Raw genomic sequence first — 71564 nt, 5'->3', positions numbered from 1 at the left:
ATAGATGTCTCCCCACTAACTCCCAAACCTTCAACTAGAAGAGCCATTTCTCCTGTAAGTCAAGAAAAACCGACAAAGCAATCATGTTAGATCAAAGAAGTGCTCAAAGCAATGTTAAAGAATGCATTTAAGCATATTTGAACAGTGCAAAACGTCATAAAGTAATTGGATATTAGGTTGATCATACCATCATTAATGTCAAGATCCATTTGTACCACATTAAGGTCAGTCATGACAAGTCCAAGACACATTGACAGACAACATGTAACACTTGTACCCAGAGAATCATACCTAGCTTCCCAATTACTGACCATGTTATCCTTAAACCCTCCGAAACAATCAAGTGCAACCAAGTAACCAGACCACTGAGCCTACCAAAACACGCATACATGGTTCCATTCACAAGATAATTGTCCTAAGAAACAAAACAGCTAAGTACCTTACATTCTCCTGATAGACTTGAAGCACAAGTCACCTCTTATGATCATTCAAAGGGATACCAGATCACTGTTGCCTGATTATCTACCTTGCCATTGTTTAGCCACTAACCAAATTGCCTTGTCAAATCGGCAAAGAACCATTTTAATGCTATCCAATTAAGGCATTTATACATCAAAAACTAGCCACGTATTAGATAGTAAAATTGGAAACTGTACAAGGGGATGATGTTTTGAATAGGTTTTGTGAAGAAACACGGGCATGTTTTGTATTTTACGACACAGCATCAAGTATTCAACATTCAATTGGAAAGCTAACTGCCAAGATGTATTCCAATTTGAAGACATCCTTTTTCTCTAAGTAATTGTTATATTTTAAGCAGTTATGATATTTAGCATCCCAATTATGTAAAGACATTCTTTCATTTCCTATAAAATTTTTAATTTACCAAAAGCATACATACATACACACATACATGCATATCCAGGAGATTCCCCATGATAATGATGTGGTTGGCAACAAATATAAATATTCTGATTTATAATCAAAACCGGTATTTTATCCCCAAGTACCATATTTCACCAATGTTGAGACTAGCAAATTTATGTCCAACAAATATAAATATTCCGATTTATAATCAAAATCGGTAATTTATCCCCATGTACTATATTTCATCAATGTTGAGACTAGCAAATTTATGTCCACTTTCCATCAATGAATGTCAGCATAAAAATGTTGATAGCATTGATGATAAACAGATCAATGTATATAGCATTCAATATGGAATTAAACATAATATTTGACTCAGTAAAAGAAAAATAGACAACATGAAGATATCTAAAGTTCATCCCTGAACAATAGTTCTCAACAAAAGACCCTTAAAAGCATGCTGTGGCATGACAAACCTGACACATCTTCTCTTCCACGCAACCTCTGCAGAACTTGTTTGGCCTCCATCATTCGCCCTTTGCTCACAAGCCACCTCGGTGACTCCGGCAAAAAGAATATTGTCAAGGCAAAATAAAAAAGAGAAGGAATAGAGAGAACTCCAAGCATCACTCTCCAGTCATGTTGAACCATTAACGACATTCCAAAAGCCATACAGTACGACAAAAACATTCCTGCAGAACCAGTGAACTGTGGAAGGGTATTCAACAATCCCCTTATCTCTGGTGGGGCCGTCTCTGATATATACACAGGAACAAGAGTGACTGCCAAGCCAACCCCAAATCCATCTATAAGCCTTGCCAAGAGTAGGATACATACATTGGGAGACCATAACATGACCAAACCACTAAAGAGGTAGAAGATGGATGAGACAATTAACATGGGACGCCTACCACCCCAATCTGATATTGCCCCGGAGAACATTGTAATGATCATGGCCCCAATGAGTGACATGGCTACAATTAACCCCTCCATAGTTGGTTCACTCTCCAAGTTAAATTCCCTTTTAATATAAAGAACAGCCACTGAAAAAAAAAAAAGATCAGAAAAAATGTCAAGTGCTGGACTTTTCCCATTCACTATCTTTAAGAAGCTATACATAACATTCCCAAGGAAAATAATTAGTCATATTTACATAGGCCGTCTTGGTTAAAACAGCTTTTGTTATTTTTGACGTACTCAACAGCTTCAAATCTCTAAACTTTTTTGAGATCGAGTAGTATATCTAAGAAAACAGAATACATAGGCGATTCAAAAATCGAGTTACCAGCGATAGTAGCATTATCCCATCCCTGCAATAGATTACCGATCGAAGCAGCTATTGCAACCAATACAGCTCCCCTCATCTTCTCCACAAAGAATCTAGCACTTATTCACTAGCAGACAGACCTGCAATCAAAATCCAACTCAGATAGCCTTTCAAAGAAGCAACCATACATTCATTCATGTAGCTATACAAGGGAGGGGGGGAAAAGAACTCATCACAAGATTGTTATGAAATCTGAGCCAAATGATGAAAAAAAAAGAGAGAGAGAGAATCTAAACTCAGTAAAATAGGTCTTCTTGGTTCTAGGATCATGTTGAATAACAATAGATCGAAACATGAACATAAAACAACCAGCGGATTCAACAGGGGGGGATACCCAAGATCTTTGATCAATGAATTCGAAGAAACACTCAAACATGCCAAACAAATTGATCAAACCGAAGGCTGAAGAATCCACCGAGATCAACAGCAGATCCTCAACAAACCCTAGGATCAAGGTAAGCAAGAATCAGGGACAGGATAGCTTCTCCACAGGGTGTCCGCACCCGCACAAAACTAATAGAGGAAAGAAAACTAACCGCTTGGTAGCCGAATGGTAACAAAACAAATGGACCGAAACCACGGGCAGAGCTTTTTCCTGCACTGCCTCAGTATCCGCCACTTGTCCTCTCTCTCTCTCTCTTCCTTCCACTTCTTGCTCCCTGCGTTCGCTTCTTCTCGCCTAGAAAAAGAAAACAACCGCCAAATATCATTCTTTTAATAGAAGCCAAATATCATTCAAAAGCATCACTGGAAACAAATTTCTTTTAGTTCTTTCTCAGAAACTCGAAAAAATCTCAATATTAAAAGAACTAAAAAATCTTTAGCAAAAAAGAACTAAAAAATCGCACCACCGACGTCCGAGTATTACCAAAAAAAACTTAAGAAAGGCTAAAGTCGACAAATTTCTTGAATCAGATCATCTCCAGGCCAATGACATCAGTGTTTCCGGAAGCATTTTTCTGGAACTATAAATTATTACAAAAAACATTCAAATTATTTCGTCCAAAACCTCACAAGAACCCCCTCAAAAAAAAAAAATATATATATATATAAGAGCCTGTCTGCCGTCACTTTTATTTCTTATCTTTTTTAAAATATAAATATATTTAATATAATCAATTGTTTTTAAAAATAAATTATGGGGATGGTGGCAGTAGCTATGGGATCATAAAAATAGTGTTGTAGTAGTGGCAGGAGGAAAAAAAAATTATTTCAATTTTTTAGATAATAATATTAGATATTTAATTTCAATTTTAAAAGAAGAAAAAAAAGTGATGCGAGTCTAAAATAAAAGTGACTAGGTCTAAAATACCGAAATTTATTCCAATTAGATTTGGGTTTCTAGTATCATTAACATGATAAAAAGAACGAGAAAGCTACAAGACAAGGTCAAAAAGAAAAGAAAAACTACGGTTAATTCCTACTGACCGTACTTGATATCAGTATTATCAACTTCCTTTCTTGATGATGCGAAATCCGCGCGAGATCCAACTCCTTACAACTTTCCGACCGAGAAAAAAAAAGCGATTGCCGGCGACTTCGAAATCGCAGAGAGAGATCGGAAGATGGGGGGTGGATGCGGCGGCGGAGGGGGGTGGCGGTGGAGATCGGAAAGCTAACGTGGGTCGCCGATCTCTTTCACAAGACTGCCGCCTTTTGTACTTGGAAGGGGGAGAGAGAGAGCGCTCTGAGGATCCTGGAAGTGGGGTGTATTTAGATACTAAATTTGTTGGGTGAAAATAACAAACCGGAAGCGGCTTTCTTCTGGGCACTCTGTAAGCTAGTATTTCTGATGTTATTAAATGTGTTCGTACAATAATTAACCTCATTAAAGCCAGAAAAACAAAAAAAAAAGCGCCTATCATGGATGCTGATGGGCCCAGTGTTCGGTGTGAGTCACTGCGAACATTGACGTTCGATTGGGCCATGGCCCATATCATGTCACGAACACGAACAAACAATAACCATCTCTCTCTCTCTCTCTCTCTCTCTCTCTCTCTCTCTCTTTTAATATTTTGTTTTCTTAATAATATGGTGTTCATGACCTGTTGTGATCTGTGGAGAGCGATAGGCCTCTACTTAGCAGCATCTGGGATCATGTAGCTTTGAATGACTTGGCTTTTCTTCTTCTTCTTGTTGATATGGTGAGAACAAAATTATCAACGACCAACAAGCGTGTTTGATCAAAAAAAAAAAAAAAAAAAAAAAAAAAAATTCCTCTCCAAGTATTACCTCCACCAACCTGTTCTATGGGTGCACAGAACCGGGCTGTTTGAAACTCAATTTCAATGGAGTTACTAGATGTAGAAGATCTTAGGGCAAGCATGGAGCTTCCATTAGCATATATAATGTACTGTATATCGCGGTTCTGATTTATCTGGTTGGATATAGACTATACTGGGATCATCATGCCTGAATTTAAGCAGTTTATAGTTGCACCTCATTCACTGAAAAATAAAACCATGTCAAACTATATCAAGTCTTCCTCCACCTATATCCCATGTACAACTAAACATGCTCTTTTCGGCATGCTGATGTGGCAGCATATCATTGAAATTGATTTTTAAATCCAAAATGCTACATAGATTTTTTTTCTAAAAAAAATCTATCTAATTTTGTACTACCTAGCTCATCCATGCCTAAAAAAATAGATGCAACAAATAAATTGTGCATGTTAAGGCAATATTCCATGAATACTAAAATAGAAGTTCTGCTTATGTTGAGCTCTCCATTCGTCATGTGGGCGTCCATATTGATAGAATTATTTATTTTGGATAATAAGTAAGATTTTTATTTAATACAATTTATGATAATTTAATATTATTGCTAAAAGTTTACAATCATATTACATCATATTAAATAAAGAACTTTTCATTAGTACATATATGTTTAATACAAAAATTAATGATATTATTAATAACCATATCTATTTAATGTATGCTGACATCTATAAAACTATTTTTTTGCTAGCACTGTACTATGCCTATATCTTGCACGGATTATTAGATTATACTAATATTTCATTAATTTCTAATACATTTTTATGATCGTGATCTCACTTAAAAATGAAATTACAACCACTAATGGCTCCACTATATTGTGCTTAAATATTATGTATAAATATTATCATTTGCTCTATCCTTTCTTAATGTACAGGTTGTTTTTGATTGGTACAAGTGTTCATGGAAGGAGTGATTGGAGGAACATAGCCAAGAATTTTGTTACCACAAGAACTCCAACCCAAGTTACCAGTCATGCACAAAAGTTCTTCCAACGTCAGTTACAATTCAAGAAGAAGCATAGACCTAACATTTGTGATATCAGAAATATCGGCGGCACTTTGCCTAGAAACAAACATAAGCTAAGCATATATGACTTGATAGAGTGGGAGAAACCTCTTGGCTCATCCAGTGCCAATAATGCCTCTCAAGTTAAGTCACCGTCGTCACTTCCACCACCAGGAAATTATTCCATGGAGCACTCACAAATTTCGGTTTCAAATATGATGGCAGGGGTTGGCACATCCAATACTAGTGATATTTCTCGATTTGATATACTTTCCTTACCTCAACCACTAGTAAATTATACTACGAAGCACTTGAGGGCAGGTGTTGACACGTTCAATAACAATAATGTCTCTGAATTTGACACACCATCTTTATCTCAACCAGGAGCAAGTTACACTATGGAGCACTCACAATTTTCAGTTTCAGATACGATGGCAGGGTTTAGCATATCTAATGCCAATAATGTCTAAGGCTGCAAGGGGGTCGGATTGACCCGTAACCCGATCCAACCTGATTTGAATTTTTGGACCCACGGAGCTGGGTCGAGTCCTAAAATTGGACCTGTTTATTAACGTCTTTCAATCTGGCTCACTATCCTTACGTCAGTCGCCACCAAATTACACTACAGAGCACTCGCAACTTCCAGTTTCAAATACAATGGTAGGGGAAGGTGGTGCTTCAATGCTTGCTCCTACTCAGTTGTCCAACAATTTTCAGCAAGCTATTGGACGTGATGACTACTTGAACAAACAACAGGACCAATGCAAGAGAAAGTGAAGGTTAATTACTTGCTCCTACTTTTCAGCAATAATACAAAGATTAAGTAACATTCTGTCTCTACTGGTTCTTCGGCCATCTGGTCCTTTTGATGATAAAAAAAGATTAAATAGCATTTATGGTGGGTTTGCCTGGTCTTTGAATAAGAGGATTCAAATCAAAGAATCCTTTATATCTGTTTTTAATCTTTTTTGTATTTTGGACTCATGCTATAAAGTGTTGCATGTTAGAAAAATAAGATGAGTACTCTCTGAACTTTTTTTCTTTTGCAGAGCTAGTGATTGGAAATATAATGTACCCCATATATGGAATGCAACTGTTTGAAGTTTATTTGAAATTATAAAAATTGGAACTAGAAAGATAAAGCGGTGACTCACCAAGTCTATGACCTTACAAAGTTTTCACTATAGTCAATGCTTATTTTTAACTTGCGTACATGTTTACTTCATATATGTGAAAAAAAACCAGCATAATTTATTGCATAAGTTTGTTAGTATTTTTATATATGGGGTACAATGGAAAGGCTCGTATATTACAGTCAAACAACTTGCATACGTAATGCCATTTATTTTTTAACCTTGTTTTGATTTAAGTGCACTAGTCTTCTTGCCTCCGCATACTATCTTACGTTTCCAGCTTCTCTTCGCATCTTTGCACTCGTTTTCTCAGCATGCAAGTTGGCCACCATGAATGATTTGACAAGCCCCTGGCATTGCAGTCAGCCTCTGCTTCTCCCCGGCGCGCCTCAAATGCTCCGCCACCCTCCTGGCTTCAGTCTCCAGTTGGCCGCCTCGAACCATCATTCACTCTCGCTGCTTGAATTATAGCAACTGCAGGGGCTCCGACCATCTCGTATCGTCGCAGCAATGGATCCCACAGCTGAATGACCGCGAGCAGCGTAACCGTAGTTGCGTCACTGCAAGCTTCTGCCTGGTCTTCTTGTGGCATGGCAGAGTCCAAGGGGGTTCTTGCTGTCTACTTTGCCGATCTGAGGTGAGACATCAGAGGAGGTACTTCATCGGCCATTCCTGCCTGGATCTCAAGCTTCTGCCGCGAGAACTGGCTCCTCTCTCGCGTTCCAAATCCCTGTCGAAATCCTGCCCTCTCTCTCATCGCTGTGGCCATCGTTGTCGGGACTGCAACTCATCTGGCTGCAGCGTGGCTTGCTCCTTCCTTGTTCTTCCCACTTCTGATGGCTGATGCTATTTGCGCGGCGGTCTTGCCCATCAGTTCATCCATATATAGATGCGAGCAAGTGTAGCTGGGAACCCAGTTCTTCCGAGCCCAGCGCAGCCAGTCTCTGAAACACCTCGAAACCACTAGCCAGCTTCTGATTCCCAAGAATGAAGGGTTTTCTGAGATTGTGCATTGCGAGTTTTGGAGTATAAACTGCATCCCATTAAAACAGTGGTCACTCCAGTAGCTCCCACAGCCCCAGGAGTGGTATATATTAACCATAGCTCCACAATACATTCAAAATTCACAAAACAGAGATTCACCGTTATCATTTCATCATAGATGTCATTTAACAGACGAGTGTCCGAACAATCAACGACATCTTTAACATGTTAACTCCATACATTTTGTACATGAGAGCTTTCTCATTTTCCAAACTTCGATAAATCATCATAAAAATCTTTAAAAGATTTGCTGTCATTTCTCTACATTCAATTCACAAGACTAGTACAAAAAATGGTAGAAAAAGGAAATAAGTGAAGAGTTTGTAACGGAATCGGTACATGGTTAAATATCAGGAGCTCCAGGTGCATCTCTCATGGTAAAATTAAAAGTATTCCGCATGGTTCTTCTTCCAATTGGGCCAATTCCCATATTACCCTTTTGCATCATAGCAACAAACTCATCATAGTCAATACAACCATCCTGATACACGAAAAAGAAAAGAGTTTAATGTTAACCAAGCATACAGTTCTTTTTTTTCAGATCATTCTTATGTTTTGTTATATATATATATATATATAGAGAGAGAGAGAGAGAGAGAGAGAGAGAGAGAGAGAGAGAGAGAGCTCGGGTCCATTTGGTCTCTAATGATCCAATGAAAATCAACGATGGACCTCTCAAAATGAAAATCGGTCCCATTAATTATAATCTATGGTGCATCAAATGCTTAGAAACAAAAAATCATGTATTTTTCAGATCTTTTATCCATGCATCTGATAAATGAGAAATAAACAATTTTGCTGGTATGATGTCAAGTTTTCAATCGATCTATAGTCTACATGTGTTCAAATCAGCTGAAAATTTAATCTGAAATTCAACATATGAAGCAACGAAGAGCACGTACTGTGAACTCCTAAGATTATAAACATAATAAGCATATATATATATATTCCATATCTTAGACAATCCATAAATCTAATAGAAACATCAACCGGAAATAATCAGTGGTAACTCCTCAGTTAGCTTATACCGATGAACTAAATAATGTGAAAAATATATTCCAGCTAGTGCTATCCAATTGAGCTATTTTAGAATGGTAAGCCGGTTAACTTCCTGAAGCAGCTATATAAATCGTAGTTAACATATTTCTTCATATTGACAGCATTCTCCAAAAAATTTGAGGGTGCTTACGTGTTACACATAGGACAACAGTCAACCAAAATCTGAATATGAACAAAAGAAAGCCAATATGGCGCAAATAACAAAGTGAAAAAAAATATAGAAAACTGCTGCAGCATCACGGGGCATTAAGGTTGATGGTGCAAATGCAAGTTTATGAAACTTGATGTTGTGTTGTATGCTATATACTAAAGACATGTATTAGATAAAAACTATTTTCCTTTTCTATAGGGTGATGCATGTTGACAGAAAGCATGCATTCTACCAACATTAATCACTGATGTGCAAAATTAATTGGTTCTTGGCCATGATTAGTATGAGGCTTTCAATATAATATGGAAGATTTGATTTCATGTAAGATAAACTTGCCGACAATGGTTACTTACATTGTCCTGATCAACTTCTCTGATAATGTCTTCGATGAGAACATCTGTTATGTTATGCTCTTTACAAGCTTGCTGAAGCTCATCAACTGTTATATAACCACTTCCATCCTTGTCAAAATAGGAAAATGCTGCCACCAAATGTTCTTCACGTTCCAGTTTGTTAAGATGTACCGTTGCAGCAATAAATTCCCCGTAGTCAATGGTACCACTGTTGTCCACATCAGCCTAATATGCATTTGAATTGGTCAGTCGAATTAAATGGATTAATCGCATTCTTTTTTTATGATTATTATCTCTCAATATGCCTAGAGAATATTTCAGAAGAATGAAATGAAGATACATTTATCTTTAAGAAAACAAAAAGTTTGAGTTCGTGAGATTAAGGCATTAGCAACAATCCGACAGTACCACATAGTTTAAAAAGAATCAAGTGGCTGTCTCATCTACTTGTCCAGTTTCTTTACCAAAGTCAACGCCCAAGAATGCAGAAGAAATATTCAGGCTATTACAAATAACAATAACGGCAATAATAATCTGAGGTGCAGTGCAAAAAAATAATTTGCTTCTAGAAACATACATTCTTATGCTTCTTCTGTTTCATAGTGTGAAAAACACAATGAACACTACTTCCCTTTCTTCCAACTGGGCATCCAATTTAAGCCCCTCTACTTTGATGTGCTATTCTTGCCGTTTTACTTTCAAGAACATGAGATAAAAATCACAATTAGCAGAATTTGGGAAAAGAAGAGAATACAAACATATGATAGTTGCCATAATCATATTGACCACCAAGCTCTCAATCACTTGCAAGAAACTCCAGGACTCAGTTAACATCAAATAGATAAGTGGGTCAACTTGTCTAGAGCAACAAAGAAGGGGTCACCATGAACAGAGGCATTTAAGAACATTAGATGTTGATGATGTCAGATCACCAATTTTTTTTGTTTTCCAGAAGTGCAATTTGCACATCAGAGCTATACTCCTAGGTAAACAACATTCTTGAAAAAGATACATCTAAAAGATGTACATCAGTACTGATAGATAAATTGACAACTATATATCTTTTTTTTGAATATAGGATAAAGATACAAAAAAAATATGCCTAGAATCAGGGTTTATGACCAGGAATCAACTGGCAGTTTCTCATCAAAACACAACCACTATATGTATTTAATGAGAAAAATTATTGAAGCAGTCATATGGCAGGTTTATGCCATTCTTCCATGCAGCAATGCATATTATTTGACATATACACTTGCACATCTTATTTATTTAGACACTAGCATGATGTTTGTTGATTAAATCCCAATTATCAATATAAAAGAAATGAAAATTTCATTACAGTATAGAGAAATATAGTCTCACCTTCTGATGAGTGTTCCATTGTTTAACAAAATATCATGTTTAAAAGTCAAATATTGGTATGGATGCCTGAGAAGATTTTGCATTTCATTTTTGCTTTTTTGCACATTTTCTTATTTGCTGCAGAAAGACCTCTAATTGCATGTAAAAAGATTTAAGTGTCTTGCTGAACACCTAAAATATTGAATGAATACCACTTTCAACAACATGGAAAACAGATGTGCATCATCAACAGAAACATATGGTAGCTGCAAGACTAAACAAGACTCTCCAAATTTTCCCCAGACTGATGATTGTCGGTCATCATCCAAGCAGATCATGTCGTAAATCATAAGAAGTGGCAGTCTGTTGCACAATCATATGGTTGATTTTTCATGAGCTTGCACAATTCACATTTCATTATCATTATCTTTCACTCCCTTTTTTAGGATAATGATTGTCTTTAATATTATTCGTCCACATTGAGGTGTGAAAGATTTTCGAAGGGTCATTAAAGAAAATATTTCCTTACATATCTGAAAAGAACCATCACGGGCTCCCACAAATAACTTCAGGAAAGAAGTTATTTGAATCTTGTTCAGAAGAATATATTGTGCCCTAGCACAAGGATATGATTTCAGCCATTTGCATACTGTGAGTTTCACAACAAAAAGAAATGAATGCATGACCATCAGTTAATGCTAATTAAGTTGAATTTATCATGACTAGAGTTATAATAATGCCATCAATGGAAAATGATTTACGGAATAATAAAAAGAAACGAATGCATGACCGTCAGTTAATGCTAATCAAGTTAAATTTATCTGGAGTTAGAATAATGCCATGAATGGAGAATGAGTTACAAAATAATAAAAAGAAATGAATGTATGACCGTCACTTAATGCAATGAAGGCATGACCAACAGTTAATGCTAGTTAAGTTGAATTTATTGTGACTAGAGTTAAAATAATGCCATGAATGGAGAATAATTTACAGAAAAGTACAAAGAAATGAATGCATGACCATCTGTTAATGCCGATTAAGTTGAATTTATTGTGACTAGGTTAAACTAATGCCATCAAAATTTATCGAGTTAAAATAATGCCACGAATGGAGAATGATTTACAGAATAATAAAAAGAATTGAATGCATGACCACTTAAGTTGAATTTATTGTGACTACAGTTAAATAATGCCATCAAAATTTATCGAGTTAAAATAATGCCATGAATGGAGACTGATTTACAGAATAATAAAAAGAAATTAATGCATGACCATCAGTTAATGCTAATTAAGATGAATTAATCATGACTAATAAAATAATGCCACCATGGAGAATGATTTACAGAACAATAAAAGAAGTGAATGAATGACATCAGTTAATACTCATTAAGTTGCATTTATCATGACTGGAGTTAAAATAATGCCACGAATGGAGAATAGTTTACAGAATAATAAAAAGAAATGAATGTATGACCACCAGTATATGCTGACTAAGTTGAATTTATCGTGACTAGAGTTGAAATAATGCCATCAATGGAGAATGATTTACAGAACAGTAAAAAGAAATGAATGCATGACCAGTTAATGCTAATTAAGTTGAATTTATCGTGACTAGAGTTAAAATAAGGCCATTAATGGAGAATGAGTTACAAAACAATAAAAAGTGCTGAATGCCTGACCATCAGTTAATGCTAATTAAGTTGAATTTATGGTGACTGGAGTTAAAATAATGCCATTAATGGAGAATGATATATAGAAAAATAATAATAAATGAATGCATGACCATCAGTTAATGCTAATTAAGTTGAATTTATTGTGACCAGAATTAAAATAATGCCATCATTGGAGAAGATTTATAGAAAAATAATAAAAAAAGATTTCCAACTGGATAGCTAAAAGCAATGCATTTTGCAGCCTCTTAGAAAGAAAATAATGCATCTTGCGGGAAGGCAGCAATAAAAACACAGGTGTCTTTTACCAGAAATCAATAGAACAAAAGTCAGTTAAATGCATGCATGTTTAGACATCCATGATTAAAAACCCACCTAGTTCGGATGATCTAATTTGCTTATTTTTGACAGGTTATACCAAATTTGTCTACCCCCAGTTGTTATGAATATTTTTGGATCTTACAGTTCTATATCCTATAATATTGCTGCCTGCTGTCCCATGCCATCAAAATGAGCTAAATCAGTTATACAAGGGTATGCCGATATATTAAATAACTGCAATTACCTGTATAGTACGGTGAACTGCAAAAATGATACTTTTTCACTATTCTAATAAATAAGATATCCGAACTTTAAAATGAAGACAAAAGTTAAGACATATCCTCTTTTTCCCTGTGGTTGGCAAGATCTAAAACCTTTCATTCCATTAGCAGCAATACATGTCTGCTAGCAAGAGGCACTACAGAAATTTTTATCAGCATAACATGCAACTGTCATGCTCTCCACTTGATATTACATTTTTAAAATTTTTAGTTATTCTCATCGTCCTTTTTCTTTTTTTTCCTTCATCTTTGTTTAAGTCTTGTCATTAACTTACACAAAAGAAATTTTGTAGTTTCTTAAATGCCCTTACCGCATCCATGAGAGCACGAATTTCTGATTCTTTCAAATTAGAACCGTATTTTTTCAGACCTTCTTTAAGCTCATCAAATGTGATCGCACCACTGTTGTCCGTGTCCATTGCCTTAAACATTTCCCTTAGTCCAGCAATCTCCTCCTCTGAAAGGCTTTCAGCTATAACCTGATAGGATGTAGTACAGTATCAGAAAACCATGACATTTTCACAGAAATGAAAAATAATATTAGAAAGAAAATTTATGACAGAAGCCTAAACCTAAAATAGTATTTGCTTCTGTGTGGCTACCTGAAGCAATACAAGCATGATTTTCTTAAGAATAGAACTGGTTCCCTGATCAGTTATGGTTATGGAATTGCATCCTATCAATGTCCATCAATAAAACACATTGAAAAGAAAAAAAGGAATATGCACTGTGACTAATAAGAGTACACCTATAGCTATATCAGCCAAAGAGTGTAGATCGATATATTAGGTAACTGCATCTCTGTCTAATTCTAACAGAGCGTTTTATCAGGGTTAGTAGGAGACAAGAAGTCACATTTACGATATATGATTATATGAAAACAATCATCATTTATCGCAAGGTCAGTTGTTTGTTCGCATATATAAAGATTAAAGAGCCCAGGACCAAGATCTTTCATGTTAGGCAAGGCAGCTTGAACATTATTTAAATGGTACTTCAAAAAAGAGTTGCAATGATTTCATGCTGGAGAAGGGATGCTTCTAGTGGGAGAAGATTTAACAAGTTACAATGAAAAGCTTCAACTGAACGAACTAGAATTGATAATTTTATAATAGCATTAAAAGTTTATCTATTTTTTTTGAAGATAAGCAAATCAACTTACTCTTAAAGCCATCTTCTTCAACTTATTCATTGCGGAGAATTGCTTAAGGCGAGAGAGAACTGCTGGATCCAGTGCTTGATCAGGAGCAACTCCATTCTCACATATCCAAGGATGACCTGACCATTAGAGCAAAACAGGATTGTACTGTCATGAAACCATATACTCTTATTTCAGAAGTGGGCCAGCTGATGATACTTCTAATTAAAGATATTGGATAATTTGGCATCTGGTCCTCTTGCCTGTAGTTACAACAGGGAAGTCGTTTATAAAAATTAAAAAGGTAGGCTATTCCTGACTTACAACAAGCCCAAAGAGAGCTAAACAGGGGTCAGACTCAAACTATAAAGCTTGGCTACAGAACAGTAGTACCTTTATGTAAATTTCACTGACTCTACCGACTTATACGAGCTTCACAGGAAAACAGTATATGGGACAGAAAAGGTGGATGGCTTGTCAGAATGTGATACCCTGCTCCTTGTAATTTGCATTCTCAGAAGTCCAAATGTGTAATTTCTGTCTTGGAGCTAATATTACCATCGTTTACTGAGCTTTTGATTCATATAAGCCTAAGATTAGTTACTTTCTTTTCAATATCTCATCAATGAATTTCAATCGTAGTGGAGATAGCACTCTATAGGAATGAAAGGGAAACAGATAAAAAAAATTTAAACTCAAATACTTGGGATAAGGGCTGCTGGTTATGGATATGGGCACATATTAAGTTCATATTAATATGAACAACAAGATACATAACAGCACATCATCAGAAAAGAATCATTACTGCAAAACAGTCAAGTTTGACCCCCATGGATTCATGTAAAGATGAAGATACCAGCAAATGACCACACTCCAACATGATTCTTCTACGAGTTCAAGATTTCTGGTGCAACTATCAACAATCCCATTTCATATTAACTAAGGGGAAGGCATGAATTTTGAGTGAAGAAACTGACATACATAGTACTTCATGGGCTGTCAAGCGTTCTGAAGGGCGGGAGCAAAGCATTTTTCTGATGAGGTCCTTAGAACTGTCAGAGATCATAGGCCATGGTTCTAAGTCAAAATCAATGTGTCCCTTCAAAACGGCATCAAAGATCCCTTGCTGTGTCTCTGGAAGAACAGGCAAAAATCAGCCTTAGGAATTTTTACAATTGCTACAGTGCATCAGCAGGGTAAATTGAAATCATACCAGCCCAGAAAGGTGGTACACCACTCAACAATATGTAAAGTATTACACCAGCTGTCCAAACATCAGCTTCTGGTCCATAGTGTTTGCACAGTACCTCAGGAGCAACATAATACGGGCTCCCTACCACATCTCTGAAAATCTGGCCTGAAGTTCCAAGAAAAGCAAATAAATCAACAAGCATGCATATAAATGTAATTCAAAATTTTTGAATTAACCAATGGTAGACAAAGTTCTGACACTTCATCTATATTGGAGTTGCAGACCTAACAGGCAGGAAGAAAAAAGATAAGACTTGCCCAATATGAAAGAATGTGCATGTACAGACCAGCAAGATACTCAGATGTATGCATAGAAAAGCTTACTTCATAATACCAATTGATCATTAGGATTTAGGAATTCTTTAGCAATAGTTTTCTACTTTTGATACAATTTGCATTTTGTGTAAACGTTTTTAAAAAGGGGAAAGATAGGCTAAGTGGAAAGATAGTTTTAGTATACATATAATTCCTGCCAGTTCCATTATAGCAAGAGATCTGCTTCATTATCCAGCCATTTATTTGCACTACACAATTACTTGGAAATTTAGATATCTACAGCGGTCAATCTAGTTGCTTGATGTGCTTCGAGAAGTTACTCATAAAAAATGATGCTATAGCATTGATCAAGTGCAGTAACATCAGCTACTGTTTAAGAGTTAAAACTGGGATATTCTTTTTTATGACAATAATGGTTGAAGCAACACCAATTGTTTCACAGAAATAGAAGAATTATTTATATCAAACACTCAGGAAAAGCATTTCCCAGGGTTTCAAAACAGAATATCTTCCCAACAGAAGGGCGCAACAACTGGGCTACAACCTTGTCAGCAATTTCTTCATCGATGCACATGAACGCCCTGTATGACAAATAATCCTCCAACTCTTCCAAATGTTCAATCTCTTTATACATATAATTAGCTTCAAGACAGCACTCGATTAATAACAAAAAACTACCAAAATTAGCTAGTTTAAATGATAGTATGAATGCAGAACAGATTGGCTGCAACCAGCTTCAATTAATATAGAAGACAATAATAGTGCATGATAACATTAAGACATGCTAAAACCATCAAATTTAACTGATAAAAGAGAGAACTTTTACAAGTTTACCAGGTTTGAAGAAGACGGAGAGCCCGAAATCAATCGCCTTCAGGGATGAGTCGTCGTCCTTATTCACCAGCAGGAAATTCTCCGGCTTAAGATCCCGATGCATGACACCAAGCGAGTGGCATGCCTCCACGACCCCAACGATGATCCTCGTCAGCTCGGCTGCCTTGCGCTCGCTGTAGTGCCCCCTCTGTATAATTCGATCAAAAAGCTCCCCTCCCTCGCACAATTCCATCACGATGTGGACGTAGAGAGAATCCTCATATGCCCCCTTGATCGTGACGACATTCTTGTGGCCCGAGAGGTGGTGCATGATCTGGATCTCCCGCCTCACGTCATCGACATCCTCCTTCGATATCAGCTTCCTCTTGGAGATGGACTTGCAGGCATAATCTATGCCGGTGGCGATCTCGGTGCAGAGATAGGTGGTTCCGAACTGGCCCTGCCCCAGCTTCCGGCCAAGAGTGTAGAGGTCCCGGAGGTTGGGGGTCTTGTGGCCGAGGACGGAGTTGGACTGGGAGTCGGCGACCCGCCGCATGGTGGTGGCCTGCTTGGGGGGGTCGTCAAGGATCAGGCGGGAGGAGGGGTCGTCTGCAGAGCCGGAGGGGTCGTCGGAGGAGCAACGGCGTTGGTGATGGTGGTTGTCGCGGTTCCGTTTAGTTATCGACTGGTTCACGGGCTCGTCGAAGCGGTGGAAATACTTGCTTGCCAAATATCCCCGGCATGTGTTGCCCATGAAACGACCACGAAATCCCTCAACACATCGATCGATCGGTCGATCGAGATCACCAATTCAGTAGCTTTTCCTGATGGAAAAATCGCGGCTTTGGCAGCTCCTGCGAGCTCGAAAGCATCAAATTTTGGAGAAAATACTGGATTTGGGCATCGAAATACCTGATATTTAGGTTTTTAGAGGGAAAGAAGCCATCGAGGAGCGAAAAAGAGAGGGGAGGTTGGATTTGGGGAAGAAAAGCTCGGGAAGAGGGAGCCCACTAGAAGTTCTGAAAAATTTAAGAAATGAAAAAAGTTTGTTTTTTTACGTATTTGTTCTTTCTTTTGGCCTTTTCGCGAAGATTAGAAGGTGGGGAGGAAAGGGAGGAGCACGGATGACTTTTTTGTTTCTGGATTTGGACAACTATATGACGTCAAATTCGGCTTTCTTTAACTTGGGCCAGGAATTGATAGGTGCACCCTTCAGATCACGCTTCACGCGTCTCTCCGTGTGTTGTTGACCCTAATGGCTTATTCTTGTTTGGAAGGTCAGAGTACGTGAGAGTGAACATAACAGAAATAACTGTTGGAGTTAGATGTAGGGAACATTCTAAATAGAGACGCCGCGCGTGTATTGGTCACCCTAAGTGGTGGATAAATTAGAACTAATAATGGTGAATAAAGTTAAGTTTACGAAGAATTCGTTATGATATCCATATTGAACCGGATTGGCTTGGTTTAGTTGTGCTTTAACCACTGCCAAATTAACCTGCATGAAGCTAATAAATAAATAGTAACGATAAACTAGCATGAATGTAGCATAATGGAACAACTAATTTTGTAAAGCTTGTCATGATGGTAATCTAAGATAATTACATTGCAGACAAAACAAGATAGAGAGAGAGAGAGAGAGAGAGATTATGCTCCTCTGAACATCTAACTTTTATATTCAAATCAATAATGGCCATCCAAATTAAAGATTCAATCATAATCTATACCACTAAAAATATTTAGAAACAAAAAATTACATATTTTTATTGTCTCTAACTTATGCATCAAAAAAATATAAAAATAAATAGTTAAAACGATATCGGATCATATTTTGCTACGATCAAAACATTAAATTTATTGATTTTCAATATATACATGTTAGCACATGTATATGATCAATAGTTGGATTCTCAATTTAAATAATTTATTATATATTATAGCATATTATTGCAATGAAAAACACCTATTTTTGTGTCCATGTGATGAATATGTTAAAGACAATGAAATTATAAAATTTTTGACTTTTAGATATGTTTGTGGTATAGACCTTAATCAAATGTATGGATCTTCAATTTGGATATCCATTATTGATTTTGGAATTAAGAGAAAAAAATATCCTCTCCCCTCAAAAAAATTATAGCCCATTTCTCTCTCTTTATACATACATACATACACATATATACATACAATATATATATATATATATATATATATATATATATATATATATATAATACAATAGGTAGATACATACATACATATATATGTCAGCTAATAATAGATAGTAAATGGTGCCATAGTTTAACACACCAATGGATCGACAATGCTTTTTTTTGCCTGTTTGGATCAAGGTAGATGGACTAAACAGGAGCTCATTCCGAACCATTTCTTTCCTGTCCGGATCAAGGTAAATGGAGTAAACTGGAGCTCATTTCGAACCATTTCTTCCTAAATTTGGCTACGACAATTCACTTCAAGCCGGTATAATGCTTGAAGTAAGCTTCCTTGAGTTAAACCGCGTTTGGACGCTCAGCTATGGGCAATCAAACAAGCATTTAGCCAGGATGAGCTATCCAAAATGACACAAGTTACATTATCTCGTTTAACTTGTTGCATTATTTTTATCAGCAGGTTGCCAAATAAGCCACATCAGGTCACTTGTTACATGTGCCCCTGTTTTTCTAGCTCAAATTCAATGAAGCAGCAATCTTTAAGGTGATCAATTAGTTTGATGCTTCTATCAGCCTTTTGGATTGATGACCATATAAGCTACAAATCAAGGAGCAATAAGAGACCTCCATGGAAGATAACTGATTTTCTTGAGAGAAGTTTCAGTTACTAATCCATTTATATTTTTAAAGAACAGAAGATGTCAGCGATAACATGGTCATATTCAACAACTACACAAGCCTTTTGCATCACAGCCATCGGTTTGCAGACAACATAATGATTTCATCCATATAAAAGATGATATTAGCCCCGGCTGACATAAAATTCATCCTCAGGTGGCGCTGGACTATGTTTTGTTGTGGTAGAAGTATTCGGAAAGAGTAGGTGGACTTCATCAACAAGGACTTTTGTTTTAATGAGAATCTCAAAAATAGAGGACTTACTTGTGAAGCATATGGTTGAGTGCCAGAACTTGTTTAATGGCACCCATTCCAACATACTAACCCCATCCCAAGAGAGAATCTTATTTAAAATTGATTTCTTATAGTAGTTGGTTTCAGAATGTACCAAGGGAAAGCAAAGACAGGCGGACTAGCTGAATTTTATATCACATAGCACTTGCTTGAAACTATGAAGCAGCTACCTAAATATAAACAACATGGAGAAAACATCAACCCTCAGCCAAATGCAACTGACCACATGGCAAATGAACCTCAGAATTCTAATCAATAATTAACTCTGTTAAGACATTAGACATATAAAGATGCATTGCCCAGGCTGCCCAGGCTTCGGCGCAATAAAGTATCCAGATAAAAGAAAGGAACCACTTAGATGCTGCACATCACAAAGTCAATGGTCAGGCAAATCCTGTTGCTCTTGACTGCTTTCACCATTTGTTCCAGCAAAACTGCGCCTTTCATCAGCATTTGCAGTTATAACTGGCATCCAGACATCCGCTGTGCTGCTCAAGAGGGACTTTACCTGTGGGTCAGCAGCCATGGTTGAGGATATCATCTTGTCAACATCATCCAGCTTGGTGGAGAGCTTGTCTAACTCTGCAGCTATTTCCAGCTAGAAGAATTGAACAAGAAGCAGAAAGCACATGAGGGAATATAAAAGCTAGAAAGCTAAAAGTCAATACAGCTACTATCATGAAATCTCGCATACCTCATCAAGATGCTTGGATGGTTTTTGTGGAACCTTGGTGACCTCTAGACCCAGTGCTTCTATCTTGGCACGCAGTTCTACTTCTTCTTGGTTGCTCAATGATTCTACCTGCGGAAGTTATTAGAAGTGTGAATAGGAACTGAAATTTATTGACCACCAATCAGTGGTTTCAACTATCATGGATAATTTTATTGACATCCTAAGTATCTGACATAAATTTCCTCGAAGAATAGGTGTCTTGCTCAAGAAGACGCATCTAACAATGGAATTTAGCAGGATACCGCATAGGATATCCACAAGATAATGGATGACTCTAAAGGCATAAACCACAATGTGGGAAAAAAATCCATTTTGAAATATGAGAGTTTATGAAAAGTCATCAACCTTCTGCTACATAACTTCGAATAAAGACAGATTTTTTCAGCAATATATTGATTGTACATTTGACGGCAACTCCACAGGTTCAAAGGAAAAATAGGCATTCTGTCCTCAGATAAAAGCACTAAAATCTCTTTAAGATACGGTTTCAACTTTAACTGGTTTGTCAGCAGGACAGCAAGCCAACAATCTGATTGATGAATCCATGCCATGTGACCTGGAAAAGGAGGAAAAAGCGATACTGGCGATGCATCTATGTCTGAACAGCCTTGCATGTATGTTCTTCAGATTTACAGATAATTTTACAAAAAAAAACACACACAAAATTCATAATGTATTTGATTTTCCTCATACATGCCAACTACTTGACTTGGAGTTGATCAACCAATTGTTCAAGATTCAAATCCTATAGTTAAGCATCAAATAGATTGCTAATATTGGTCTGGTTCTTAGTAGCAGGAAGCTCTAATCAAGGGTGGCAGACCTGCTTCAGAATTCACTCTTTATCTGCTTCTTAAGTGCTTCCTATTCTAAAACAGTCTGACAAATTTGCTTCCCTGCACTGCACTCAAATTCGCTCCTGCTTTGGGTAACTAAAGTCTGTTGACGATCTAATAGATTGTCCTTTATCCCCAATTCTCATATTCACATGGGGAAAAAACATGATGAAACACATTATTGGGCTAAAAAAATATCTAGCTAAACATCTGGCTTACAGTGTAGAGACATTAAAATGGACACACTAAAAAAGAAAAGAAATGAAAAGAATGAAGCAATATAAAGAACTATTAGATATTAAATCTCCATGTGTAACGCCACAGCGACAAGGGGGAAATTCGAATAAAGAATAACAACCACGTAGAAAAGAAATGGAAATTTAACCTTTCCTCTTTTTTTCCCAAATAAGAGATTTAAAAAAATATAGGCTATCATCTATGATCTATGTCATTAACAATACAGTCCTCAAGTTTTGAAGTTCATATTACCAGTTTGACATCCAGACCATATCATACCAGCATTCGGCATGTGCAATGCATGACAGAGGCAAGAAGAGCACTGAGTTTATGATGTATAGTAATATCCCATCAACTAAGGAAATGATTTGACTTAGCAGTTGCATGCGCACGTTGCACATTGCACATAGTTTTAAGTAGTACAAGTCCTTCCAGCAAAAGAAAAAAATAAGAAAGAAAAAAAGAGAGGTAGGAGTGCTTGCTAGATTCAAAAGCTCCCTTTAAATGATCAAATGCTTGGGATTATTTTTTTATTATAAGAATGTTTTATTTATACAAGCTAACAAATATGCTCCCACCCTAGGTTGATGAGCTTCTCTTGTTCCTCTCTCGAAAACATAGCCAAGTCTCCAGAGATGAGTCCCACTAAAGAAGGAGTGCACTTAAAGATGTGTCACAGCCCCGTGCATAAGCACCCCACTGTTAAAGTCACATGGCCTTATGCACAAACATAGAGCCATGTTTGGAAATTTGTGTTAGACAACTCAAAACACCGGATAAATCTTTGATTGAACTATTAGGCATTAGCTCTAACATGTCGCCTTCTTTATGTATCTACAAACATCCACGCAACTATTATGATGCTAGTAACTTGAGATGGTCTAACAATCTCTACTGGCAACATTTATAGGATGAACTTAGTACCCAGGGGCGGCCCAATACATTTGGGGGCCTAAGGCGAATCCAATAAATGAGGCCTTTTTTTTAATAATAATTTTTTTAATAAAAATAAAATACTTAAAAAATGATATGAAAATAGATAGCTATTAAGTACACTATTTCAACGAAGATGCATGAATCTAACAAAAATACACAAGAAATCTTTTTAATTTAATATAATTCTTCAATGGGAGCACAGAAAAATAATTACCCTAAAAGAAGGGCCATGAAACTGATTAAATAACTGAGATAATGCTTGACAATACTGTTTACCCCGTCAAGCAAGAGCAGAATAGGAAAAGGTCATCCCACGGCACTTCATGGCCAAGGTAAAAAAAAGAATTTGTCCAGAAAGGGGCCTCCCTATAAAAGAAAGTAGGGGCATTATGGAAAATTCACTCCATCTAATTAATAAAAGTCTCATCCCACCATCTCCCCTTCAAGTGAGTACCCAAGCAGCGACTGCAACATCACACAGCAGCCATTGAACCCCCTCCCTCCTTTTCTCTCTGTACCACCCAAGAGGGAAGAGGGAAGAAGAAACCGAGAGGAGAAAATTAAAAGAATCTCCACCCTCCAAGAAGTCCATTTCCAATCCCCCTTTCTTCCTGATGGCCCGGCTGGGTCAGGAGTAATGTGAGGGAAGGAAAACCAAGACCAAAACCAAAAAAGAGAAGGGATGAAAGATGAGAGTGGCTTCAGGCGTGTATCAAGCCAACCAAATCCCTTTCTTCTTCCTGATGGCCCACTGCCCAGGCCAGCGCCCAGCTACGACTCTAGCTATTGGAGACGGATGGAAAAGGCAGAAGGCTACAGATTAAATAAAAAAAAAAAACTATGCAGTGGGGACCGTGGGATGGGGGCCTTCCGTGGGTCGGGGGCCTTAGGCGACCGCCTAAGTCGCCTAAGGCCCGAGCCGGCCCTGTTAGTACCATTTGGATATAGTTCACCACCTTCAATATGTGTCATTTAATGATATGTAAGGCTCCCCCCTTCATCAATATATTTCTCTTGAACAGTTGAAGTTGTGCAAATTGAGGACAAAATATTGGAGAGTCGATTAGGATGATATGGGCATATAGAATGAAGATTTAAGGTGGCTTCAATAAGGAATACTTTAATCTTTGCCTAAGGATGTGTCAAGAGGAGGGGAAGACATAAGGTAACACATACGGAAATTGTGAGAAAAGGATGTAGAATTGTTTACAAGAACATCAGAGGTAGCCTTGGGCAGGAATGCTTTGCAAATGAAGATTCATAAGGCCAAACCCCAAATAGTTGGGACATATTCAATGGTTATTGTTATGTCTACTAATATACAGCTCTTAATTACAGATTACCAGTTTGTTCCTAGTAGGTCTCTTAATGATCAAATGATAGAGGGTAGCATCCTTTGTACATATTAGAGGCCCAAAGGAATTGATGGCGTTAGTGTTTTCCATATTTGTGAGTTGGATAATGAAAATTTTCCTCACAATTTTGCTTTAATATGATAGTAACCGGACAATTTGGAATAGATTGGGACCTACCTATACTATTTTACCCAATGACTGCATTCATGGAGTAGCTTAATATGCGGCATAGTCTCCTTTCATCTTCTCTAAAATGAGGCATTGGCAATGTTCCGCTCATTATTTGTTGATTTATTGGAAAATGTAGAAAGAAAGGAAAAGCTTCTCAAAGAGAAAATATAAATACTTGGAGGCTCTACCAACATCTTATTAAGGGCAAAAAAAATTTTGTGTTACTAGTTACTACTGCCTCAATCATAGGGATCATTGATTGGTAGCTTCTTCTGATAAACCATGCTCTGATGCTTTATATTCTTTTTAATACTTATGCTCCATAGCATCATTTTGCACTATGCCTATATCTGACAATGTGTATTATGTTTTCCTCTTTCTAGCACTTCTAGTACAGAACCACAAAAGAGGATAATAAGTGTATATCAGGTGCATCCTACGTATATTGAGTGTCTCCTTGCTTTATTTCTTTTAAGTGTAGTATATCACGTTAGTATTTGGCACATAATGCCAATGGCAATTTTGCTTGTGCTGGATATGGCAACTTGTACTATCAACCTTCATTTGCACTTAGAAATAAATCGGATGATAGCATATATCCCATATCTTGATGTATGGTATTCACAGTTGATGTATTATTTGTTTGATGAGGCAAGGGGATGGGTAATTGATGCATATAAAAATGACCCAAATCAGAGTGTCTAACAAGAATCAGAACTAAGCATACAGAACACAATGTCGCTGGAATGCCATACAAGCATGAGGCTTTAGATAATATCAATGAAAAGATATTTTTATTATCATGAAATACATATTAATAAGGATATAATTCAGTATATCACATAGGATTCCAAAATTGCATGGATCAAGATTGTTGTGCAACAAAGAAGTTTTTTGCAACTTAAATATATTCTAAAGGAGATCAAAAGGTCATAAGGCATTTGTGCTTGTGCTTATTAAAACCAGGAATGACAGAGTTAAAAATGAGCCAGTAGAAGTAATTCAAATGGTCTAATCATGTGAAATACAAGAGGACATTTTTTTAAAGAATGGTACTTATTCAATGTCTAGACTTTTATACAAAATGTCTTCTTTTTTTTCTTTTCCTGAATCACCAGCCACAGGAGGTGTCTGCAGAACTTCTAGTAATTCATTCAGTTCAAACTACATATCTACGAATCAAATGAAGGCACTCCCCTTCAACCTTGTAGGAAAACAGGAAATGAGAAGCTGCAATCAGCAAGTGCAACTTTGAGGAAAGGTACGAGGAGTCTCCATGTAACAAATTGCTAAATGGATCAGTAATGCCCAACACCAAATTTTCCTAGACCATAAGCAAACCAGACCTCCAGATCATACATTTACCAAGTCATAAACAACATTGCTCTTGCAAAACCTCTTTAAATTGAATATTCTCTAGGCCTAACTCTGATTATGTATTCAATCAGACTATATATTCAAGCAGAAGAATGAATGGCAATGAGATGGGTGGAGGTATGTTCCACCCATTTGGAGTGAAAGGAATCATAAGTTCTTCAATAATGTATAATCTAATAGCTGTCGCATTCCAATTCTCATGATCTCCTAGAGTGAGCAACTGAGAAGACCACTCTACCATGTTGTGCATCAAAAAACTTTAGAGTTGCACATAACTTCCAATGTTTATTTCATAATTTATGTCACCATGTATCTAGATGATAAGTACATAAAATAGTAACTACCTGGGGCTCTCTGCTAGCCCCTTTATAGGTCCTACTTTCTTGTTACATGCTTTAAGCATCCAAAGTACAGATAATTTCTTGATTTAACTTTGATACTGTAAGAACATTATTAACATCATTTTTTTTTAGTGATGGAACTCCTTTATATCATCAGCAGTGCTAAAAACTGGAGAGGCAATTTCGATTAGCTGATCCTCCAAGTTCTACAATCCTGGTAAATTATACGTATCCAATATTTTATTTTCCAGATAACCTACCGATCCTAAACAGCATAACCTTGATTCCAGAAAGAAGCAAAAGCACTTCATCAAGCGATTCAGGTATCGTCCACCATCAACAATTGCAAAGGAAATAATCTTCAAATTGTGTAAAAACACGTTTTTGAATCGTACAAGAAATAACTGAACATTTTTAATCGCCCTCGACACAACTGCTGGAACAAACCTTTATTCCACGCCCAACAATGAGATACCTAGTACATGACAAGACCCTTGGGCACGTAATAAAGCTTTTCAGGATTCAATAAAACTATATAAATCATTAATTTTTTTATTAAAAAAATCCCTGGCCCTATATTTCCATTAGACATCAACAACAAAAAAAAAATCAAAGAAAAAAAAAAGCAGCTAATTCAAAGACGAATATATAGAAGAAACCTGTTGGAGGAGCGTGGATAGAAGCTGGAATAGCTGGGCATCTGGCTTTCCTTCTTCCTCCATTCTGGCTTCCCTTTCTTCTCCCGTGAATACTCCTGGAGAGATCTCTTTTTTTTTTTTTTGGTGAAAGGAGAGATCTCTTCGGAGAGGGGAAAAAGTAAATATCCGGGACGCCGTCGGATCTGGGTTTCTTTCCTGCCGGCTCCCTATGGCGTCCAACGCCCGGTTCTTGCGCCGATGAGAACAACGATTTTATGTAAATCCTAATCTGGACCGTCCGATTCACTGTGCCGTGAAGAAGAATCCATTGAGAGCGTCGGATTGATAGGCCAACTTACGGTATAACGCGCTAAACGTTTATGTTGTTACGGGCCGCCGGCAATCTGGTCGAACCTATAAACGAAGTTTTTGATGTGCTCCATCCAGACCCGGTTCATCTACAAGCATGGACCTGATGCACGGGTCCGGTTCTCAGAATTGAGGATGAGCCATCAGGGTGGACACGTGTGGGTGTTTGGTTGATCAAACACTGGGTCCATCCATGGCCAGTCCAATTCAAAATTGTGGAAGCCTTGTTGATTGAAGGCTCGGTAATACAACTCGCAGATTACATGATCTGGATTGTTGCAACTTTATTTTGAGTTGATGATCTAATGTAGAACTTGTTGATTGATCTTGGCAACTCGCCAAGTTGTTAGGTGGATCATAATCTAACTCAACTAAGTGTCTAAAATTATCTTTTCTAACCTGTTTTGCATCTATGCGCGCGTGTGTGTGTGATACACGTACGTAATCCATAAGTTTTTTTCAACTATCAATAATCATTTGCTAAATATTACATGTGGAATAATTTGTTTTTATTTGATATTACATTTTAACTTCCAAGTTTTCTATACTTTTTGTATTCATATATCATTTACTTATGTTTTGTATTGACCTCCAAGTTACCTTAATTGAGTCATCAATCTGCTTATCTCAGTAGAGTTTTAGATGAAGTAGGTTAAGTTTAATTGGCTCGAGTTTGGAACTAACTCAATCTAAGATAGACAAGATAGTGGTCGAAATGAGGCTCGGTTCTTATTTCTAGTCAAATGGGTTAGTGGTCAAAACTTTTTGATTGAAACTTGGTTGTAAGTTTGTCTAATATAAGATAAATCAGGCATGTATGACACAAAAAATCGAACTTTCAACTTTTCTTGGATGTGCCTTAGTTCCTAATAGATCCAACATTGTGTTTTTTTTTTTTTTTGACCGAAGAGTGAATTTGGTATAAGCTTCAAATCTTGATCTGTTGATATTTGTTTTGATCCATACTTGACCAGGTAAACTTTAAGCTATATTTTGTTTCAATAATCTAGTGGAAATACTAACGTTTTTGAAACACTAATATTCAAGGAACACCGCTAAATTGGTTGTTAAGTCATGGATTCATGTATGGGGCAAATTATATGACCATTTTTCATCTAAATTTGAGAGGCATTTTCTAGTAGTATCATGCTAGCCTGTGTTAATTAATTCATCAAAATTTTTGATTAGTATATCCGTCCACCATTCACCCCTTTATAATCGTATCATGTGAAAAACCCCACATGGCAAACATTTTTGGATCCAAACATGCCCAAATATCCTATTTTTTCTATCCATCATGCCTCTTATGAATGCTTTTTTTTTTCCTTTATTTTTTAATTCATACAAAGAGATCTACAAGCAATGGGTAGCAAAATACTCCATAGCAATATGCCAAATACCCTCAATTTCTTATATTGTAGTAAAGATACGAGCTGAACCTAAACTCTAGTATCTTCATCGAGAGATTTCACAAACAAAGTAAGCTAGCATATTTCCGGATGCTTTTATCTTCGTTAAGTACTCAATTTGGCTTAGCTCATATCATGGTGGTTGAGAACTATCTCTTGCGATGTGATGGAAGGAGCAAATGAGCAAAGAAAGTAAAACAACTCACAAATAAATAAAAAAAACAATTTCGATCTTGCAAGGACCCTTTGTGTATTGGATGCGTCAAATACAATCCAAATTGCATTCAAAAAATGGCACAAGTGCATGCCCGATCGACACTCCAATCTATCCACCATACAAATCATAAATTTTTAGCGACTTTATGGTGTTTTGGCAACTTCTTCACTTGTTTAGAAACCATTCAAGATAATCCCCCAAATCAGGGTTGGCTAGGGCCCAACCTTCTTCATCTCCGCTTAGGGATGGGACTGCACAGAGCTATGAATATTTTACAGTGCCATTTAATTTCTATGGAAATCCTGTTCATGGTCTTAATACGTCAAAGGAAGACCCTGCACTTTGCCATGGATAAGTTAAAATGAAATAATGCAAGGTTCAACCAAGGACATTTTTTAAAGACCTCTTTGGACAATGCCATCGACGAGCTGCACGGTCAAGTCGTGCCGACCACATGATAGTTTTGGACGCTTCTCCTCACAGACATCAACCCACCTAACATTGCAAGCTCTCGCACAAGCCACGGTGAACGGACGGTCGCGATCTGTTTGCGAAGAGCGGAGACAGCAGGCGCTGGTCCTCGCGTGGATAATCATGGCATCATCGTCATGGGTGGGGCCCGCACGAGATGCTAAAGCAGCTTTCCGGACGCCGCCTAAAAAGCCAAACCCCAAACGGCCCCTACATCGTCCAGATACCCGAACTGCCCCCTGATGGGCGACGGCCATTCTCCCGCCGGTACGGTCTCGGTAAAAGTAAATTAATATTTTCTTAAAAAAACTTTTAAAATACTAAATTTTATATAAATATCCTTTCAAAATTAATATTTATATGTACATCCTTGTGAAATACTTATTTTTTTATTTTTTTATTTTTTACATATATACTCAAGTTTTAACCATTTTGTTGTAAAAAATAATTTAATAATTTTAAATTAAAATAACTAAAATATTTTTAATGGATAGATGTAAAAAATATTTATAAGACGATCATGATAGAAAGAAAAAAATATTTTTTTAATTTTTTTTATTAGAAAAATTATTATATTAAAAATATTTATGCAAAAATAATATTTTATAAGGTATACAAATAAATATAAATTTTAAGCTGGTGCCCATGCAAACTAATATTTTTAAAAAAGTATTTATAAAAAAAACCATTAATAAGTTACCCCCATCCCCATCAACCACGGAGGGCGAGACGTAATTTTAGCATCTTGGAAGGGTGAACGGTAGGAACGTTAAATTTCGTCCGTTGTAGAAACGGCCTCTTCGCATGCTTGAGGAGCACGGGAGCTGTAACGTAACGTTTACCTTTCGAAATTCAAATCCCAGGGTTAAATATCATGACAAGAATGCCCTCGCATGCCACTGAAATTACAGGATAGTACTACGGTTCTTTTTAAGATTTTTTTTCTTATCGCTCCTGATTTATTTTAAAGTATAATAAAGTAGAGCTCAAAAGTCAGGGGCTTTCGTTATCTGGTGAGTGCGAGAGGACATGAATCATCAAAATTTGGAATCTTATATTATTTAATGTGATTTGTTTTGTTACATCATTGTATTATATAATTCTGTAACAAATTAATTGAAAGAAATTTTTTCTTGGCCTTTCAGTTTATAATGAATATTTATTGTACGGAACTCGCAATCATCATTTATTGTATCCACCTTTGAACGTCCTTGTGTCCGTGGGTTATTTCTTTCTGTATAATATTTTTTTATTTCGTTTTTATTTTTTATTTTTTTAGAATTGTTATTACGTTGCCCATCCAGGTCCAGTCAGTAAGGGCAATTTTGTAATATACCGAAAAATCGCGTACGTTTAAAGCAACAGACCTCGGTCATCTGAGCCCGCTATTATTTACTGATGAGTCTGCTGCCTTTTTTTATGTTTCCTGCCCCATCGCCAGTTGTTCTCCCATCGCTCTCCTGCTCTTGCTTCCACTGGTAGCTCTCTCGCTACCTCTCCAAACCCAGCGCCAAACCTAGGGTTTCCTCTCCTTCGCTCTTCTCTTCTCCGAGCTCTGGTCTCCCGGTTCTTTCTAACTCCTTCCATGCCGAGCTTTACTTCGTAGGCCCCTCAAGAACCAGGTAACCTCCCCCCTTTTCGGGGCTTGTTCTCCACTTAGATGCCTTCGATCCGGGTTTCAGTAGTTGTTTTCTCGTCGATTTCTTCGTTTCTTGATACTTTTTGTTCGAAACCAGGTGTTCTCGAGAAGGTCGGCGAGAAATGTCTTCTTCCAGAAGGGGACCGGAGCAGCCGGTCCAGAAGCGGATTCTCCGGACACAGACTGCGGGGAATCTCGGGGAGTCGATCTTTGACAGTGAGGTCGTGCCATCGTCCCTCGTCGAGATCGCTCCCATCCTCCGTGTGGCCAACGAGGTCGAGTCCAGCAACCCTCGGGTCGCTTACCTCTGTAAGTTCCTCGTCGGCGGTTCCTTATGCCGTTTGATCTTGGTTCGTATGCTTGATTAAGCTACTCGTTGTCCCTTTGTACATGCCACGGTTGGATTTGTGCTGGTTTGATCAGTTCGGTTTGCATGTTAGATAACATTGTAGTTTTACTTGCATAGTCTATGAGATGTTCCATGGGTAACTGGGAACTATTGTAGCCTTAGTCTTGAATTGAGGGTCTCTGAACAATTGAGTGGGCAATCTTTGTCTGTCTTGAGTTTCAAGTTATGCATGGTGAATTTGATGCGAAGATTATAGTCTTTGAGGATTGAGTTTTTTTTTTTACCATTGCAGCACTGACTATGGTTTGTGATTCAATGCTTTTTAGTATATTTGATGGATTCTTTCATTTATCTGCTATACTATAATTAGTATGCCTAGATAACTCCTAGTTTGATTGGTAACACAATTCACTTTGTTAAAGTGAGCCTCCGTACTCTTCTTAGACTTTTAAAATCTTAAATCTGCACCGTCTGGACAAGTAATTGCCAACTTATCAAAACATACACGCATGATGGAAAAAAAAGAAAAAAAAAGGAACAAAAATCTCATCAACTTGGGATATTATGTTCTTGTTCCTTACCGGCCGCCGAACGTTGGTTATTGTAATTACTCTATGCATGCTTAGTTCTACAATATGTGCTATCTTTGAAGTTGATTGTCTCAACATTTTCTTCTGGCACTTTTTTATAACATTCTTGTTGGAGTCCTTGCTATGTTTATGCTGAATATGAGATGTGTTATTTCTGATGATGGGATAGGCCGTTTCTATGCATTTGAAAAAGCTCACCGCTTGGATCCAACTTCGAGCGGGCGTGGTGTTCGTCAATTTAAAACTGCACTTTTGCAGAGGCTGGAAAGGGTATGTCTTACATCCATTTGTTGTTATACTATGCTTGTTAGTATATGTTCCATGCGGTCAGCACTCTTTTCTTAGTTATGGATAAAAATATTGCATGCAAATAAATGTTTTTCTTTTTCCTCATCCTGACATTAAGTTATATTTCGTTAGCATGTTCTTTTAAAAAAAATCAATTTTTAAGTCTAGTAATCATCATAATCATTTTGGTATGAGAATAATTCGTTGTTGTTAACAGTATCGATGTGTGCCTGTTTTTATGGACATTGAAGGTTTTTAAAGAGATTTATTCTTGTTTAAAGAGTTTTATGTTCATTTGAATCTTTAATCTTTGTAATATTCAGGCTGAGGCATAATGAACCAAATTCCCACTAAAGTTGTATTTTACTTTATCTTAATTAAAGATGCATTGAATTGCTATATTGTGATGACCTTTACTAAATTGTCAAATATAGTGTCTCATGAGCAGGTTGCAATTTGATAAGGAGAAGAACATATTCGTTTGATTTAATGATTGTGATATTATTCCTTCTTGTTAAATAGAAGTTCTATGGATTTGTCTTTACTCGCTGCAGCAGATGCTAGAGCATCTCCACTATGTTGAAGACTCATCATAGATGTTTTCAATTATCATATTGGCAATTCAGCATTGGGTTTGGAAATATAGGTGATCTTTATAACCTATCCAGTGCTATGCCTAGCAGCTTAACTGCATAACTGAAGCTCAGGTGCTGATTCCAAATAATTATTTTTCAGCACTATTGAGATGGCTTAGTTAAGTGTGGAGATCTCCCATAGGGACCAAATAGAATATTTGAAGTTTTTTTTTAATTTATTCGTGCTTCTGATAACTAGTGGTTGTCATTTCCATAAACAGGTGTTTGTACTTTTCGATGCATCGGATGTAAAGACATGAGTTACTATAGAAGGATATGTAACTAGCAAGCTAAGATACATTTCTAAATTTTCTCGATTTTGCAGGAACTTCTACTTCTGTTTTTTTAATAATAAGAAAATTTGAATTGTGACTGGATAAGTAATGCTGTGAGATATGGATCCAAATGTTGATTGGATGTTAAATGGCATGCTTAAATATGTAGACATATTTTTTTAGATACTTTATAATTGTTATCGTTATCTTTAAAAAAATTATATAAACGTTCTGTATAGTCCTGACAAAAACATAGATTCATAGACAGCAGTGAAGCCATATTCATCATTATCCACTTAATCCTCGATCTTGCATAGATCTCACATCGATGATAGGGTAGTGGTCCTTGATGTGTGATGGTGCCAAAAAAACTCATGCTGGATTTTTGTGGGCTCTATCAGCGATCACATATCTTATCCAAAATTTCGAGGATAGATAGCTAGAATTTTTTCCTTTTGTCCTTTCATCGGGGCTTCATTTGTTCAGCTACTCTACTTTCTCATCCATGAGACATAGCAATAACAATATCTGCTTTCTTGTTTTTTCCTATCAGTGCTTTCTCACTCCTCTCCAATGCTATGCTTTACTCTCCAATCATTTGCATGGTCCCATTGTTGGCTTGTCATTTGAAGCTGTGTGCAGCTCAGATGGCCGTTATGATATCCCATTGCTGTCAAAAAGATCCTAACTCTCTCTTGTGACTGATGTATGATGGTATCTCAAACTTTGGAGGTAAACTATGACATCTAGTGATGCCCTTCTTCCCTGCAGGTTGCAAGTGAACTAATGCATTCATAAACAACTAGAGCTTAGATTGATAAAGGGATTGTTCAAGTTGTTCGATTCTTTAGGCTAGGCTTTCACATGAATAGCCCCTGATTTGCAAAAGTCGAAGCTTGGATTCTTGAATTGCTTGTTCATGGCGGGGACAAGCTTGCGCATCCATTGTTGAGCTTTGCTAAACCTACTTACTTTTAAATGTATGAGACTATAGGTGATAAATTTGTTAAGAATTCCTTGCTTACATTAAATATATGTAATCTTAGTTGATTTCATGTGTAATTTGTGATTTAGTTCTTTTACCAAAAAATCATTGTACTAAAGGAAGAAATGTTTTTGGTGGTAGGAACAACCTGAAACAAACAAGAATCATCTTGTATCATGAAGTCTAGGTTTACTTACTGGGTTGACATCATATCTATCGCTTATTGGTAGGTTATGTAAATTGACATAATGTGAGATGCTCACCTAGGTTTCAACATAAACATACTAGTGAAATTTATGTGTCAAACCTTACTGAAGCATATTGTATTGATACTCTGCAACAAGGATGGCTGAATCGGCTTGAATTGGGTGGTTCGGCAACGCAGGTCAGTTTGGCCTATAATCTCCCCTCGATGTGTTCTTTCGAACATGTCTTATGTCACTTGAAGTGCTCTCTCTCATTTGATTTGAGCAAGCTATTCAGGGATCCCAGTTGTCGCTGCTGATGAGGTAAGCCCCACCTCTCTCTCTCTTTCTCCTTCTCCTTCTCCCCCCTCTCCGGCAGTGATCTTCGACTTCAACCCCTTTCTACCTCTTCTCTCCATCCCTCCTTCTCTCTCTTCCTCCCTCTCCTCCCTCTCCCCTTCTTTGTGGGCCCCTCTCTCTCACCTCTTCTCCGTCTCCTTCCTCTCCCCTGCCCTCTGTCTTTCTCTTTCTCTCTCCCTCTCTCTAGTTTGGTACGCATCGGATCGCTATGGTACTAGCTTGTACTATACCAAACCGGTCGTCGGCCAGTACGACCACTGATGCCTGCCCGGTGAACCTTGCTTTGCAATATTGATAGAAGAAGCCTATGCATGTATAGCCCAAAGAAGACAAAGGGCAAAATAAAGTAGGCATAAATTATGATTGTGGTCCATAGAAAATCTAATAGTAAAATGGCTAAGGCAAGATAACAAGCTATATTTAACAAATGGGCCTAACTTCTAAAAGGTCAACCGTCAATCCATGTATTGCTTGTTAAAGCCCTGGACTTGAAGATGGACCAATAGAGTTTGCAAGGCCACTGAAAACCCAATCGACAGGTCTATACAAAAGGTTATTTATATTAAGGAGGCCAAGAACCAATGGCACGGTGGCAAACAATGAGAAATGAGATCTCAGATTGTGAATTGGTTTCTACAACAAGAATGTCAACTTAATCCAGTTAACCTTAAGAAGATTCAATCGGCTTTTAGAAGGGTGGAGGAGTGTAGATCCATACAGGAAGGAAGATGAACTATTGTCCTAAAACTAGTACAATAGGAGCAATTAAAAGGACTAATATTACCCAAAAAAGCAAGAAGATTCACCCGAGTGGTTAATTTATGTGTGCTTGAGGAGACTTTCTTAATGCATGGAGAACAACCTATATATAGAATATAAACTCCATCTGCAGACTAATCATAATATTGACCTAATATGTGTAAGTATTCCTTTACTGAGCAAATCTATAATTCTGATGAAATAGATTAAAGAGTAGAAATTACAAAAAAGTCAATGCGATAAGCATGCATCTGCTAATATCATGTTCATCATTGGAGGATGCTATTCTTTATTGCCAATTATTCCAATAAAGGGAATGACATTCTTCTCCAAGAAACTAGTCCGTGTACCAAGGTTTGCTACACTAGTACCAAGTGCCATACCGGTTCCTTACCGATACGCTACGGTGCAGCTCCCATACTGACATAGGGTTGTGAGACCTTTTCCCTCACCGAACCATGGTACTGCCCGAAAACAGATGGTACAAGTCAATACAACACAAAACCAGCTGATTCTGCCCGGTATAGGTTGGTTCGGCCCCTATGTCACACCGAACCTCGGCATTGTACATGTACCTTACATGTATAGTATGGTACGTTCGGTCTCAGTCTGTAGGCGAATCCTGATTATGCAATATGTTGTTTAATTTGATTGGTGCTTGATGCTATTACTTTGTGTGATTTATGTTGTATTGCTTTCTGCATTTTCTAATTTTACTGTATTGTACGTGTCATATGTTAGATTGGATGGCTATTTTCTAATTTTTCTTATTGTGGATACTGTTCTCTAAATTATGTCCTTTTTTCTTTACATGTGGTGTTTTTATTATGACTCATTGAAAATATTGAAACTAAATGCAATCACTAATATGTGGTTGTATGTGTTGTCTTTTGATACATCATAATTTCATTTTTACAGGAAAATGATCCAACTTTAAAGGGAAGAGTCAAACAGAGTGATGCTCGTGAAATGCAGAGCTTTTATCAGCATTATTACAAGAAGTATATCCAAGCACTTCAAAATGCTGCTGATAAAGCTGATCGGTGAGTAACTTCTTGAAGATGTTTATTGGGCTAATGTGAGGAGTTGGGTTACTACACAATGATGCCACTGCTCTGACATATTGACCTCTTTTATTCAGTGCTCAACTTACCAAAGCATATCAAACTGCTGCTGTCTTATTTGAGGTTTTAAAAGCTGTCAATCTGACACAATCTCTTGATGTTGATCAGGAGGTAAATAGAACTTATTTTAATTGTTTGTTCTTGGCTATTCCTCTTAGTTCATCTTCCTTACTAGAACTGGTTTCATTGTTTTTATTTTTTAAAAATCAGTTTTTCTGCACTTGTTATGTAATTATTGTTTTTTACACAGATCTTGGAGACTCACAATAAAGTTGAGGAAAAGACAAAGATTTATGTCCCTTACAATATTCTCCCTCTTGATCCTGATAGTGCAAACCAGGCCATCATGCGGTATCCTGAGGTTTCCATCCTTACCCTTTTCGTTTGTGAGATATGTATCTCTTGGCTAAACCGTTCTAAAGAAGCTGATTTCATTCTGCAGATTCAAGCTGCTGTTTATGCTCTACGCAATACCCGGGGCCTCCCATGGCCCAAGGACCATGAGAAAAAGCCTGATGAAGACCTACTTGACTGGCTTCAGGCTATGTTTGGTTTTCAGGTGAAAAATTCTAGCAAAGAGGTTTTTTTTTCCAGATATAATGCTGTTCTTTCTGAAGTAGCTTTATGGAATTTGTTGGTCATTGAAACTTGTTGAATTTCTCGCTTTTCCCTTTACATATGTTATCTTGTGTTGCATTCGCTAATTTGTGCAGAAGGATAATGTTTCAAATCAAAGGGAACACTTGATTTTGTTACTTGCAAATGTCCACATCCGTCAATTTCCAAGGCCCGACCAACAACCAAAGGTAGGTTTGCTTCTGCTATGCCTGTTACTATAAATTGAATTCTGGAGCTCTACCATTTTGCTTTTGCTGGTTCATATAAATAATTGCAATGTTTCTTGTTCAGTTGGATGAACGTGCACTAAACGACGTGATGAAGAAACTTTTTAAGAACTATAAGAAATGGTGCAAATACTTGAATCGCAAGAGTAGTCTATGGTAAGTGTTGCTGTACAGGTGTTTACAAGGATGCATTATCTTCATTTCATTCTGATTTTTCAGCCAAAATTTTAACTCTAGTCTCTTTCGTGTTGAAATTACGTTTGCTATCATTTGAATTTCTCCTTTTGACAGACATTTGTAAATCTATTGAAATTTTAGGTTGCCAACCATCCAACAGGAAGTGCAACAGCGCAAGCTACTATATATGGGTCTCTACCTTCTTATATGGGGTGAAGCTGCCAACTTGAGATTCATGCCAGAATGCCTTTGCTACATCTATCATCATGTATGTTGTCCAGCTATGACTCCATGCTCTTTATGTGTTTCCAAAGGAAAACACTTTCCATATATGGGTAAAGACTAAAGAGTATATGTTTTTGTGGTAACAAAGAATTTTTGAAATATATATAATAACCATTTTTACAATTCTATGCTTTCAATCTTGGATAGTTTTTTGTTGCATTCTAGAGTTTGGAATCCCTCATAACCTATAACACAAGTTGGATAATTCAAGTATTTCTTAGAAACCTATCTTATTACCATAAATTATTGTGAAGGGTCTCCAAGCTGTAAATGATATGTCAAGCTAAAATGATGACAAAGAAATGAAAATTAGATTTGATTTGCTTTATCAAGGTAGATCCTTGCTCTGTGATGCCATAGAACCGAGATTTGTAGATGCTCTGTTTTGATGGCATATCTTGTTGGGGGGGATGGTGTTGTATGTTCAGTGACTAGCAGCCTTGCTCAAAAAAATCAAGACATAAGGGCTTATGTTTTTTTAGTGCAACATATCTTAAGGGTCTTTGTTTTTTTCATGCCCTGAACCTTCTGGCAAGCTTTGATCTTCCTAGGCTCATTACGGATGGGTTAATGTTGATAAAACCAAACTAAGCCACACTTAAAAACAATGCTAGGCATGTGCTCGCTGTTGAGAAATTAGAATATAACCTAGAAGACACGCCACTTTGCCTTTTGTGGCACTGGCACTTGGGGGTGGGCAAACTAAATGAGAGGCTGATTGGCTTGCAAGAGTATACGTTTACTAGATGAAGACATTGATTGATATTTTGTGCTAGGTGGAATGTGCCATAGGTCTTGCTACGGACTTTCAAGATTTTCTATCTGTAAAGATTGCCAATAGGAAGCTCAGTCATCAAGCATGCGCTAGGCTTCATGAAATATTGCGAACATCTAGATCAATTTCTATCCTCTATGTTTCAATAATATAGGATGATTATTTCATTTTCAATTTCCTTCAAGGCAAATAAATGTTGGATCCTTGCTGAGTTATCTTGGCATCTGTTTGCTGAAGAATATATAAGGAAGGTTCCAGCTATTGTAGTTCATTTGGAACATGCAGATGCAGGCCTCAAAAGACAATCAAGTGGCATAGGCAGTGAGGAGGGGTTAGAGGCTCTGATAGCCAGAAAGAGCTTGAGCTATATTTATAGTGATCTTAGCACAACATTAAAATAAGATGTTTGGACTCCCTTTCCGGCTGCTGCTAGTTTGGCAATCCAAGTCATGAGAAATGCATGCATTATGCATGGAATAGTCTTCAAGCACCACCAGGGATCAATGTTATCAGGTTATTCCTGACGACAGTGGCAAGTTTTTTTTTCTTTCCCTGTACTTGGCAAAAGAGGCATGTGCTAATGTGTCATAGCTTTGTTGATGGGAATGTGAAACTAAGGGACCTGATCTGGTCTTCAAAAGCCCCTATGCATGTGATTTCCCCCAGTGATCAACTTGTTGAGTGCAGTTTAGCATGGCTTTAGCAAGTAGTAGTCAACCAAAGTTGTGCTTAACAGTGAGGTTCTTTTGGGTGGCTTTACCATGATTACATTCTGCTTTTGCTCTTATGTGGGGGTATCCTTTCCTCTTAATATTTGTTTCTTTATTTTTAGATGGCATTTGAACTGTATGGTATGCTAGCTGGAAATGTGAGCCCAATGACCGGCGAGAACATAAAGCCCGCATATGGGGGTGATGAAGAAGCCTTTCTAAGAAAAGTTGTGACTCCAATTTACCTAGTTATAAAAAAGGTATTATTGCAGTTGATTCTTGTCATGTTGGTTAATTTTGGATACTTAATCAAGATGTAATTGTTGCATGCAGGAAGCTGAAAGGAGCAAAGAAGAAAAATCAAAGCATTCACACTGGAGAAATTATGATGATTTGAATGAATATTTTTGGTAGCATCAGAACAAAACTTTATTAATTGTCAAATATTCTTAGTTCTATCTATAAATATCTTCTATAATTTCCCTTTCACAATTTGTAGGTCAGTCGACTGTTTCCGCCTAGGCTGGCCTATGAGAAATGATGCCGATTTCTTTTGCCAACCGCCAAAGTTGCGAAATAACGAGAAAAATGGAGTAGGCTCCAAACTTACTTCCTGTAGCTGCTGTATATCGTACATTTCATTTGATTTATAGCCATACATATATACATATTTCTTTTTTGTATTTTATTTGCTTTCTTTTCTGCTGCTTTATGGTTTATCTTTGTCATATGCAAATAATGTCATAGCCTCGTAGGTCATTACCTCCTTTTTTCTAGGGCTTCTGTGTGTATTCACATGCTTGCTTTTCTGTGGAATGGACTTTCTTATGTGATGCTTTCTTTATATGTTTGCATACATTTTCCTAGTTAATGAGACAATAGCTGTAAAATTTTCATTTCATTTTAGAATGCTGGTCGACTACTCTGAGGTATTAGAATAGATGATCAAAAAACACCACGCTTCAGCCTTTTGTTTTCTTTCCTATCTATGTTGTGATTTTAGATCATAATGTATGTTCTGCCTTTCTGACATTTTAAAATATAGATCTGAAGAATTGAAGAAGCATGCATGGACTTCTCCCTGCCATGTCATTTTATATGTCCCTTCTGTTTACGTCAGAATTTTTCAGAAGTTCTAATTTTTTATCACTTGAAGGGACAAGGTGATAGTTTATTCAGTTAACTTTTCTATTCAGTGCTTAAAGTGCTGAGCCTAAACTTAAGTACCTCATCACCAAGTTGTTAATTGCTATAATGGATATGCAGATAATCTGAGCAAAAATTGGAAGCAGCACAAGGTGAGTTGTGAAGTAGCAGGCTGATGAGAGAGAATGTTGTTTGCAAATTGCAAATTATTAATTTTTTTAATCACTGGCAAAAGATGCAGGCCTTCTTATAACTACTATCATTAACTAAATTAATTGATTTAAGCACATCTGCCTGCAAGCCATGCATGATGCTAGGGGCTAGTGTTGGAGTAATTCTTAGACTAAGGAATTCTTGGATCATCATCATCATCATCATCGTCATTTGTGATTTCAAACGGAGATTGTGTCCACTAGAGCCATGGAAACTCAAACATTGCTGGGATCATAAAGAAAACTTCAGAATACAAGGGTAAGGGTAAGGTTTAGTTGAGCGCTCATTAACCTTACTGTTTCTACACAGGTAGCTTGCTTGGGCAAAAGATAGCCAAGAGACAAGTCTTGGAGAGCCCATTACCAGTAAATAAGCTACTAATATGAGCTCTTTGCCATTTAAAAGCCTCCATCATTATAGAGGTTGTAAATAGTGAGGGCCTTGTTGGATTGATATATTTGGCCATGGTGTCATTGCTAAGCAACTTGCCCAACGTGGTTGTTTTTGATTTTTTGCAAAATACACAGGAAAGACAAGGCAAGCAAAATTAAAATAATCAACACAACATGCACCAGATTGTGGTTCAGCCAAATTGGGCTGTCCATGAAGATGCAGGAGTACAAGCATGAAACTAAGAATTTTTAACCCCTTAGAGTAAACAAGCCACTCCATTGGAAGAAATTCTCTTCCTTTTGTAAAGATTAGAATGTATAAATAAGTGATTACATGTACAGAGATGAGGAAAACCCACAAGAAAACACTTCACTTTTTGTAGCCAAAGCTGTTCTCTTCCCAATACCCTTGCTAACCTCTAGAAGCCTTCTTGCTTTCTCTTGTGTGCTAGATCCTAACACTAGGGCTTCTTTTAGTTAAGGTGGAGTTGTTGATGCAGGACCAAATGCAGATGGCCTGCAATGTGTGGGACCCAAGGAAGAGATTAAACATGTGTTGGGTCAAGAAATCAGATCGATGTCCTGTTACAGAAACAGGATATAGTTTGCGTTTTCCACAATTGTAAGATATATGGTCAAAGCTGTTCTGTTTTAGTTTTTATTGGAGTATTTAGGCATATGCAAAGGGATCATGGATTGATTAGATCATTGGAGAAATGAGTTCAAGACAACTGAAATGCACTTACACTATAATGTATTTTTATACTGGATGAGCATATGTGGGAAGAATGGCAAGTATTAGGGAAAGAGCACTATTTTGTTGAATTAATAAGATATGATGTCTATAATTAAATCAGAAAAGTAGTAGTAATGTAGTTTGTCGTAGCAGTAAGATTATAATCAGCCATGAAAGAAAGGAATTGAAGAAGTGATGAGTCGGAGAGGAGAAAGAGATTTGATAGAGGGCGGAGAAGGGGCCAAAACCAGTCAAGATTTTTCTTTCAATCAAAAAATCTCCAGTAATCTTCAAAATTTGCCGCTTTACATGGGTTGATTGGCTTTTATTGGCAGACCAAAGAACTTTGTAAATAATGCTTCTCACTTGAATAAGGACTCGTAATTCCTCATCTGCTCTTAATTGCAAACTTTTGGCAACTTAAAGAAGAAAGGAAAAATTAAATTCCTAGAGTTCACAGTGGGTACTGTAAAAGCTCTACCTTATTATGAAAGCTCTACCTTATTATCATGAAGGTCCATGCATGAGAGACCAAATCAACAATCTAATCTCAGCTACTCTCCTGCACCTTGAGCCATCAGCTAGTCATGCACTGCCTGAATGCAACTTGCTATCTTATATTTTATTTTCTTTAGAATTGTTTTAATCAAGAGAGCACATTTTAGAAACTTAGGTGTTAGGTCATTGTCTTTGAAAAATATTTCCTTATGTAACAGGTTTATGCAGTTAGGCTATCGGCTTAAATTGAAATTTGCTTCTTCTATGTGAGTATCATATATGATATCTTGAGGATGTGCTCTAAATTGTAACTTTCCTGTTCTAAAGTACTAAAATAAATTTCATCATGATGAAAAAAAATGAACCAGAAAACCGGGATTCATGTATTCTTCACCCTTTTTTTTTGTAAAGATATGCAGTAAACATCATAATTTGTTTCAATTTTCAAATGTGCCATATTTTCTGCTATATGATTTTCCCATGAATTATGATTGCTAATTCCACTAAAACTCACAAAATCTGGGTTCTTCAGGTTGTGCTTTTACTTTTAAAATTTCTTTTCTTTTCCTTAATTTTGATGAAAGATGGGGGGTGGGTTGTTTAATTTTGAATATTTATCATTGCGATTCAGGAGGACCAACCAACCAGTAGTGATCGATGGACTGGAAAAATAAATTTTGTTGAGATACGCTCATTTTGGCATATCTTTCGAAGTTTTGATAGAATGTGGAGCTTCTTTATTCTATGCCTACAGGTGATTCTCTGTTATTGACTTATTGTTTTAGTTCCCATTAGCTCACTGAAATCATGCTCTTCCTGCTGCTTTTCCTCCTCCTATGTGTGCTGCTTCGTTGCTGATAAGTGCCTTCTGTTTCTCAGGCCATGATTATTGTTGCTTGGAATGGCGGGTCACCAAGTGATATTTTTTATGCCGGTGTATTTAAGGAAGTGTTGAGCATATTTATAACTGCTGCAGTAATGAAGCTGGGACAAGGTTAGCTGATACGGAATTTCTAAATGTGCTTATGAAATTTGTATTTCTTCTTCTCCAATTCATTTCTAGTTAATTCTAAGAAGTTCCTTGTTTGCTATATTTACATGTTATTAAAATATTAACCCTGCAGCCATCCTTGACGTTATTTTGAGCTGGAAAGCAAGGAGGAGTATGTCTTTTCCAGTTAAGATGAGATATATTTTAAAGGTCATCTCAGCTGCTGCCTGGGTGATAATTTTACCGGTAACATATGCCTATACTTGGGAAAACCCTACGGGCCTAGCAAGGACAATTAAGAACTGGCTTGGGGATGGTCGAAATCAACCTTCGCTATATATTTTAGCAGTGGTCATATATTTATCCCCAAATATGCTTGGTGCTTTGTTGTTTCTATTCCCATTCCTGAGACGGTTTCTTGAGAGGTCAAACTATAAGATTATAATGCTCATGATGTGGTGGTCTCAGGTAAATCTACATCTTCTTATCATCTTTCCCAATTGCATTCGCATTACTCAGTCTAGGACTTTTATCTGCTTTAGCAATCTTAATCATTCATTCATTTGGCAGCCTCGTCTCTATGTTGGAAGAGGGATGCATGAGAGTTCATTCTCCCTTTTCAAGTAAGAAGACAATCCTTTCTCGTAGTTATTGTAATCACTGTAGTCCATGACTCAGTAGAGGCTTGTTCATTCTTATTTCCAACCATTCCAACTTAATTTCAGGTATACAATGTTCTGGATCCTTCTTATAGCTGTAAAATTGGCATTTAGCTACTACATTGAGGTAACTATTCATTCATTGGTTGCTGAAATCTGCTACTGTGTCATTGTTCTGGATTCTATCTGTAGAAAGTTCTTGTAATATATAACAATAAGAACGTAAAGATTTTTTTAAAGATACTGTATCATTCTTGTTTCAAGGTTAATCTCATTTATTTTGCAATATGATGGACATATTAACTTTTTTTACTTGTAACACCCATATAAGTTTGTATATTGTACTATTGCAATACTAAGATTGTGATAATTTTGTCAAAAAATGCATTAGAAGTTTTTTTTTCATAAACTAACTTGTTAGCCGAGCAGAAAATATGAAGATTTAAATGCATAGGAAATATGAAATTTTATCTTGTGAGGTAATTATGGGTACAAGTTCCTATTTTACAGAATTCTGGCTCTGCCTTTTAGTCTATGAGAAGAAGAATTATGGCTTGCTAGAAATGATCGATGGGTTATGACAAATTAGGCCTATTTAAGATAGTAAGTACATAAATTGAATATGCCATGTTCACATATTCTACCCATCTGAGTTGTGCAGGGAAAAACTGTAATTTTTCATGTTGGAAATCTAGTCATCCTTGTTGGATTTTTTTCCCTGCATTTTTCCGATTGTATGTTTAGAACTTGAATAGTTTGGCATCTTCTATCCACTTCCATTAATCACTGTGAGCCAAATTGCCACTGCAGATCAAGCCTCTTATTCAGCCAACAAAAGATATCATGGCAGAGCCGATAAAAAATTTTCAATGGCATGAGTTTTTTCCGAGAGGTATTGTCGCAAGGGATAACTTATGTTCTACAGGTTCATAAATATTTATTATGTCTTATTTTCTGCCTGCAGCCAATAACAACCTCGGTATTGTGATTGCATTATGGGCTCCAATTATTCTTGTATGTTTGTTTTTCTATCCTGACTCATAATACCATAAAATCCATTTTGTTATGCATTTTTTGTTTTAATTTGCGGCCATGATGTGTCTAGGTTTATTTCATGGATACACAAATCTGGTATGCAATTTTCTCCACATTAATTGGTGGTATATATGGCGCTTGCCGTCGTCTTGGAGAGGTTGGTGACACATCTTTTCACTCCTCTTTTTTTTTCTCAAAAAATTGTTAGTTCCTCTTTTAATTTGAAAAATTAAATGGCTGCAATAACTTGTAACTTGCAAGCTATATAGAGCTTATCCTTGTTCATTTCCAGAGGATATAAGACATAGATACATCAATAACTGTGTTCGGTTTAAACTTGTTTCACGTCTTCTGCTTGGTTTAGCATTCTTGAATCATGCTACATAGTTATTACTTACTAGGAGCCTTACGCCGAGATGCATGGGTTCAATTAGCAATAAAGTTTCAAAATTGCTTAGAAAACTGCATTTTTGCTCACCACAATATGGATTCTGATACACGGACTCACATGTATAGAGTGTGGCAGCTTTAAAAATCAGATATGAGAAGCACACACTTTTAATCCTTGTCCATGATGCAAGGTTTTTATGACGCTTCAAGGTCATGCTTTTTCAACATTGACTGATGTGTGCTTTATCATGTTGTCTATCTATATAGATGAGAGGTTCATACTAGTGGACGCATAGGACTCTGCATGCATCACTGATTTTTATTCAGGAAGAATCATGTACTTGAATTTGGATCATGATATTTATTTTGAATTTGGTGTTCCGCTTCTATTCTGTTCTTCACTTCTTGTATCTGGAAAACAGTGCACAAAGTTCCGTATTCACTCTACTTCACTAGACTGCAAAAGGCACTTATTTTTAAGGAAAGCACTTAAAATGCATTCAAGTAAATATCTTTGGCATGAATGGGATAGTATGATGGTTATGACTTTCTGAACCAAATCATTCAAAAGCAAAACAGCCAGGTAACATAATATGGTTTTCTATTTGAAAATCAAATCTTACAAGGTCTATTTTAATAGGTAAGGTTGTCAATGGGCTAGATTGCGCCGATTGGCTGGGGTTTGAACCTTAGGCCCCTGCAAGCCTGGCCTAGCTTAAATTTGGCCCCAAGGTGTCAGGCTTGTGCATGACCTGAGACACACTATATGCTTTTAGGCTGGGACTCAATTTTCAGGTCCGAACCCTGCCTGGGGGCCCTAAAAGCTGAGCCTGAGCACAATTTTTTCTAGGTGTTTGGGCCGACCCAGGCCATTTGCCCATTATATGGGAATCCCAAGTTTGTGGATTTAAAGGACTTTATTTGGCTGTTTAAGCTTGCTTACCTTGATCACAGTGTAAGTGTTTTAATTAGTGTCTGCTGTGCCGGTACCAGGCATCGTATTGGTTGCCTGACGACACGAGTTGGTACAGACCTATGTTGGGCTTGTATCGACATAGGAGACTGTGGGAGAGAGAAAATGAGAGAGCGAGCAGGGGAGGGAGGGAAAGGAAAAGAGAGGGAGACCGGCGGAGGGTCGGTGGAGGCCGACACAGGTGCAGGTGGCGGAGGCCACGACCGGACCCCTATTTTGTTCTTGCCGACTTCACTTAAAAATCGCAAAATTTTTTAGCGGATGGATTCTTGTTTCACACGAAACAGGGGTCCGACCCCGGCCTCCGCTCGCCCTCCGTCGGCCTCCCTCTCTCTCTCTTCCTCCCCCGCTCGCTCTTTTCTTCTCTTCTCTTCTCCTTCTCCGACGACGGCGTCTTGGTTTCTTTGCCGGAACCGTCCTGGTCCGGTGCCGGTGCGGCTCGGGACGCCCGAACCGGGCGGTTCGGGACGGTTCCACCAACTGTGGTTTTAATAATGTATCGTTTAAATTTTGAGCAATATTAGTATATCTAAGGGCTTCTAATAGTTGTAGCTATCAAACACTTAAATAATTCAAGGTGGTGCTTAGACATGTTCCTTAATACCTACTACAAAAAATTATGAAAATGTTATGATAAATACATGTTCATGTTAATCATATAAATTTGGGTAGCATTCTAGTCCCGTTGATTCTTGTCTGGTGGGACACTCTTTATGTTTCATATGCAGAGCATCGGTTTGCTCAGTTAAGGGGCAGTTTTGACTTGTACTTGCATGATTGTTTGCTGCAAATTGATGGTGTTTGTTGACTTCCATGAACTTCTCACAGTTGCAAGGGTTTTATCTGGGCAAACAATACTTATTTTCTTTTTAAATTTCTTTTGTGGACCGAAACTGCTTCAAGCCTGTTTTAAACATTTAAGATTGGCTTGAAGCACATTTAACTACCTTAATGGTTGGAATTTTGACCTTGTGTAAGAGGCTTTGGAGTTTGGACGTATTTGGCCTGCATGATGCTGCACTGTATTCCAACCATATCAAGTTTTTCATGTAAATTTGAATTCCTTGGTTTTGTGTTTCGGTCAAGAGGAAATATGTATCCAGGTAAATAGGCAACCAACTGAAATGTCTTCAGACTTGAATTCTGGATACTTGAAAGTCTCAGTGCCCTCCTTCTCTTTGTTCTCTTTTGTTATTAGCTATGTTATATAAGAATGTCAATTGGCCTTCATGCCTTGAATCCTTAATGATATATACTCCTTCAAAGACACGATTAATATTTTTTTGTGGTGCAGTGACTTGGAAATGAATGTTCTTGTTTTTCTTATGCTGACATGTATACTCTATCTGATCTGTCTGATATTGGTTAAACCCATTTTGGAAGAATTTTCCTTGTAGCACTATTAGGGGCCCAAAACTTAGTTATTATTAGTACATATATTAATGCAGGTGGTGTAGCTTTCTAGAGTCCTAAACTCCTAATAATTTATATAGTGCATATAAGCAAACATTTTTCCGCGTTGATTTAATGTAGCCATAGTTGATAGTCTATATTTATAGTTTAAGTTAGTTGCTTGACTGCAAATTAAAACCATATATATGAAAAACCATTCAGGATAAATTACCTTGCCAAGAAACATAAATAGAGCATAAAATAGAACAACTTGTTCCACAAGCTGAAACACACGATCATGTCAAATTCTTGTAAGCAAATAATGTTATCTAAATAGATGACTTAATTATTTAGTTATTAAGTAATGTCAGTAAAGAACATGCAGAGTTGCTTATATTAGGAATATTGATTAGAAAATAATATTGTAGCTATTTTTTAAGATTCAGAATGTTACTTTAAGAATGCTACAATTATTCTTTTTGAACAATATGGAGATCTCTGTAATGACTTTTTGTCATGCCAAATCAAACTTTCCATGGGTTCATTCTGTTTTCATATTGTGCCTGTTATACATTATAAATGATCAAATTTAGCATGTGTGGCATTGTATTCATGAAGTTGCATGCATTTCTATTCCCGGTCCTGAGGTTAAGTGTAAATTTTCTTTTCACTTTGAAGTTCTACCAAATGTGTGGAATTATATAAAATTTGCACTCCTAAGTCTAGGATTATGATATAGACTTAATAAACTCATATATTAAATTCAAAGAGACTTAAAAATGGTTCTTAATCATTCTATTTTGACACGGATTTCTCTGTTTCCTTCCCCTGACTCTACCATCTATAGCTACCCCCTTGCTTCTCATATCCTCCAAAACTTCTAGGCATATATCCAATTTATATATTCTAATTTGTGGTTTAAAACCAAACAAATGTAAACAGCCATTCAGTTTCCTTTTACCACATGTTGTAACACTTTGTGCATCTCTATCTCATCTTCTTAGGTTAACTTCTGTCATATCTTGGTCTTCGAAGCTCCATTTCAAAAATGAGTTGAAAAATTTATGTTAATCACAAATATGATGCCAGCAATCTTATCATCATACGAGATATCAAACTTCACATTTGACGATTTTTACTTTCTTTTGTGTTGCACATGGGAAGCTCCATTTCAGTTGAGTGGATTGATAATTTAACATTATTAATTTTAGTTATTTTCCTTGTGGATGTTCATATATATTCCCTGAAAACATCATTTGATATATTTTTATCTGAATAATGAACAAATTATTCATAACTTTTTTATTAAGTTTTTCATCTTGCAACATTTATGAAAGTATTCCTTAATTTTGATATAAGAGTTGATGTTAGTTGAAGCAGTCTCTGACATGCATGTTGGTACATGTCATCTAATATACCTAATTCAAGTTGAAGGATTTTGGTAAGGTTACAGTGTTTTAGGGCATAGTCTAAATATTTGACAGTTCCGGTCATGCTACATATCATAGAACTGATTTGAAATCATTTATAGGGCAAGCTTTATGTCTCAAAAGATCGTGATTCTGCGAGATGTTAGACAGTAAACAAGTAGCTTCATTTTGAGTATTGACATGCTCTTATAAAACATCTTCTTTTCTTAGCTTTATTAATAACAGATGAATCTTCCTCTTGATGCATAGTGACATGCTGTTGGGTTAAAAGATTAACATTGAGATGACCTATCAAAATAGCATGCAGATTGTAGAAGTTCATAAGTACATTCATAAATCATGAGATGACAGTAGGTGATTGGAACAGACATTAGCATTAATCTTGACATGAGTTATACTCTGGAACACATCCAATCCTATAAGAACAAAGTGTAAATATATAAATAAGGCAAACAGAAAGGGAATTACTCTTAAGCTTGAAAAATTTTAATATATGTGCAGATCATCTTAAAGTATTTGAAGTATCATTAGAATCCGCCGGAAGTAACATGAACATATCGGATAAAAGTTCAGATGAACAGATGACATAGCTTTAGTGTCATATGTTTAAAATTTGTGTGCACTTTTCCTATCTTCTAACTGAATTTTGCATATCATATGGTGCCATGTTAATTATCCGCTTTAGATGATTTGGCCAGTAATTTTTTATTGGACCGATATAACCTTCAACTCTATGTGCACTAGGTCTGTCTGCAGAGAAACAATTTTTTTTGTAGCTATAAGTGTTTCAATGTGTTTTTACTCGTTATTACTCTGTTAATGAATCCAGATTCGCACTTTAGGAATGTTAAGATCCCGTTTTCAATCACTGCCTGGTGCATTTAATGGCCGCTTGATTCCAGTGGAAAAGTCTGAAACAGGCAAAAAAAAGGGTTTTCGGGCTACTTTTTCCACTAAACATCCTGAGGTTTGACTGTTTCCTCACCTGGCTATTGTGTAACCATGTCAACTCTAACATCTATTATTGTTATCCATTTCAATTATTCCATAAATTCATAGTTTCTGTTGAGTTAGCTTTTGCTGCTGGATGTTTCAGGCACCAGCTAGCAATAAAGAGAAGGAGGCAGCAAGATTTGCTCAAATGTGGAATAAAATAATCACCAGTTTCCGAGATGAAGATCTTATAAGCAACAAGTATAGTCGATTTTGCTGGTCAATTTATTTGTGTATTTTATATATTCCAGCATATGTGTCAGTTGCTATGATCACTGAAATACAGGGAAATGGACTTGTTGCTTGTTCCATACTGGGCAGATCGTGATTTGGGCCTTATGCAGTGGCCTCCGTTCTTACTTGCTAGCAAGGTTTTCATTTCCCCCCACCCCCTCACCCTTCTTTCTCTTAGCCTTTTGATTAAGTGCTGAAACTTACTTGAAATTTAGATCCCAATAGCACTGGACATGGCCAAAGATAGCGATGGAAAGGATCGTGATCTGAAGAAGAGAATCAATGCAGATAGTTATATGTTCTGTGCTGTTCGAGAGTGCTATGCATCATTTAAAAACATCATAAAATATTTAGTTGATGGTCAGCGTGAAAAAGGGTAAGCTATTGGTTGTGCATATGATTTAATCTGTAATTCTAATTGCAAGTAGTAAGCATGCCTGGTTACCGTTATTTTGCGTTCCTTGGGATAAGTTATTTCTTTTCAAAATCACATGCCTTTGTCTCATTACTGCTTTATGCATATCAGGGTCATAAATGAGCTTTTTCAAAAAGTTGATGACCATATAGCCAATGACACTTTGATAACACAACTAACTTTGAGCTCTCTCCCGAGTCTGTACCACAAATTTGTTGAATTGATTAAGCTACTGGTATGCATTTTTATTCTAAAATCTTGATGTTTCAGCTGCTGTTTATGTAATATTCATCAGTGGGTTCATTTTTTCCCATGATCTATTGTCACAGATGGAAAATAAGGGAGAAGACAGAAGTCAGGTTATCATTCTTTTCCAAGACATGCTTGAGGTGGTAACAAGGGATATAATGGATGAACTACCTCCTGGGTAAGAAATCTCAATGATTTTTTTTTGCTGTAAGATCATGATATCTGTGTCTGATATTATCACTTGGATATATAAAAGAACAAGACTAAATTAATTTTCTTCTCCTTGATATTTGTCTGGCTTCCCAATATGTTGTGCCATGGGGACCATTTTGCTTAATAAATTTGATGCTCTGTTTTCCACTTTTATATGTAAAAGCTTTAGCTATTTCTTCTATCGTTTGTGATCCATTCTGTTGTCTTCTTTTGTTAGTGGTTCCCTGTGATATCCTTAGTTTAGTGTCTATTCTCATCCATCAAACTGTCTATCCTCTTAAACCATCCTTCTCTAATAGTGTCTCTGAAAATTACTTTCCTCAGAATCCAAAGTGATCTCTGAATCAAATCAGTCCATTGTCTATTTTGGTGCACGTTTTTTCAGCTCTTTTCTCCACCCCCTGCATGATAAATGTTGTGGCTGCAAGCGAGTGAAGCCAGAATTAGTCTTATACTGTTCTAGAGGTTCTCCTTGTATACCGGGTTGATGCATCATTTTGCACACACAGTTGGCTCTATCCGTGCAGTTCCAGATCCTCTCTCTTGCACACATACGGACACATGCATAAAGGACTTCAAGGACTCGTGGAAAGGCCTCAGAAGCCAGCACATGCTTGCTGGACTCCAGGCTTTCCCATTTTATGTATTAGAGATATTTCATACTTTTGATATGTGTACATTCTCTTGCTGTCAAACTTGCAGACAAATCAGTTATTTGCTGTACTTAATAATATATATCTGTTGGAAATCTAGATTGTTACATTTCAATCATTTTCTGCATATCAGATCTAATTTTGCTATTAAAATTAAACCACCGGTCCCATTGTAATCATCACTTTTTTTGACAGCCTTCTAGATTCTGCCCATGGAGGGCCATATAGAATGCATGAAGGAATAACACCATTGGACCAACTGGTGGCTCAGTTATTTGCAGAAACTGGAGCTATTAAATTTCCTTTACCAGAATCAGCAGCTTGGACTGAAAAGGTATATTTTCTGTTTTATATGGTGAAGTGAATGCATGGATACATCTATTGGTGTAGATGTGCATCTGTTTTTTTTTTGTGCGCGGGTGTGTGCATGCATATAAAAGTGTAATTGTGTTTCCGTGCACATGCATGTGTGTTTGTGGGTGTGTGTGTGTGTATGCCTGTGTGCGTGCCAGGGAATGCAGGCTGAAGGGTGCTGGGTGTAGGTGGGTCTTTTTTTTTCTTCCCGATTCCTCCAAAATAAATGTTTGTTCGTGTTTCAATGGTTCCAGATCAAAAGACTTCATCTGTTGCTCACAGTAAAGGAATCTGCAATGGATGTGCCAACCAACCTGGATGCTAGAAGGCGGATATCTTTCTTTGCTAATTCTCTGTTTATGAATATGCCCAATGCACCCAAAGTCCGAAACATGTTATCATTCTCGTAAGTCTTTCAGACAGTTCTCTAAGATTATGTGTCCATTCATTTTTGTTTTGGTTGGCTATTTGGCACTATATGGTGTTCGGTTTGTAACGTTTCCCTTTTTTTTTGTGGCTAAATTTGAACTCTCAGCTACAACCATTATGTGTGCCTATACTGTTCATTCTCGTCAGCCTTCATCCAATCTAATTTTGGTGGCTTAATGCTAGTTGGCTAGATTAACTTAAAGATATGTATATTTGATTCTTCTTTGCAATTATGCTTCTAGTTTTTGCTCCAGTCTGGAGCATACATCCACAGAACTTGGATATTTGTAATTTCGATGACTCTAGAGCATAATAATATACTTTGAAGTTTAACTGCTAATAACTATTTGATGTTAAGTAGCACTGTGAATATTGTGTCTATATGTCACAGTCTCATTTCCTGTTATTTGTTTAAATCTTCTTTGATTGCATTGCCATGAGAGTCTCTGGTTGAACATTATAATCTTTTGATCTGTGTATGGAGTTTTTACGAGCTGCAGGTATTGAGTCCTGTTGCTTTTTTCATTGAAATTTTACTTAAGTTATTTCTAATTTTTTCAATATTTCATCGTTGATTGCTACATTTTTCTGCTAAGATCCTTGATTACCACACTTTGTTGTTTGAAATGAAAGTTGCATCTGCTTTAGTTGAAGCTTATTTACTGGTTTCATACTCTTTGTAACTGCTGATTTTATATATAAATAACTTGAAGCTCATTTTTAACACCTTTTCTGGCTTAATTATTGTCGTTTTATGTCTTCAAGTTCATTTTACATGGATATCTTGCTTGTGGCAAATAACTGGCACAACGCTTATGTTGCAGTGTCTTGACTCCCTACTACACAGAGGATGTTCTTTTCTCTGTTCAAAATCTCGAGCAGCAAAATGAAGATGGGGTTTCCATTCTATTCTACTTGCAGAAAATCTATCCAGGTTTTGTTGTGCTTTTTGCTGTTTGAGATGTGTTCATTATATAATTTTATAGGTAGTCTATTTTTCTGTGGCTTTGCCATATCAGTTTGAAATTTATCTTGCAATGCATTTCTTAGATGAATGGACCAATTTCCTTGAGCGGGTAGGATGCCAGACAGAAGAACAACTTCATCAGAATGAGGAATTGGAAGAGCAACTCCGTCTTTGGGCATCATATAGAGGCCAGACTTTGACGAGAACTGGTATGGTATTTGGTGCTTAGGATTGGATTTCATGGTTATTTCTCCCCTAAATTAAATGCAAGAGATTGTTCATAGAACAGTTTTATTAATCACATAATTTTGTAGTTACTTCTTTCTATCACTTATTGTTGGATCGTGTCAATTTCCAGTCAGAGGTATGATGTATTATCGAAAAGCTTTGGAACTTCAGGCTTTCCTTGACATGGCCAAAGATGAAGGTACCTTAGTAATTTGGACATCATTGTTGACACGAATTACTTAATAATAATAATATAATTCCCACCTCCTTTTAGTAACTTGTTCTAGAAATCTTGCTTGGTACTCCCTTTCAGATCTAATGGAAGGTTACAAAGCAGTTGAATTATCATCTGAGGAACACTCAAAAGTTGGAAGATCTTTGTGGGCACAATGCCAAGCTGTAGCTGACATGAAATTTACATATGTGGTTTCCTGCCAGCAATATGGTATTCAGAAACGAGCTGGTGATCCTCATGCACAGGATATACTAAGACTCATGACAACGTATGCCTGATTAACTCTTCAACCCTGCTTGTTAAAACTGACTTATAGAGTACCATATTGGAAGAACGAAGATCAATTTCTGCTCCTTTCTTTCTGTGGTACATGAAGTCTGGTGTGTAGGGGTCAATTTGAGCATGTTGGTGTAATTTATTTTGCAGGTATCCATCTCTCCGTGTCGCTTATATTGATGAGGTTGAAGAGCCTAGAAAAGATAGATCTAAGAAGATAGAAAAGGTTTATTATTCTGCATTAGTGAAGGCTACTTTAGCTAAGGCTGATGATTCTGCTGAACCAGTACAAAGTCTTGACCAGGTGAAGTGTTTTAGAACTTGCAATAGCCAATTTGTTTTTCTCTTTGTTTAGCAGCATCATCACAGGAAAGGAAATAAGCTATGATTTTGGCATAGGAGCCTTCTTAGGATCAGCAGCATCAGAGTTTATAGTTCTGCAGAAGGTTTCTTAATGTCATAAAACAGAAATTCAAATTTTATCAGGGGAGAAAGATTGGTTACGATTGGTACTGCTATAGAAAAATTTTATAGTTCTGCTAAACCTGCTACTGTGCATTGGTTTGGATGTTTAATGCATAGTAGATGCTAAATGCTCAAGAGTATACGATGAACTGCTATAGAACATTATCTTCCATATATACCATAACGAGTATACTGTGACTTACATTTTATGTAAAAAGAATTCGATGTACACCTTAAGCAACTCTTTAAAGTTCTTAGAGGATCCATGGGTAACTAAAATTTTGAATGACAGTATTACATCCCTTTCTGTACTTGATTGAACTAGTTGCTATGATATGTAATTTCAGCACTTGAGTTTTGCATTATAACTTTGTCTGTGTTCCAGATTGTGGCATGGAAAAAATACTTGTTTTTTGTTGATCTTTTGTATATTCTTGGCACAGGTAATCTATCGGATAAAGCTCCCTGGTCCTGCCATTTTGGGCGAAGGAAAGCCAGAAAATCAAAATCATGCTATTATTTTTACCCGTGGTGAAGGTTTACAGACTATAGACATGAACCAGGTAAAGGGTTCTTGCATTTTTCTGTCACTTAGTCGATTATTGTAGGCCCTTTGCTTTAATCATTGGTAACTCTAGGAACATTACATGGAGGAGGCCTTAAAAATGAGAAATTTGCTGCAAGAATTTTTGAAAAAGCACGATGGTGTAAGATATCCATCAATACTTGGGGTTAGGGAGCATATATTTACTGGAAGGTGGGTTTCTTAACTTATAGTTCATTCTTTTTTCCAGGTTCTTGCTGAGGAAGTCGAATTAGAGACTCTTTAAAAAGATATTAACTTAGTGTCATCTGATAACTTGTGCAGTGTTTCCTCTCTTGCATGGTTTATGTCAAATCAGGAGACCAGTTTTGTGACTATTGGACAGCGTATACTTGCCAACCCTTTAAGGTGAGTCTCCAATAAGTGTAACTTAGAGTTGCAGGTAGGATGCTATATGCAAGAAAAATGTCTGTTATCATCTCTACCACGATATAATATAATGTCAATTATAATCATTAGTAGTGGGGGTAACATCAAGCAGCACTAGCAAATGTAGTAGTATATGGATTGTGCCAAAAGGTCTAAAAAATAACTAAAATCATCATGGCGAAAGATATGGCTAAGCGAGTTTATTGATCACTTTTAGATATCTTCTTCCCCCATAAGAAAATGTAAGATACGATTCTTTTATATGAACTGAACAAATAGTTGTTTTTCTGAACCTTTTACTTTTTCTGGTTCTGTGAAGTAAAATGATCAATAAATGTGATCTATCCTCACATTGATGGCATGCAAATTCTGGTTTTCTTGTCCTAAAAAGTCTAATAGTGATATGCTGATAATCTATTGTAAAATATAACTTTTCACTTACCATTTTTTCCCCTTCCACTGAGTCATTTCTTCTGCATAACATCTCTCTCTCTCTCTCTCTCTCTCTCTCTCTCTCTCTCTCTCTCTCTCTCACGCACACACACACTCTGAACAGCAGTTTGTAGGCATCTGCTCTAAGCATTTCTACCATCTTGCTTGCGCCATCAGCTTGCTCATCAAATATTTTTGTTGCATATTTATACCATCCCATTTAGTTTCACCACCTTATCTTCAAATGATGCAATTCTATGTCTTGCAATTACTATTTTCAAAAAAATTTGTACCTTCTTATTTGACTTGACCACCTTAACATGCCATGCTGGTGACATTCATCTTACATGCTCTTTATATTATCACAATTGCTCAGTTAATTGCAATATCTGTAGACTTTTTGATTCGCGCTTCAACATGCTGCCCTTAGGGCTTAAACGGGTTAGTGGCATCTTCAGACTTAAAAAAATATCGTACCATAATATAACTGACCAAGAAATTTGCAATTTGCTGCCTATTTTTGTAGTTCATGCCATCTCATCTCAATACTTGGGCATTTGAATATTGCTTCTCCTTCTCCTTGTTATGTGCTAAAAAGGTGCTGGAAATTTATAAGAGGAGGGCGGGTCTCAACCTTGCTATGGTAGTATGAGTTTTCAGCCACATTATAATGAATGTTTCCTATATAAGGAAGTTGACAATTGCCCTGCCAATGTCACTTCGCATACAAGTTACCTTTAACTGTAGCATGTATCTTTATTCTCTTCCTTTCCTAATTATGTAGCAAGGGTGAGTGTGACCAATAACTTTAGATTCTTCTCTGCACAAGGTGGTATGTTGACACTAGCGGATCCATGGTTAGGTTTTTGGTAACTGAGCCTCTATGCTTTGAGATTTTTAGAACACGATGGATGCGTGAATGCTATATACTTCCAGCTTGGATAGTCCATGAGATTTTTGGATGGAAGGCATTATGTTATTTTCATTTTACGAACACCAACCAATTCCCTGGAAGACAAACATACATATGTTTCATTTACCACAAGTTCTCACAGTCAACTTATTTTTTCTTATTAATATCCAATTTTCTATATCTTTTGTTTTAATGTAGACCCAGGAAAATTTTCTGAATCTCTATCTTCCCAGGGTTCGATTTCATTATGGTCATCCAGATGTCTTTGATAGACTTTTCCACTTAACCAGGGGTGGTGTAAGCAAAGCGTCCAAGATCATCAATCTGAGTGAGGATATATTTGCAGGCATGTAACTTCTGATAAGTTGTTCTTTGCTAGTTCTTGGAATTTTTTGTCACGTTATACTGGTTGTCTGCCAGGTTTCAATTCAACACTTCGTGAAGGCAACGTCACACATCATGAATATATGCAAGTTGGTAAGGGGAGAGATGTGGGTCTTAACCAGATCTCACTTTTCGAGGCAAAGATAGCAAATGGGAATGGGGAGCAGACGTTGAGTCGTGATATCTACAGGCTTGGGCATCGTTTTGATTTCTTTAGAATGTTGTCATGTTACTTTACTACTGTGGGCTTCTATGTCAGTAATTTGGTATGACAAGCAAGCTTCTCCCCTGAATCCTTTATGGATCTTATTAACCCATGCCAATAATTTATGCGTTGTGTACTGTTTTCTGTTCGGCAGGTCACAGTCCTAACAGTATATGTATTTCTCTATGGTCGCTTATATCTTGTTCTTAGTGGGCTTGATGAAGCGCTGGCCACTGGGAAGAAGTTCATACATAACGAACCTCTCCAAGTTGCTCTTGCTTCCCAGTCTTTTGTGCAACTTGGTATCCTGATGGCTCTTCCTATGATGATGGAAATTGGTCTAGAAAGAGGTTTCCGCAAGGCACTAAGTGATTTTGTGCTGATGCAGTTACAATTGGCTTCTGTCTTCTTTACATTTTCTCTTGGGACTAAGACACACTATTATGGAAGAACATTGCTCCATGGAGGTGCAGAATATAGAGCCACTGGTCGTGGATTTGTGGTCTTCCATGCCAAATTTGCTGACAACTATAGGTTTTATTCTCGCAGTCATTTTGTCAAGGGCATCGAATTGATGATTTTGCTTATTGTTTATGAAATCTTTGGCCAGTCGTACAGAGGTGCAGTTGCATATATCTTTATAACCGTTTCTATGTGGTTTATGGTGGGCACATGGCTTTTTGCCCCTTTCCTTTTCAATCCTTCAGGCTTTGAGTGGCAAAAGATTGTTGATGACTGGACTGATTGGAATAAGTGGATTAACAACCGCGGGGGGATCGGTGTGCCACCAGAGAAAAGCTGGGAATCTTGGTGGGAAAAAGAACAAGAACATCTTAAGTATACAGGGAAGCGTGGGACCATTCTCGAGATAGCACTTGCATTGCGCTTTTTTATATACCAATATGGGCTCGTCTATCACTTGCATATAACAAAACATACCAAAAGCGTGCTGGTATTTATTTAAATGACTGGAAAATATGCTGATGCAGTTATTGTTAGACTTGCATTGACCATTCATTACCTTTTGACATTGAACTATCTTCCTTGGCTTCCAGGTTTATGGTGTTTCCTGGCTTGTGATCTTGGTCATATTGCTGGTCATGAAGGTATGTAAACATTCCTTGAGTTCCCAACACAATCCATTTACAACTATAAATGTTCTTATAAATCTGCTTATCCCATGGAAATAAGTATTTATTGTGTTTGATTCAGCTCTAGTTTGATTTTCCAATAGCCAGGGGCTTGGGTCTTTTTGAGTGTCAAAGACTGACTTTTAACTCTATCAATATTACATGGGTGTTATAGTTTATGAAGCTCCCACCACTGCAGGATGCAGGATCTGGGAAGGGTCAGATGTACACAGCCTACTCCCATAGGTGGAGAGGTTGTTTCCGTGTTTTAAACCTGTGACATTGAGGTCATAATGGAGCAATCTTGCTGCTTGCACCAAAGCCCTTCCTCTCTAGTATTACTTACAAATGGTTAATGAAATTTAAGATAATTATTTGACTCAACTTGTTAAACAGGTAGTCAACTAAAATGGCCTGGCTTGCAATCTATCTAAATTGGTGAACTGAAAAATGCTTGGGTGAAAGAATTTATGGTGACTGGTTCTGTCTAGATTATTGAATTGAACAATGCCTGACTGGAGAGGGATGTTTCCGTGTTTTAAACTTATGACATCTAGGTCATAATGGAGCAATCTTGCTGCTTGCACCAAAGCCCTTCCTCTCTAGCAATATTATTTACAAATGGTTAATGAAATTTAAGATAACTATTTGAGTCAACTTCTTAAAAAGGTAGTCAACAAAAATGGCCTGGCTTGCATTCTATCTAAATTGGTGAACTGAAAAATGCTTGGGTGAACTAATTTTTGGTGAGAGCTATCTTCCCAACCAAAAAAGTTGTGCTTTGATTGGTCTCGATAGCAAGTTTGCTGCATTAATTCTGAAGTGACTGATGAGTTTGGGGATTTTGCACTTTTGTTTTCTTAAGTCCCACACCCAACGAGTATATTGGAGGATCGCCTATGCTCCAGTGGCTAGGGATGATTCTGAAAGTTGGACAAAGTCAAACCAATTTTTATGTTTTGTTGTTAAGATACAGTCACTGAAGTTTAATGTTAGCATAAACAACCATAATTTTTATTCTTATTAGCACTTGATAATTTTGCTTACCGACTCTTGTGCCCCTTTTTTTGGTTCTTTTATTGTTTTCCAGACGGTATCCATGGGAAGGCGGAAATTCAGTGCAGACTTTCAGCTTGTTTTCCGGCTGATAAAGGGACTTATCTTTGTAACTTTTGTTTCTATACTGATCATATTAATAGTCATCCCGCGCATGACACTGCAAGACATTTTTGTTTGCATCATTGCATTCATGCCAACTGGATGGGGGCTGCTTCTGGTTAGTAAATTTAATGAGCTTACACCCATTTCAATATTCTGTACGTTTTAGTTGCTGTTTGCTTCAGGCTTAAGCGTTGATACATGCTTGTCCATGGCTGTCTACAGATTGCACAAGCTTGTAGGCCTCTTGTTCGAAGAGCTGGGTTTTGGGGATCCGTCAGGGCACTTGCGCGAGGATACGAAATTATCATGGGCCTTCTTTTGTTTACCCCAATTGCAGTCTTGGCTTGGTTCCCTTTTGTATCTGAGTTCCAAACAAGAATGTTATTCAATCAAGCCTTCAGCAGAGGTTTGCAGATTTCTCGTATTCTAGGCGGCCAGAGGAAAGATCGCTCATCTCGCAACAAGGACTAGATCAGCTTCGCATTGGAACTCACTGCTGTGGATACTTTCATCCCTACTTCCACCCTTTCTATTCCTTGTTATAATCATCAAGATATTGTCCGTCTCGGCATGGTTTATTGTGATAATTTATTAATCAAAATGTCACTGTAGATTGTCGATGTAAGATGGGTATTGTGTGTTGTTAATGAGATGATCCCAGTCTCAGGATAAAATGGCCTCTGCCTATTTCAATTCTGGTATCTTCACCAGATTTTTTGATTTTTTGTTTTTGGCCAACGGTATGTAATATAAATATTTGTTCTGTCTGCTGCCCTTTTTTCTGTAGTTTCAGCCACCAAACTGGCACCCATGCAGCAATGGCCTCCCTTCAATGTTATGAATGCTTTGATTTACTGCCGCTTCGTGACCCCATGTGCTAGTTCATTCAATTGGCCACTTTGTAAGTAGTTATGATTTATTTTTCAAATTCTATTATTAAGTCGGTGATGGATGCAATCAGGACGCCTGTTAAATATTTAAAGTCTATTTTTTAGTTCTTTATCAGTCCTGTATATCTTCCTGAGTATGAACAGTGGGTTCATCCATAATTAATATAAAAAAATACGAGTTTAATACTAATTGTGATGCAGTTTTTTTGTTACTGGAAATTAGAGCAATTTCAATAACTTGTCAATGTGCCATATACGTGTTTTCCATTGTTTCAATTATTATTTATGCCTTTAGTTAAAATTTATCAAATTATTATATTTTGTACTCTACTTTTTAAATTAATGAAAGGCCTAAGTAGATTTTTTTTCCTTTTTTTATTTGTGCATTAATTATTTAAATAAAAAGTTGTGCTTATAAATTGATTATCTGAAATGGCTATTATTTCTTTGGTTTTGCTTTATTGTTCTTTTCTATAATTTTTTAGAGTGGTATGTAAGTATAACTTTTCAACAGTTAGAATGATTTTGCACATCATTGATCCTATAAATATGTATTATTAGTACTTCCAATTTTGTTAAATAAATCGATAATCTAATTTAATCCAATACTTATTGATTTTTAATTGGTTTTTAACTAGGCCTGTTAACGAGCCGAGCTGCTCGGGCTCGGCTCGGCTCGGGCTCGGCCCGTTAAAAGCTCGGCTCGTTAGTCAAACGAGCTCGAGCCCGAGCCTAAAATGAGGCTCGTTTAAATTCGAGCTCGAGCCCGAGCAGCTCACGAGCCCAAACGAGCTCGAGCCACAACAGTGAGACCAAGAAAATGGGCCTCATTTTAATGATGTAAGAGCCTCATTTGTGGTATTTAATGTAGATTTTTGTTATGGGGCTCGAGCCCGAGCTCGAAACGAGCTTTACGAGCCCAAGCCCGAGCTTTTCTTTTACCAAACAAGCCCGAGCTCGAGCCCAATACAGAGCTCGGTACCGAGCCCGAGCCCGAGCCCGAGTTCCGTGAAACGAGCCGAGCCCGAGCCTCTCCAAGCTTGGGCTCGGCTCGGCTCGTTGACAGGCCTATTTTTAACACCTTAGTTTTTGTATTTTTAACAACTCTCCGCTAGAATCTTAACATCTTTCTTATTTTACTTCTTAATGAAGATTTCTTTAGTAAAATTACGACTTAACAATTTTTTTATAATAATATCTTTATCTTTAATTTTGTTTTCATTTACTAATACCCTATTACTTTTTTAGTTTATCTGATTTTATGTTTATCTTTAGATTGTCTCTCTCTTGCGTTTACTTTTTATGAATTTTATTCGTACTTTGAACTTAATTTATCATATAATTTATTATAAACATGTATTTAACCTTATTTACTAATTTCTATCTTTTCATATTTAATAAAATTCTGTGTTTTTTTGTCTTCTTGTATCTTACCATTCTATCGTCTTCTTGTCCTGCGTTCTGCCAATATTGTTGACATGTGATATTTTTATTATTATATTAGATTTCCGATGAAAAAGAAGTTATATGTATGAGTTGCAAACAATCGGACAACTTACTAAAACACGTCAGAAAATTGATTTCCATTTAAAAAGTTCATATTTGATGGGTTGGCTCATCAAATAGTTCGAAGTGATATGCAAAATAGTTTCGTCAGATATTTGACAGATCATCTTTGAAAGCTCGTTCGCTTGAGATCGAAATGCAACTTTGTATAGGTGGTGCAGAAAGAATTGTCTCATAATGTACAGAAAAGAGTTTACAATCAATATCTTTAGAATGTAAGAAAATGTAGATCTTGTAATTGTTGCTCAGGCAAGATGACTTATTAAATCTTGCAAGCTGATTCCTCTAATGAGAGGGTAAGCTTTTGCCTTTTTGTTCCGTCGACTGATCAACCAAAATTAAGATCGAGGAGAAGTCACCATTGTTGTCAACGGGAAAGAATGGCAAGGAGTATTTGTACCATGAAGTTCAGATGCATAAGTGGGATGAGTGGTTCACTGGGATTTAAAAGCACAAAAGAGCAAGGTCAAATACCATCTCGAGTAAAGCTAAGTGGTTCAGCCATGAGGTATGGAAGCGGGTGTGGTGTTTTTCATTTTTAGTTCTAATTTAGCAAAAGCTAAATCTCCTAAATAAAATCATAATGCAGAAGAATCACTTGACTTGATGTGGATTACTTTGGCTACTATGGATAAGGTTGGGTAGGGTCTAAAAGCGAGATTTGCCACATTGGGAGGCTAAATTGTGCGCCGAATTTTTGAAGGCCGTGGCTAGATCATACGATACCCGATTGAAATGATTGTTTCTAATTAGGTAGCTTCTTGAGATCTACGACGTAGTGCTAACCACTAAAGAGATTAAAATGTGTAGAAGTTCTATTGTATGAGCCTGCAATGAGCTCGTTAAAGCAAATTTTTTTTTTTAGGAAAAGATTTTTGACTGGGCATATATCTCAATTAGGGGTGCAAATGGGTCGGGTCGGGTCCTAGGTGACCCCGATCCGACCCGGTTTTTTGTTCGGGTCCCAATTTTGGACCCGGACCCGACCCGGTTGAAGATCGGGTTGGGTCGGGTCGGGTCCGAGTCGGGTTCGGATCGGGTCCGGGTCTGATTCGGGTCGGGTTCGGGTCCGATCGGGTCCAATTTTTTTGTGCTTTTGGGAAAAAATTTGGGCAAATCAATGCTTCCCAATTAACTGGTTTTACTAAGCTATCCCAACTTATTAAGTGTTAGAGTGGCTGCCATGGAAAAAGCGCTGTACGTTGGCATTAATTTTGGTAGTGCACGTGAGATTGGGATGTTCTAAAGTGAATGTATTCAATAATCTCTTAGAGGGGCTTATGCATCTCACAAAAAATGCAGTATGGTAGGTGTTTTAGAAAGAATTAACAAAACATAAAGAAACAAAGGAACTGGGTCTGGTGTTTAAATGGCAATTTACCAGTTAAACATTGCTTGGCATGACTTTGAGTGAAAGGGCCCATGGTTGAAAACACAATGTGCTATGAATTTTTGTTGAGCATTAAAAAAAATACACTTCCACAGATGTTAAGTGCCTTGCATGTGCATATTTAAACTTTCAACTTAAATGGAGCAATACTAAGAATCATCATTGCCCTGTCAGCAAGTGATGGTAAGTTAGCAAATGATCATTTCAATGTCTTCTACACAATGAAGTATGGCAGGAAACACATCTGCCGAGCTGTGAAAGGTTACAGACAGTAATTTTTCTGATGATAGAAAGGATTCATAAAAGTGTTTTGGAGTTAAATTCATAAAAGAAAAAGAAAAAAAAAGACTTTCTTTTGCTTTTCCTCTCTCTCTTCGGGTCCATTCGGGTCGGGTCGGGTCCGTTTGGTAAACCCAGACCCGACCCAGAAAATGATTCGGGTCCAATTTTAGGACCCGACCCGGACCTGCGGGTCCTAAAATTCGGGTCGGGTCGGGTCTACGCGGGTCGGGTCGGGTCGGGTCACGGGTCGACCCGACCCATTTGCAGCCTTAATCTCAATCCGAAAAAAATTAAGTAGAGCGATAGAAGGTAAAGTTGTTATAAGAGTCGAAGTCTACTTCATGCTGGATCTTAGTTTCTTTTAATGTTTATTTTTACTAGTCAATGTTTATTTTTAGAAAGCTGGTCCTATTTGAACTAAAAGAGAAATCCGACTCGAATTGTGCAAGAACGGACCTTACTATTATATATAGAGGCTATATACCTTATTTTTTGAATGAGCAATGTATCATTGATAGCAAAGAGGACTTAAATCCGGCCCGCGCGGCCGCAACATATTTTTGAAGTGGGAACATAACTTTGAAGGCAGTCATGTTGCTTTATGACGCATTGAAACTAAGTTTTAAAGGCATTCTTGTTGCTTTATGATGTATATATCGAGACAAATGCATGCGCCCTTGATAGTTTTTGGCCCATAAATAGATTTTGGCTTCTGAGTTCTGCATGGTTGAATTTAGGGACGTCAAATGGACCCGGTGGAAAGAGAGCATACATAAAAAATTTTGAATAAGCCTAACTAGTTCATCTGGATGGGAACTGTGAGTATGCATGTAGGTGTGTATTTTATGCTACATTAACTGAGTAAATTTTGGATACTCATACAATTTCAAAAAATCTAAATGGTACCTTTCGGTTAGCTTTTTTGTATGAAGTCTAGAATTGTTACAAATGGTATCAGATCAAACTTAATTTATAGCTCATATGAACTAGGAAACACTATAGTACATGCCTATTTGGACCAATCATAGGCCGATCATAGTATTTGTAATTGAATTTGTGGTATTTGTAAATAAATTTAAATGGATTTGAATCCTTAGTTTGGTTAGGATATCAGGGCTAAAATGGGAGGAACATGTAAAGACCCATGCAGGTGTGTGTTATGGTTATTCACTGGTTACATCTTGGGACTATCTTGTTTGAATAAGGTCATGAGTTGTAGCAGAAATAATGTGCGATTATGCTTGGGGCTTATTACTCAAATCCTTTGCTGTTTTCAGTCATAAAAGCCAAGGCTATATTTGGTCCGGAAATAAGGATGCTAACCTTATGTCCTCCAAATAACTTCTAAAAAAAATAAACAACATGCATCACCAAGGAACAATTGATGCGCGGCATGGCCATTCAAAGGCATGGATGTTACCAACTATTTCTTGCACAGAGTTATAGTTTTTGGCTCTCTCTCTCTCTCTCTCTCTTCAAGTGGACAATACCGTCAGACTAAGGTTATTCTGAAAATTGCCGTTAAATCGATAGGAATAATTTGTAGCATAGTTAATCCAATAGTTACATTCATATTCATGAACAAGATGCAGCTTAAAGTAATGAGATTTTTTCCTCAAAAGATTAAAGGTAATGCAGTTTTGAACCGAAGATATAGAAGTTTCACATTAAAGTAATAATAAACTTGCGCAAATACTTGATCTCTAAGATATCACGAGTAAATAGATAAGAATACATCTCGATTTACCTTTTTTTTTTTTTCTTCCAAATCGTCTAGCTTCCAAGTAATTCTTCTGCCGCCCAGAAGCAAGGAATAGCCCGGAAGGAAGGTGGCAAGATATGCGCACGACGACGGGATTCTAGCGCCGAGATGTTGGGATGCCAGAGTTCTCGTGCAACGAACGAATGCTAGATGTTTATCTAAGAGTTTTTTTTCATGAATACCTTTCTAAAAATTCAAGTATGCATGAATACATTTTTAAAATTTATATTTATTCCTATATCTTCATAAAACACATTATTTTTTTTGCGCGTGGGTTTGCAGCACTTCATCCCTAGTTAGCTACTACAGAAACTGAGCCTAAGCAAAAATACAAGCCAACGTTTGATGGATCTCAATAGTCCGATGGAACTTGACTGAAATGACTCAATAATTATGACTGAAATTTCTAAATTTTAAGACTAATTATGATTTAGACATGCATTTGCATAGTCTCTGGTGCTAAAAACCAGGTTGTTCATGTAAACAATTAGGCCAAGCGTTAAGGAGCAAAAGAAGGGGAAAAAAGAGAGGATGTTTGGGAATATAAACTGTAGCATATCATATCGCTATTTGTTTCTAGGATCATTCAAAAGTATCATTAACAAATTCTTGTCATCATATCAATGAATGAGAAATGAGAATGAACTATGTACAAACTAGTTGGCACCATAATGATATTGCTCCTCAGCGTTCATGTTGCAGACCTTTCGTACAATACAGCATGATATTTGAACTAGAACCGGTTGTTACACTTCCTTGCTTTGCAATTAAAGATTGCAGGTTCAAAGCTTGAGATAATGGATATTTAAAAATTCACACTTGATTATAGACTTATAGTACCGGTGAATCTTCTTTATGTTCGCCGAGAAAGATATTTCTATATATATATATATATATAATATTTTTTGCATGAATACTTTTCTAGACATTCAAATTTTCATGAATATTTTTTTAATTTAATATTTACATATATATATATATATATATATATATATATATATATATATATATATATATATATATATATATATCCTCATAAAACACTATTGTTGCATGAATATTTTTGATATAACGGTTCATACTGCTAGTCATAATCATATTTATTTAAATTAAAAATTAATTAAAATTATGAATTTATTATTATAGTAGTTAATGAGTTAATAGATCTTGTTGGAAAATCCAATCTGTCCATCTTCTGCCCATGATTACTTTGTTTACCTGATCCTTGAAACATAGCTATTTTTCTAATCTCTCTCGATCAAGATCCAGCCATCATGAAATGGAATTTATAATTATAGTTAAAAGATCTACTAAGTAGAGATTTTAATAAAATGGCTTCACTTGCGAGAAGTGTCTATGAAATTTTTTTCGTTTTTCTAATATCATTAATATTAAGATCTACTAACTAGTTGCTAACTCGTGATGGAGTTAAACATGCACCAAAAGATCCGCTACATGGTAGATACGGCAACCGAGGCAACCATACTTGTTCCAAGGGCATTTTGGTAATATATCGCACTTTTCATACCCAGGGACCTAGAATACTCTTCGGTCCCAACATTCCCCAAAATACCCCGATAGTTATATTGGCAATATTCGTAATATTCTCAAAATCTAAGAGCAGTTAGTCATCTCCCGTTCAAACCGATCGAACATCAGAGCTCCAAATGTTCCAATCCGAGTCAAAAAAAATAAATAAAAAATCCAAGAAATGCCCAAACGAATCGAGACCGCACGCTCGCCCCCAAATCCCAGCCATCCATCCCCCTCGACCAAATCCATCCGTCCATTCCCTCCACCACCTCTATAAATATCCAACCCCAGACCTTCCTCTAGGCCTTGGAAAGCGTTTGCCCTCCCTCGTTCCTCCTCTCTCTCCGCAGGGTATCTGGGGAGAAAAAGTAAACGAGGCCCAACGGAATCCGCGTTCCTCGTTTCGAGATCCCGGTCGCCCTCGATTGCGATCTAGGGTTGGGGTTAGGGTTTGCGATCGCGGTCTAGGGTTAGGGTTTGCGCAACGGCTAATCCCTAGATCTAACTGGAAGTAAGGTTAGGCTTTCTTTGATACTGATCTTGATTCGGTTTTGGAGTGGGAATCGATGAACGATCCGTCGCAGATGATGAACCGGAGTTTCGGGATCTGGCAGCCGCCGCCGCCCCTTGCTGCGGTGGTCGATCAGATGGGGTTCCAGAAACCCCGCCATGTCTTCGCCGCCGGCGGCGCCGTGGGAGCCAGGCCTGGATGGATGAATTGGAAGGGTAAAAAGGCCGCCGTTAAGCGGAAGAAGGCCGCTGCCGCCGCCGCCGCCCCTAGCGGCGGCGGTGGCGCCGGCGGATCCGGGTACAAACCCCCAACGCTGAAGGAGCTCCAGTTCCAGAACCGCGTCAAGGCCCGGAGGTTCTACCCCAAGAAGAAATTCACCCGATTCGCCCCATTTGCTCCCCGGAACACGACGTCCTTCATCATCCGGGCCAAAAAGTCCGGCGGGATCGCGTCGCTGGTGTCGCCGTGCCCGGTGACGCCGGCGATACTTCCGACGCCCAAGTTCTCGCCCACCCGGGAGGGCCTGGTGGACATGGCCGAGGAGTGGGGCGTCGACGGGTACGGTTCCATGAAGGGCCTCATCCGCCTCCGCTCGCCGAGCGGCTACGAGATCCGGCCTGCCGGACCCGGTGAGGAGGAGGAGGACATCGACGACGGGTCGAGCGAGAGTGACGTGGAGGAGCACATAGAGGTGGAACGGCGGCTGGACCACGACCTCAGCCGGTTCGAGATGGTATACCCCGGCGAGGAGCAAGGCGGGCCCGCGTCGTATTTGCTTGAGAACCGGGTCGACGACCACGACACCCACATTGCGCAGCTGGAGGAGGAGAATTTGACGCTGAAGGAGAGGCTTTTCTTGATGGAGAGGGACATGGCGGACATGTGTAGGAGGCTTCGGGTGCTCGAGTCCCAGCGCCGCGATAGGGAGGAGAATAATGACCACAACGAGGAAGCGGCGTCCGCATCGGAGAAGATTCCTAACGAGGAGGAGGAGGTGTCGGAGAATGAGGGGGGAGGAGATGTTTGCTCGGAGAAGAGTGTCGGGGGTTGCGAAGAGAGCGCCCTCACTCCGATTAGGGAGTGAGGGAGAGTGGATTTGGAAGGGAAAGGCAGGACTGGTTCTTCGTTATGTAAATATTAGCTTTCATCTTATGTGGAGGACTAGTCTTTCTTTCTAAATTTTTTTTTTTTTTTTTTACATGGGTAGAAACTAGAAACTAAAAGGTTGGAGTTCCTTCCTTTGGATCATATCGTTTTGAATGTTTTTGTTTTTTTTTGGGGGGGTTTGGTTTTTTTGTGATAATCTCAGCGGATGCCAAGTATAATGGATGGTGATGAAACCCTGTGATAATGGGGATTGATATTGGGATAGGAAGTATCAAATCCTTCCATAAATTGATGAAACTCTTCTTGTTCGTATATATGGCCATGGCTGGGGGAGAGGGGTTGAGGCATCCAGACCAGGAGCCCCTCAATGCATTTAGGGGCTAAGGCGAATTTGAAGGCTCCAACATAAATGCATTTGGGAGCCTCAATGCATACAAAAAGAAAGAGATAATAAATTTCTTTAGGTAAGAAATATGTCCTAACATAAATATATTTAGGGGCATCAATATATTTATAGCTATAAAGACCCCTAATGCATTTGGAAGCCTCAATGCATTTGGATCCTTATTTTGGAACTCACTATAATAAATGTATTTAGGGGCCGGGGCCTTAGGTGACTGTCTAAGAGTTGAGCTGGCTCTGATCCAGACGGTTTTGGAAAGAGTTAGCTGGTGCATTTTGTTGTTGTTGGAGAAAGTTCTGCCCTTCCATTTGTTTTCTTTGTTAATTAGCTTTAGGATTCAAGTGGATTTGATGATCTATTGATGGCTGGGATTTAACGCGTGGGATTTTCTTTCTTTGAAGATGAATGATTACACAAGCAAATTCTTCTGACAATATATTTGAGATCCAGTCGATTTTATTTTTTTCAGAAAAATCGCTGCTCAATTGCTCAAATAAACTGGAGAGAAGGTGGCGGCTATATGTATCTCGCCTGTAAGCTTAATTATTTTTATCCCCCGGGATGTAGTGGGACGTGAAAAAGATGATCTTGTAAGGTATATAAATGGTATGAACTGAATAAATAAGCGAGAAGAGAAGGCTGTAAAGATCCTTTTTTTTAGTTTTTTCTTGGTAGATTAAATGCCTGGATGCGACATAAATGTTTGTTATGGTTTGCATTAGGCTTGTCATTGCTCAAACAATAAAAATGGTAAGATATATGACCAATTCAGGTCAAGATTATTCAAAAGTTGTGAAGTGGATCTTTATTACTTGGGAGGTATTACTGGGTATTGCTATCTGTATGATGGTGTAGATTTTGTTGGTGATAGAGATCAAAAGTATTCTGCCACAGGTTATGTTCTATATATCATGAGGCGCAGTGAGTTTGGATGTCTGATCTATAATTTGTTGGTGGTAGAGATCGAAGGTGTTCTGTCAACAGGCGGCTATGTTCTGTATAGCATGAGGTGCAGTGAGTTGGATGTCTGATCTATGATTTGTTGTTGCTCTTTTTGCTATAGAAGCTAAATACATGGTGGTTATACATGCAAGGATGCTATATGGCTCAAGAGGCTGCTTAAGAGAGTTGCATGGAAGGAAAAAAGAAGGTACATGTGAGGATCCGTATGGGTGTGTGTTTAGTTCCATATCGGTTATTCGCCGAGAAGATTTTGAATACTTATACAGGACGAAAGAACCCAAAAAATACCTTTCGGCTTAACTTTTTGGGTATGGTCCCCATATGGGGTAGGACTAAGTAACTCAAAAATTACTTTCTAGGTAGCTTTTTTGGATGAGGTTCTGGATCGTGACAAATATCTATTACAATGGTTAAAGCGTACTACATTTCACTTTGTTAGTATAGATGTCTAGTATCACTTTGTTCAAGACGTTGGGGGGAACAAAAAAGAATTCTATGCAAACTAATAAGAATGCAGCTAATGTAATTACGAAGCACATCACTAAACAGAAGTTCATGTGGGGCAGAGCTTCCCTTGGACACGGGCTTACCTAAGGTAAGACTGAGCTTCCCTTGGTGTTCCATGTGTTTTGGAAGATGCTGAAACAAGTCTTTAAGTGGGAGATTTTGTATTTTTCCATTCAAATTCATGGGTTTGCATAGAAGCAAAAAAAATATCTTGCCACCCACTTCCTCACTTGTTCATTTTTCACTCATATAAACTTTGATGTTGATACGCCTTGGAACTGACCATAGCTTATCTAACATATTGACCAATAGGAGCTCGCTGCGACATCATAAGCCGACCAATAAAAACCTGCAATATAGTTGACCTCAAGGGCGCATAGAGAGTTCTTCAAAATTCAAATTGTTTTCCCAATTGCTGATAGCTCAATCACGTTCATGAATGGTTCTCATAATTGCATGATAAATGAGTGATCCGTGCATATGAGATGCATGTGCGAAACGTGTAGGCGAGATGCGCAGCCCGAGCATAATCTTCAGGACACAAGACCTATTATCAAACATGGCTAATGCATGTGCATGATGTCTTGGCGATGGGCACTGTCCCTCGTCTATATAAACTACTCCTAAGAGACCCTCCAGATAAGTGTTGCTTCTATTTCTTTTCATTCCCTTATGCCGTTATTCTATCATTCTTACAATACTTTTGCCGTCCACTAAGAGTTTTGTCTGATTTGGCATCGGAGGGTTCTCTTGCTAGACATTTTCCAGCAAGAAGATTTTTTTTCAGGTCAAAGCATGACTCAAAGCCACCATCCGAACATCCTCTTTGCCTCGAAGACATGCAGCAACCTTCAAGCTAACCTCTCCAATCGGTACAGCCAACCCACCAATCTCGTCGGCGACTTCATCAGCTCGGTTCCTGAAACAATTTCGATCCCAACGACAACAAATATACTATACCATTTCCATTTTCTTTTATATTTTATTATTATTCATAACACTCTACCATGGCCATTGCTTGGATTAATGACCATCCAGTCGCTACCCATGAAATCTCTCCCCCGCTGTATGATATCTGGCATGTTAAGGAGTCTATTCTTGCCTTCAAGCTTCTCATATTTTTAGGAGAAGGAACTAGCCAGCTGACTGGTTGGCAGCCGTGACAGATATATAGGGCTCGTTTAGTTCGCGAAAAAAGAAAGGGAGAAAATGTAATCAATGGAAAAGTAATGAGATACCTCTTGTTTGGTTGGAGTTTTTTTAAAAAAAAAAAAGATGGAAAAGTTGTATTTCCGTGGGAATATGATTCCCATATTCATGGAAAAGTCTTTCCCATGAAAAATATTGGAAAGTTACTT

At 37.5% G+C, this 71564-nt stretch overlaps 5 protein-coding genes across 8 annotated transcripts in view; 2 read left to right on the top strand and 3 right to left on the bottom strand.

Annotated features, from left to right (window-relative positions):
- The window catches only part of LOC103723428 (monosaccharide-sensing protein 2-like), an 8314-nt gene extending 4366 nt beyond the window's left edge, over positions 1 to 3948 (bottom strand). The window contains exons 1-6 of one of the 4 annotated variants that reach the window (XM_026800333.2): positions 3628 to 3948; positions 2731 to 2873; positions 2431 to 2638; positions 2153 to 2274; positions 1344 to 1910; positions 1 to 52 (exon numbers count right to left, since the gene is read on the bottom strand). The exon at positions 1 to 52 is cut by the window's left edge and continues 916 nt beyond it. In XM_026800333.2, coding sequence (XP_026656134.1) covers positions 1 to 52; positions 1344 to 1910; positions 2153 to 2231 — 698 coding nt within the window. In that variant the 5' untranslated portion in view covers positions 2232 to 2274; positions 2431 to 2638; positions 2731 to 2873; positions 3628 to 3948. Of the gene's footprint in view, positions 53 to 1343; positions 1911 to 2152; positions 2275 to 2430; positions 2639 to 2730; positions 2874 to 3622 lie in introns of all 4 variants that reach the window. The other 3 variants (XM_017846808.3, XM_008814345.4, XM_008814337.4) reach the window with 3 other exon arrangements.
- A 3789-nt stretch (positions 3949 to 7737) lies between these two features.
- On the bottom strand, positions 7738 to 17423 carry LOC103723419 (calcium-dependent protein kinase 26-like). The gene is made up of 7 exons (XM_008814331.4): positions 16336 to 17423; positions 15188 to 15331; positions 14956 to 15108; positions 13999 to 14114; positions 13148 to 13315; positions 9222 to 9446; positions 7738 to 8139 (listed from the first exon to the last, which is right to left on the bottom strand). Exons 1-7 carry the CDS (start codon positions 17066 to 17068, stop codon positions 8002 to 8004), a joined length of 1677 nt encoding a protein of 558 aa, XP_008812553.1. The 5' UTR covers positions 17069 to 17423; the 3' UTR covers positions 7738 to 8001.
- A 2153-nt stretch (positions 17424 to 19576) lies between these two features.
- Positions 19577 to 26325, bottom strand: LOC103723410. The gene is made up of 3 exons (XM_008814319.4): positions 26103 to 26325; positions 20152 to 20259; positions 19577 to 20055 (listed from the first exon to the last, which is right to left on the bottom strand). Exons 1-3 carry the CDS (start codon positions 26163 to 26165, stop codon positions 19834 to 19836), a joined length of 393 nt encoding a protein of 130 aa, XP_008812541.1. The 5' UTR covers positions 26166 to 26325; the 3' UTR covers positions 19577 to 19833.
- A 3631-nt stretch (positions 26326 to 29956) lies between these two features.
- LOC103723400 (callose synthase 3-like) lies at positions 29957 to 60160 on the top strand. Its single transcript, XM_008814309.4, has 43 exons — positions 29957 to 30169; positions 30284 to 30495; positions 31295 to 31395; positions 35531 to 35655; positions 35754 to 35847; positions 35987 to 36097; positions 36179 to 36295; positions 36450 to 36542; positions 36646 to 36737; positions 36900 to 37026; positions 38651 to 38788; positions 38862 to 38938; positions 39028 to 39121; positions 42145 to 42267; positions 42393 to 42507; positions 42638 to 42972; positions 43075 to 43127; positions 43230 to 43290; positions 43974 to 44055; positions 44128 to 44177; positions 44269 to 44355; positions 49213 to 49350; positions 49480 to 49577; positions 49663 to 49747; positions 49826 to 49986; positions 50137 to 50260; positions 50355 to 50452; positions 51336 to 51474; positions 51749 to 51900; positions 52748 to 52857; positions 52974 to 53099; positions 53249 to 53317; positions 53432 to 53621; positions 53780 to 53933; positions 54538 to 54657; positions 54733 to 54851; positions 54963 to 55046; positions 56646 to 56758; positions 56833 to 57062; positions 57156 to 57953; positions 58057 to 58107; positions 59222 to 59407; positions 59515 to 60160. Exons 2-43 carry the CDS (start codon positions 30309 to 30311, stop codon positions 59761 to 59763), a joined length of 5856 nt encoding a protein of 1951 aa, XP_008812531.1. The 5' UTR covers positions 29957 to 30169; positions 30284 to 30308; the 3' UTR covers positions 59764 to 60160.
- A 6854-nt stretch (positions 60161 to 67014) lies between these two features.
- On the top strand, positions 67015 to 68609 carry LOC103723387. Its single transcript, XM_008814289.4, has one exon. It carries the CDS (start codon positions 67282 to 67284, stop codon positions 68308 to 68310), a length of 1029 nt encoding a protein of 342 aa, XP_008812511.2. The 5' UTR covers positions 67015 to 67281; the 3' UTR covers positions 68311 to 68609.
- Positions 68610 to 71564: the final 2955 nt, after the last annotated feature.

This window comes from Phoenix dactylifera, chromosome 18, assembly GCF_009389715.1.
Source record: "Phoenix dactylifera cultivar Barhee BC4 chromosome 18, palm_55x_up_171113_PBpolish2nd_filt_p, whole genome shotgun sequence".
Classification (NCBI taxonomy): Eukaryota; Viridiplantae; Streptophyta; class Magnoliopsida; order Arecales; family Arecaceae; genus Phoenix; species Phoenix dactylifera.
Note: the sequence above shows the minus strand (reverse complement) of the source record. Positions and strands in the feature narration are given on the sequence as shown.

Excerpts from the sequence above, each read along its gene's own strand:
- LOC103723419 (XM_008814331.4), bottom strand. The coding sequence starts at position 17,068 with ATGGGCAACACATGCCGGGGATATTTGGCAAGCAAGTATTTCCACCGC. Across the intron at positions 15,109-15,187 it reads TGTACCACCTTTCTGGGCTG|AGACACAGCAAGGGATCTTT; the intron begins GTATGATTTCAA and ends CTGTTCTTCCAG. Across the intron at positions 8,140-9,221 it reads GAGAAGTTGATCAGGACAAT|GATGGTTGTATTGACTATGA; the intron begins GTAAGTAACCAT and ends TTCGTGTATCAG.
- LOC103723410 (XM_008814319.4), bottom strand. The coding sequence starts at position 26,165 with ATGGAGGAAGAAGGAAAGCCAGATGCCCAGCTATTCCAGCTTCTATCC. Across the intron at positions 20,260-26,102 it reads TATCCACGCTCCTCCAACAG|GTAGAATCATTGAGCAACCA; the intron begins GTTTCTTCTATA and ends TAACTTCCGCAG. Across the intron at positions 20,056-20,151 it reads CATCCAAGCATCTTGATGAG|CTGGAAATAGCTGCAGAGTT; the intron begins GTATGCGAGATT and ends CAATTCTTCTAG.
- LOC103723400 (XM_008814309.4), top strand. The coding sequence starts at position 30,309 with ATGTCTTCTTCCAGAAGGGGACCGGAGCAGCCGGTCCAGAAGCGGATT. Across the intron at positions 36,738-36,899 it reads AATCGCAAGAGTAGTCTATG|GTTGCCAACCATCCAACAGG; the intron begins GTAAGTGTTGCT and ends TTGAAATTTTAG. Across the intron at positions 50,453-51,335 it reads ATGGATGAACTACCTCCTGG|CCTTCTAGATTCTGCCCATG; the intron begins GTAAGAAATCTC and ends TTTTTTTGACAG.
- LOC103723387 (XM_008814289.4), top strand. The coding sequence starts at position 67,282 with ATGAACGATCCGTCGCAGATGATGAACCGGAGTTTCGGGATCTGGCAG.